Source organism: Sceloporus occidentalis, unplaced genomic scaffold, assembly GCF_023333645.1.
Source record: "Sceloporus occidentalis isolate IW3139 unplaced genomic scaffold, rSceOcc1.0.p SCAF_26, whole genome shotgun sequence".
NCBI lineage: Eukaryota > Metazoa > Chordata > Lepidosauria > Squamata > Phrynosomatidae > Sceloporus > Sceloporus occidentalis.
In genome coordinates, this window is record NW_028317006.1 from 6729562 (window position 1) to 6794067 (window position 64506).

Below are 64506 nucleotides of genomic sequence, written 5' to 3' on the forward strand. Positions count from 1 at the left end.
ACTTTTTCAGGGACAGTCCTGCTTTTTTCCAGTCCTGTCCCATCTAATTTAGCTAAACTAGGTATGCAAATACACGTTGGTAGTTATAGCTCGGTAGGTAGCACTAGTATAAACATTAAATAAATATAATAAAGTACTAAATAATAAATCTAACTTTAAAATACATTTAAATAAACCCCTAATTTTTTTTTAAAACCCATTAAAATTAAATTATTATTTAGACATAATACATCTTTAACCAAAGCAGTGCACTGCTACTAATCTTAAACATAACCGTACATTAACCCTAAGCTATTTTTTAGTTCTTGTCCAACATTTTTCCATCCGCATACCTGCCAACACACCCAAGATTTTGGTGGACAGTCCTGCTTTTTTCCAGTCCTGTCCAGTAAAAGTTGGGTTGTTGCAAAGTATGCCATTGTAAATAGGTAGCAAATGTTAGGCATGTATTACAAGTGGTCCAAAATCAATTTAAAAATGTAAAATAATCCCTATTCTTTTATTAAACATCTATGGATGTGTGATTGTGTATGATAAACGGAGGCCAAGTTCCTTGGAGCATTTGTCTCTAGGTCATTTTGTGTACAGTACACCTCAGTACGTGTGTGCAACTCTATTGGTCGTTTCGGCAGGGGGCTGGCCTGCCATCAACGAATGAAGTGCGTTCTGCAATTCACTAGTTGATGCCAGACCAGCCCCCTGCCGAAACGACCAATAGAGTTGCACACACGTTCCTTCACGGCAGCTGCTGCTGCTCCGATGTGTTGTTAACCCCGTATTAACCCCTGCAAGGCAACCGGGAAGGAAACGAAGATTAAACGAGCACGAAGAATGTCCGCGAATATTCGCCCGAAGAGAAGACAGGAACGGGCGAATATTCGCGGAATACGAAGGTTTTTTCCCCCCGAAGACAAGCACGAAGAAGAACACGAAGAGCCCCCTGGTGCCCAAGTCTAGTTCCTATGCCCTTCTACAGCTGTCCCTCATTCTCTTACCTTGTTTCAAGTCTGATTAGAAAATGGCAGATGCCTGTGTGCATTGTATTATAATTGTATGAAGAATCTTACATAGTATAAGATGTATCAGAATTCTAATTGCCTGGTCATTATTAGCAGAGGTTGGCAACCTGCGACTGGCCTCCTGATGCAAGAATGGACTGGGAATTTAAACCAGCCCTGGAAATAATTGAATACCAGTCCCATATTTCATGCTGCCATTTTTGACCCCACTGAACATGTCGTGTTTAAGGACAAACCCTGCATTTTCAATACCTAATTTTTCCGTAGTTTATTTAAATAAATGTGAAAACAGTTAATTCCATATTAAGATTTTTTGGTATTATACAAACAATACTGATGCTCTCCCAGTTGGTCCCAGCCTATTAAATTATGTCATGCGTCACAGTGATATTAAGAACTATGTGTGAGGGACTTGGTGAGAAGGAACATAATAGAGACGGATTTTGGTATAATGGGCAGACATTGTAATTAACAACAGCAGTTGCTACAGGCATCAGCATAAATAAGCACCAAAATTGCTGGCCCTTTAAACACATAAAAAAGCAACACAGACAAAATGTGTAGCAGTTGCGTTTTTAATCGTTTTCCCACCAACCAATACATGACAGCTTAAAGTTGAACAAATCATTGCATTTTATGAACATATACAGTACAGCCATAGACTGCTGAAGACAAGCCGCTTGACAGGAGGTTTTACGCTGGTAAGAAAAAAGGCAGAAGGGGGCAATTATACAAACGCTGAGGCTTTTGTATCAAATAGTCTAGACAGTGTGGGAAGACTCAAAATAATAATTGGCCTGTGTGTGGGTTACTTGTTTGTTTACCACAATATGACTTAAGTTGTGTTTTGGTGGGAAATTATTCCACCAAAACACAACTTAAAGTCATATTGTATTTTGTTAGGTTATACTCAATTATCACACAACAGTAGCACGATTAGACATTGCCTGCATCGGTAAACGTTCTATGGACAGTCTATTTAAAAACATTTTCGTGTACGTGGCCACCTACGTTGTACACCTGCACTTTGCTTGTTTATTGGCAGGAACAGTGACTCATTGAATCATGGTTTTATCACAAGCATGACTGGGTGACCTGCAGATCTGACAGATATAGTTCCTTCTGCCCAAGGCTATTCCTAATGAGCAATGTGTCTAATACTCATTCCCTACCAAATGAGTTTTGTTTGAAGGAGTATTAACCTTGTGCCTGTTGCTCCTTTGGACCAGCATGCATATTTCTACTGTCAGAGCTGAAGGGAAATGCAGTGGAGAAAATAGAACAGAAAACTATTGTTCAAACTCAGACTTTGTTATGATTTCAAAATCAGTCATTACTTATTTCACATACATAATCGATTTTTCCTAATATTTAAAAACAATGTAAATATCTTTGCCTAAGTATAAAAAGCCCTATGTAGATTCAGTGAAATGTAGGTTGGCTAGATTTTTTCAATTACATAACAGGACAACTTTGCTCATAAACTCAATTAATTTTTCTAACATTATCCCTATTATATATTATTTAGGAGTTTAATAAAATAAATAGGATGACGTACCTTTTATACACCAATCAGCCACAACATTATGACCACCTGTCTGATATTGTGTAGGTCCCCCTTTTGCCTCCAAAACAGCCCTGACACATTTAGGCATGGACCTCTGAAGGTGTGCTGTGGTATCTGGCACTAGGACGTTAGCAGTAGATCCCTTAGGTCCTGTAAGTTGCGAGGTGGGGCCTCAATGGATGCATCCTGGTGCCATGTGTTCTCCAGGTAAGCGGCACACGCGCACCCGGACATCCATGTGATGTAACAGAAAACGTGATTCATCAGACAAGACCATCCTCTTCCATTGCTCTGTGGTCCAGTTCTTATGCTCCCAGGACCTATTTATACCCAGGACTGTATCTATAACAAGGGGACATCCTCTACGGTTGGAGGAAAGAAGGTTTCTACACCAGCACAGACGGGGGTTCTTTACAGTAAGAGTGGTAAGATTATGGAACTCTCTGCCAGAGGAAGTGGTAATGGTAAACTCAATAAAAGAGTTCAAAAGGAGCCTGGACGTGTTTCTTGAAAGCAATAATATTACAAGTTATGGATATTAGATTAATAGGGACAGAACGTTGATCCAGGGATTTATTCTGATTGCCATATTTGGAGTCGGGAAGGAATTCTCCCCCTGGTATGGGGCAATTGGCATCTGCTTCATAAGGGTTTTTTTGCCTTCCTCTGGATCAACACAGTAGGGACACAATATGTATATATGTAAGGCACGTACCGCCCGGCGTACGGTACGTGCCATTCAAGGTCCGGGACTTACCTCCCGTGGCAGACCGCGTCTGCTCGTGACAGGCTCCCGGTCCCTGTCGCCGGCTCGGGCAATCTGTTCTTCACTCCCCGCGTCCACGCGGGGAGCTGGGGGACACGCCGGCGACGCGGCTCTGGTCCCCACGGAGGGGGCGGCGCTCCAGCACGCCGCCCTAAGTTCCTCTCCTCCTGCTCACAGTATGCAGGGGGGAGGGGGAGGAGTGGGGAGAGAGGCTTCCCCTGGAGGGGCGGCACCTCTGGTGCCGTCTCACAGGAGAGAGATGGTTGGGGGCGGAACCGAGGGCGGAGATCCAGGCGTGACGTCAGACGCCACGTCTGGGATCTCAATAAAACCCTCAAGCTCCCTTATGTCGGCGCTCAGATATTCTGAGACGCTCTGTGCCCTACACAGCGTCTCCTGTACTGTGCTCCTTCACCTATTTGTTTCCTGATTTGATCTGTTACCTGACCCTTGCCTGTGACCTGTTTATGCTACCCTGCCGCCTGGACCTGACCCTTGCCTGTGACCTGTTTACGCTACTTCGCCGCCTGGACCTGACCCTTGCCTGTGACCTGTTTTCGCTACTTTGCTGCCTGGACCTGACCCTGGCCTGTTACCTGTTTATGCTATTTTGAGTACTGCCTCTACCTGAGTTTTCTACTGTGTCCTCTGGACTATTCTGGTTACCTCCAGTAGTCCTGCATTCTGGGCTCCTTCTACCCTGCTAAAACAGACACTTGCTGGTGTCTGATAATATAGGTTAAACTTGATGGACTTTGGTCTTTTTTCAACCTTATGAACTATGTTACTATGTTATGCTCACGTGTCAATTGTTGGCGCTTTCGGCAGTGGACGGGTCAGCATGGGCACCCTATACGCAACACTTTGTGTTTCGACACCTTTCTATCAAAACCAGCATTAACTTTTTTGGCAAATTGAGCTACAGCAGCTCGTCTGTTGGATTTAAGCATATGGGCCAGCCTTCGCGCCTTACATGCATCAATGAGTCTTGGCCACCCATGATCCTGTTGCTGGTTCACTGCTTTTCCTTTTATGGACCACTTTTGATACTGACCACTGCAGACCATGAATACCCCACAAGAGATGCCGTTTTGGAGATGTTCTGACCCAGTCATCTAGACAAAACAATTTGTCCCTTGTCAAAATCGCTCAGATCCTTACGCTTGCCCATTTTTACTGCTTCTAACACATAAACCTTGAGGACGAATAGGGATTTAGGAGGGATAAATAGTTTATAGGGAGGAAAGCATCAATAAGTGGAGTGGCCCCTAAACCCATACACATCTGGTTATCCTAGTCAGATGTGCATTAGACAGCCTGTACTTACGTACTTTTTTCTCATTTATGTGCAAGTCACATAATTTAATTAGGGGAAAAGATCTACAAATGAATTAGTAATGTAAGTTCAGATTTATTGGCCATTAGTTTGTATGTTAGAGACATTCTGTTTAAATCTCTGTTGGATGCATGCATGCAGGTCTATATGAAAGTGTTTTCTGAACATTCATTCACTATGTTTCAAATGTTGGAATCGTCATTGCCCTGTATGTGTCAGACTGTGCTGCTGCTCTGTCATTGGTAGTCTCTGATGTTACATTGCAACCAACACAGTAAAGTAACAGTGACACCTCACAGATAAATAGTGTATTAAAATCTTGAAGGGATTAATCTAGTGTGAACCATTAGTACATCCTTGTAGTATGCTTTTATTATTATTAGATTTTATTAGTGGCAACAATTTACGCAGAGCTTCTTACAATACATAAATTCAAGGGGTGTGATAAAACTAGAACTGACAGACTAAGACAAACTGATACATTATGTAAAGAGAGCCCTGTTTGCAGATTTACAATCTAGAAGGAGTGGGGAGAAGAGAAGCATAAGGTATGGAGAAAGGGAGAGATAGTTCCTTAGATGAATGTAGGAACAGAGAGAAACATGCAGGTGGGGGGCGGATTAGGAGATATGTCCAGAGAAACAAAGAACAGAAAGAGAGGTGGAGAATTTGGACAAGTCAAACTCAGTAATGTGGGTACTGAAGGGATACCAAGGGTCAGTGCCCTCTACTGCATAAGAGATTAAAGGGTAAAGAAACATATGGTTGCTTCTTTAAATTAATCCCATTGCCAAATGTTCCACACTAAAGATAAAAACAGTGCAGTCAGATACACATGAATATTTGGATTGACCATATTAATGATGGCCATGTCAAATGGTCAGTAACGCACTCACGTGTAAATGTCCAGTGTAAAAAGCAATAGTGGTAATGTCTTAAAAACTGTCAGTGGGCATGTGTTGGACTCGGTAAATCTAAGTTTGTCTCTTTTTGCTTCATATACTATGAATAGGGTTGTACTGCCATACGATAAAGCTACTTATACTTAAAGTGGATTTTTCCGCTTTCAACAATCTTACATTTTACAGTTTTTATACTAAATAAACAAAATATACGCTATTTTTTAGATTGTTCTATACACGAAATGCAACATGTAATGTAAAGTCCCTAGTCTAGTTTCATACCTTTTGTTTGTCCAACATGGAAAAATATGTAGAGGAAGATAAGCTTTCAGAACCTCAGAGGGTTCTTCTTTAGATGAAATTATTGCATTATCACATCTTATTCATATAAATGACAAAAATGTCCTCACCATCTGACATTTCAGTCAAACTTACTGTTGCATGAGCATTTAATATAGTTCAACATGGCAAAAGTGGCGCAATCAGCATGAACAAACCATTTGTTGCTATGATGATTGCACCACTCTTACAACATTGCCCCAAAACTGTTCTTTGTAGTAGGTGACACTTGCTCTAGAGGGCTAAACATGCTCCTCTAGAACTCATAGGCTAAGGAAAAAGTTATGAGTCAATATACAAGTCTAAATAACTTAAAATACTAGGGTGTTCCTTGACAGGCCAGGACAAATGTAATTACGTTCATTGAGAGACAATATATGTTCTCTATACCCTACACACGTTATTAGCAGGCCAGCCTAGGCTCCTCGCATCATTTTCTGTTGCCCTCCGGCAACCAGAGTGAATAATGGAGAAAGATCTCTTCAAATATCTTTTACCATGTCAGATGATCAAACACAAGCAGGAACACAGATCTCCACAATAAATAAAATAATTGATTACAGTAAAGGCAGGCATTCTGAAAAACATCAAATATATTTGATCCTCAAAGTCATTTACTTATTTTTCAAAATGTAACATCTTAATTCACTCTAGGTGGAAAATTATACTATAAGTTTAGGTTGATATTATTTTTAATAAATAGCAAACTCTGATAGTGGTGTGGTTAGAGACTCCTGCACTCTTGCACATGCCCTGTTTCTGTCTAAAAATGTGTTTATTCAGTGCATTTACTTAAAGTATTGTTGTGATCTTCTCTGCACCCTTCCTCTCCGGTGTAGGCACCAACCTAAAATACTAATTAAACATGTCACTTGAAGCTTATGAAAAGAAACAAATGGATAAAATTTGTCTTGGATTGTGCACACAATATATTTTGCAGCTTTACTATCCATCTACAACGAAGAATGGAACCCTACCTATTAGACAAGCAAGTTCAAAGTTAACAGTAAAAAAGGGGAAAAAAACACTCTGTCCTAGCTGGGAATATTGGTAGAATTTGAACTGATGTTAATTTATTTCCCGCAATCTTAGTATATTTTTTAAAAGTAGCTGTCTAGCCATATGAAGAATATTTTAAAGTAACTTAGAATGTTTATGCACATTACCGATTTCTGAAAATGTTTGCCTACATTGTTGCATACGTAAAATGCCAACATTGCTACATTGTATGATATGTATAATGTTTAATCAACCATTTCGGCATGTTACTAAGTGCAGCAGTTCATGGTAAGAATCAATGGGGGTGCATCATTAGCAACGTCATGTGCAATGGTGTCCAAACACTCCATAAATATGACCAAGTGTGACCAAAAAGTGCTCACCTGCAACCCTGGTTTTCCTGTGATTAATCTCATGTACCTCTGCTTCTAACCTACCTTCTTTTGTTATCCTCTGATTCTCCTAGATTATTGACCTATTTGTCATGTGTGACCCTTTGCTGCCTGCCCCTGACCTTAGGCTGGGTTTGCATTGTTTGTTGATTATCCTTGTTTAGGATTGTCACTACGTTATGATCTGCTACCTGAAAAATCTGTATCGTCTATTGACCCCTCTGGTAGTTTAATGCTCTATAGGTGTACACCTCCCCAGCATCTGAGTTCCAGATCTAACAGCAAAGCTGTAGACAAATGCTAGTAGGGTTCAGTCCTGGATCCTGCCACTAGGGGGGAAATCAATGCCCCAAATACCTGTATTTAACATGTGCACATACACAGTTCACCTGGCAGTACTGTCTTCCAGCTTTAGCTACAGAAAAGGTCAGGTCTCTTTGATCTGCACATTATAAAAAGATAATTTAAAGATTATTAAATTATTTACTAAATTATAATTGAATTAAAACATGTATGCTACAAAATGTATTCTCTAGTAATGTTCTAGATTTGATACCCTTTTAAAGTTAATGCATTTACAAAAAAGAAACATATTTTCCCCATACTTTGGAGTAGACAGGAAACTTGTTCCTAGAGATAATTATAATTGTTAGGTCAGTTGTGTTGCTGATTTAGCTGTTTTAACATTTGGTGATAAATTATGCATTTTAGGATGTTTTAATGTTTTAATGTGGTGGTACAGTGTTTAAAATCTAAAACTAATCAACGTTGATGCCATAAATCAAGCCATACACTGGTATACATTGAAGCAGCATTAAATAATGTAAGTAGTTAGTGCTTCATATTTTCATACATCTGATGGATAACACAGTAGAAAATGCAGGGGCTAAAATGGCATTTTTGCTTTTTTTTTTTTTGCCTTTTTTTTGTAATGAGAGGGTAGTAGATTAGTGCAACATTATTACACCAGTATTGGTATAGGGAATGTAAACATGAATGGGACAGGCAGTTGACTATCATGGACCTAAGATGAGACCAAGGACCAGTGTCATACTGACGATAACAGGGCAGCCCTGGTACTTCAAAGAGGAGTATCCTCCACAGCGCTGCACGGGACCTGGATCCTCCTCTTTGGCAGCTGGTGAACGTCTGTGCGATGCACGCAGAAAACCTCTGCTACTGCCCTCCACTTCCGCTGGGGCTTCTATGATGGAGCAACAGCATCACACGGCCTTTCCGATGCTCAGCCATAGAAGCTTCAGCGAAAATGTTGGCAGAGGGGGGCAGAGTGGCATATAGGGGGGTATAAGGCATATCAGGGGGTAAAGTGGCATGTCTGGGGGGAGTGACATATCAGAGGGTATAAGGCATATCAGGGGGCACAGTGAAATATCTGAGGGTGGAGTAGTATATATGGGGTGTAAGGCATATCAGGGGGCACAGTGGCGTATCATTGGCATATAGGGGGTATAAGGCATATCAGGGGGGCACAGTGGCACTAGTAAATATTGCCTATTTACTAGTAAAACTGTTTTAGGTATTAAAACCTAGTTTGAGAAACATTGTGTTTGGGTTATTGTTCCTTTAAAATATAGCTTTTATTATTATGCTATAGTAAAACGACACACAATGTAAATTTTAAGTTTTTAATTCTGCTGTTTGTTTTAACACCCAGTTTGCTCTAGAGCATTGGGCCCCATTATTATAAATTATAAATGCACATAGTGCTCCATACACAGTACACCTAGAGATGCTCCCTGCGGGAGTACCCCCAGTATAGTGAAACTGAGACACTGCACAATTATGTGAATGTATGGCATCAGTAAGCCAAGCTATTTTGCCTCGCTGTACCTTTAAAACAAATAATTGTAAATTCTTTTTTTCTTGTTTTAGAATTTTGCAATTGTGTACTCCAAATAAGTGGAATCAGGTCTGCTTACCTATTCACTGAAATATAAATTGGTCATCTAGGAATTGTCAGCCGATACAGAGTACTAGATATCTTTGTATTAATGCAAGGCTATTTATCATTTCCCTGATTAAACTGATTTCTACCTCTTATGCTGAGTACTGCATGTTTTGTAGCTGCTACATACACAAATTTCAAGAAAATGCTACTAAAGAGGGAAAGAGATTTGTTTCTTATAAAGCTAGTAGCTGAGCATAAAGGAAACTTATCAACATTTCTTGTATAATCCTTTTAGGATATATCAGTTGTATTACGTATCAGCAGTATCTGCATAGGAAGTCATGCTTAGTTGGCATCCTTTAACTTAGGGTCTTAATAATATAGTGTCCCAAAGTATCTGGCTAATGATACCAAGGGCAACAATGCTCAATGCACACATCCTGTCCAGTGCATATTGGCCAAAATGGACTGCATTAAAGAAGCACAGAAAGGATACAGTCAGTGTATAAATGATTTCTAAAGTCAGTGTTACTCTAGACACCCTGGTGGCTATATGTGGAACTGCTAGTAGAACATTCAGAAAAGGCTTCTGATAATTAACCCTCTTTAAATCACAACAGGTTTTTTTTCTTTTTTTCTGAAATTGGAAGCCACCAACTTATTTTGGTGCAACATTCAATGCTATCAAAGAATCGAATGTTTTCTTATAATACACATTAGCTAAAAAATTCCACCGTGTGTTATGAGGAGAGAACTCAACTCTTGCAGGAGAAATTGGCCTTCCTTAATACAATTTTTTAGTCGAACAATCCCTCCCCACATAATACTCCATGCTAGTCCTTCCACGTTAACATACAACAATACGCAGATTATGCCACAAACTGAAGAATCATGGCAAATTAGGGAAATTCTGTACAAAGTACCATGCATGTCCTCCAGGGTGGATGTCAAAGCAGGAAAAGCTAAATCAGAATAACTTAAAAAAGGAGCATCAAGTCAATATAATAACATGGGTGACTTTTCACCAGCATATTGGTGTTTGTTATTGGAGGTACAATTGCAGTAAGGTTAGCATGATCGCAGTTGTAGCTCAATGCATATAGACTAAAAGAACAACTGATAAATGGTACACTTATCTTAATAAAGGAAATAAGTGCAAAATATAATCTGATGCTTTAACTATGTCTTACTACTTGCAGAGAAACGTGTTTCATATTTTTTTCCTGTTTTCTTTATAGTCTTTCTCTGCAATCTCTACTTCTGCAACGTTAACCTAATTGAACAGGCGCTGAGATGAGTGTAGATAATGAATGAGTTAGATATGGACGGCGGGGCCCCGAGGTTCTAGCCTTTTACACTGATACCCTCAGATTAGAGCAAAAACCATGAGAGTCCCCAGTTATGCTGAGAACTGTGTGTAAGCAATGGAGCAGCAATGTACTGTAGGTCTGAGAGACAGCGCTTGAGCATCTCAGGGTACCTTGCAGTGCTAGGAGCATCACTTTTTCTTGAATAGATTTGCTGTTACTCATGCAGAGCTCTGTCTCTCCTCCCATAAAACCCAGTGTTCAGCTCAGAACTGCCTCATAGCAACATCAGGGACAGAGCAGTCTGCAGGGATGATGTGAAGATGCTGAGCTGGGTGAAGATACAGAACAAGTTCCTCTGACTTACATCCAGATGGGGCAGACAGAAGACAAAGAGAAAGATGAGCACATCAGGACCAGGTGAGGGCACAGACAATAAACTGTACCCATTGTGGACACAGTAAACTTTTGGCACAACAAGCAGGTATCCTAGGAGGCACTATTCAGTGTGTCAGTGTCTTCCTGATTTTGTGCTATAGGTAATTTTTTTTATATCTTTCATTGCAGGGGCATCTGTGGTCACAAATATTCCCATTTCAGTGCCATGGGGGCCATATGTTGCAGAACAATGCCATAAACCTGAATGATATACTTGTATCAATATGCATTTATTATTTCTAAATATTAAACTATCAGAGAAATGGGCGCAGAATGATTTGACACTGTATAAACTAACAGAAATAGTGTCATTTTTACACAAAGGAATTACACAAAGTATACTTTATGCTTTAAATCCCCCTTTTACATGATCCCTTTAGCTTTCGTTGTACTTGTTTATCCCTTTATCATTTTTTATTATTATTATTATTTTATTTTAATTTTTTTTCAGTTTATAGTCCGCTCCCAAAAAAATACACAGTTAACGCTTTTTTTTTTTTTATCCATGCAAGCCATCCTTAGTTTCACTGCATGGAGAAATAACTGTATAGGCTTAAAAGTGATATCTCTCTCACTCCAGATTGCTTGTGAGTGCATGTTTAGCATGCTAAAGAAATGATTATTCTTATTTTTAGAATCCGATAAATTGGCATTGGATTTATTCAGTTGCTGTATGGAATATTCATTTTAGCTCTTTATTTTCAGTGATATGAAGCATTGATTATTCTAATGAAATTATTTCTTCGTTGAAGTAAAACCCACGTCCTATTTACATATACATGACACGATGCAGCACCTAAAACTAAGCTGCTCTGCTCCCTGGAAAATACCAAGGACCCAGCAGCGCCATATGGCTACTGGTTCAGAATGAAATTCTCCAGCTGAACTGCTTTGGTTCCATGCAAACTTAAGTGCAATCTATTCGTATGTTAACCTCTTAATTTCCATGTAAAACAGCAATCTACTGTGCGCCAGTCTCTTAACATAAGTATTAGACATTAATGAAGGTATCTGCCACGGTAAAAGATATTCTACATGTGCTTAATCTTTTGGGTTGGCTGTTTATCCAAATTCTTAATACTCTGAAAGGGTTGAATAGAAATTGTCACATCTGATATGTAACTTTAATTAAATCAAGAACTCAAGACCATTTATCACTTGCATTTTTTAGTTATACAAATTCATATTCAGGGTGTTACTTGCAAATATTCTCATAATTTCCCATGTCTGCTTACTGAGACATTGAATTTAAATCCTATTGTCTTCCCAGGAAATAGTAACATGGACAATAGCAGCATTTAGCCCAAAGTGCTAGAAATTCCTTATTAGAATGCATGTTATCTATACATTTGATCAAAAATGTAAGGCAAGGAGACAAGCACAGCCAGGTAATATTGCAGTTCCCAGAGACAGCACAATAGAAACATGATTATGAATACTTACAGGATATAAACATATTTTATATGATATAGACATGCCAAGTAGTGTTAGCGATAATGTGGGATGGGTCAGTTCCCCTTGCTGTGTTTAGACTTGAACTAGAAATAAGTGCGACAGATTTCTACAGAAGTGCATAGTTAGAATGCGGTACATGTACAAGAGACAATTTATCCCAATCAATGTGATGTGATTAATCTGTGCTCTTTATCCTAAATTAGTTTCTTAATTTACATGTTATGGGCCAGCATAAAAAATAGGAGTCTGTTCAGTTCCCTCCCCATATCATCACCCTGATTTGAAAAGTTTTGTTACCATAGCAACCAATGAAATTGTCCAAAGATTTTATACTTAGCCCCGTTTATATACTTCGCATGCGTGATGGGCCTTCCACCTGCTGTGGACTGCATAGCCAAGGATGGGTAGCCAGGTAAGCCCAGTAGCTACCAGACCAAAATGTCATCACACTGGCTAGAAAAAAGAGCTTTCTAGTTGCAACTCTTGGCCCGACTGTGCTCACCGGCTGAGTTTATAACAATATATATACAATACGTGTAAATCCATAGTTTTTCTTGCATTTTAATTAGGCTGCCTGCTTCCTTCTTAGTTTTTTTATGTGCATTGTGTTTCAAACTGTGTTTTGCATTTTTCTTTCTCCAGGAAAGATTAAATGAAGTGCCATGCTGATCCTACATATGAGGATACCAGGAACATATGCCTCAGACCTGAGCTGCCAAACCATATAAAAAGGTCAGGTGAAACACTTTGATCCGCAGAACAATATAGCTTCGAGAATCAGATGCATTCAAAGCTCTTTGATGAGGACAATCACACAGTCAAAATGCTTGTTTAAAACCATATGTTACAAACTGATACACCTTCACTGTTATTGTCGTTGCAAGAGCCATAAACTCACCCAGCTGTTCACAGCTGCTTTATTTAAGTAAGTCAAATAAGGATGTAGTTTTCATTGCCTTCCTTTCTATTGTATAGGGCTCATTTTACTGTTATTAATTTAGAATTCTCCATCTTTGTTATAGTACTATGGAATCTCCCAGCACAACATAAATAAAAAGTAATAATAATATTAGATCTATAAAATATTGGGGAACTAATAATTATTATTAAAACACATTTTAAATTGATCTGCAAAAGAAAATGGCAAGGCTTTTGCACAGGTAATAACATTTCATCCTAGTCAAACATGGCTGAAATATAGTTTAACCTAAAGATTTATTCTTTGCCATTATAAAGGCTGCTTCAGCCATCAGTAACATGCATATTGTATTTTAAGACCATGAATAGCTAATACGATGGCATAACAGGTGCTTTTTTCTGTGAAATATGAACACAAGTAGAGAACTATTGGGTTAGATGAGCGGTGAGGGTGCTCCTTTTTAGGTTTTTCACAGGCTGCTTGTCCAATCTACCCTTCCCAGCTTTGCTCTGAGCCGCCATAGTCATAAGGCATTACCTTTCCAGCTATGCAAAGGATAATCGATGAGACATCTACAGCAGTACAATACTTTAGTACATCACTGGTTAACAGCCATGTTAACTCACTTACCTGGTAGCTTCTACGTAGCCACATGAGTAACATCAATGCTAGGCTAGAGGTATGCTAAGGTATAATATTGTCCCATGGGCCAACATCTGCTTACTCGCACACAAAGAAAAGGCTGACAGCAAGGGAAGAACATTTTGTCCTTTCTATGCTTTCCTTGCCAAAAAAAAGCTGCATTGGATTCTGCTGGAACAAACTGCAGATTACCCAGCACTAAGAGAGGGGGGCCTACCTACTATTTTGTAGAATTCATCTTTTTCTCTACTGATGTGTGATATAATGATCAGCTAATATTATCAAGTAATTATTTTTATTATTAATAGATAATCCGTTTCTTTCAGATCATGGCAGTACACGCCATTGTGAACCATACTCTTCGTTCTCTAGTTGCACCAGACACCAATGCCTCGGCATTATCCTTGCCAGGCCCGTGGACAGAGCCGGCATTCACAGTTGCTGCCAAGTTCCGCGTGGGCGTCACCTGCTTTTTCTTCATTATAGCATCATGCAGTAATGTAGCTGTTCTGGTCAGTATTAGTGGCAAAAGATGTAAGTCCCACTTACGTGTCCTTATCCTGAGCCTCTCTGTGGCTGACCTTCTGGTTACCTTCTTGGTGATGCCACTGGATGCTCTGTGGAATATAACGGTGCAGTGGTATGCAGGGGAAATCCCATGCAAGGTCCTCAGCTTTGCAAAACTATTCGCCATGTACTCTGCAGCATTTGTATTGGTGGTGATCAGCTTGGATCGTCATTGGGCCATACTGTATCCTCTTAGTTTCACAAGTGCTGGGCAGCGCAATCGTATAATGCTGTGGACAGCCTGGGTTGGAAGTCTCCTGTTGGCATCGCCTCAGGTACAATTTCTTTACTGCTCTGTAATACTCTATAATGCTTTACATTGTATTTTGTTTTTATTGTGCCAGCAGATTCTGTAGCTCTATTATGATAGGTGAGAGTATAAAATGAACAATGACATGAAAACCGACAGTATAACACACCCTAAGACATACTGGTATAGAAGGAATAGAGAGAGCCCTAATTTTGCCATATTATAGTCTATTAAGAGGTTGATGAAGAAGAAGGCATAAGGTGTTTCAACAATAGCCATGATAAATGTATCTTGGACTTGGCAACAAACAGTGTATAAAGAGGCAAGAACAAAAACAATAAATCTGAGATTAAAAATTGACTTGCAGCCTGGTTCAATAATGCATCACATAATGTCATTTAAGATAGTAAATCAATCAGCAATCTCCTATATTGTCTGTATTAAGAAGTATACACACAAAGCCTGAATTTGTTTCCTGCATTGGCAATCTCAGTAATTGACAGGGGTTTTAAACCACATCAGTTACCTGTTCAGTTGTTGCCTGTGTTTGCTTCTAACCGAAAGCACAAAAAGAAAACAATTAGCCAGTAATGTAAATCCATTATTTAAACTCAAATGCAGATGCATGTATTTCTTTTTTTTATTTTCCAGTAATTTCTATAACATTTTAATGCCATGATGATATTGCTACTAAACCAGTTATTACCCCAGAGCATGTGTAAGCCAATACTAGTCCCAGTTCCTAAAGGTTTTACACGCATTGCTGTCTTCTCCTATACACAGATAACATCTATTCATTGTGGGCTGGTATTGAGTTCTGGGACCTGCGGCAATCGAGAGGACTCTAAGATATAGTTTGGGCTGCTGTCAGCCTTGGTCTGATAATAACCCCAATACTTTTAGTCCACAATCCCCATCAGTAAGGCATACTTGATAATGGCCTGGTCGGCTTCACATAGCATACCTTAACAGATATTCATACATTGAGTACGGGACTCCATTGTGTGTATAAGTAAGCCTGTCAGTGTCTGTATATATAATTGCTTTGTTGTGATTGACAGTAAATGTAGAACTTTGTACATTTTTCGTCTGTTTCTTCCCACTATAGCTTTTTCTCTTCCGCCTTCGTACCGTTCCGGGAGTCAACTTCACACAATGTGCCACCCACGGGAGCTTCCCACATCGCTGGCAGGAGACCACATACAACATGTTCACTTTTTCTACCTTATTTGTAACTCCACTTGGGGTCATGATTGTGTGTTATACCCGTATCCTGTGGGAGATTGGCAAACAGATGAAGCATAAGAATGGTGAGTACTGTTCGGTCAGTAATAGTAGTTTGGATTGACTGATACCAACTGGTTGCTCTGCTGAAAATACCGGACAAACTGTTATTTGTCGAACGCAACCTTTGGACAACCAAAGGCCAAAAAACCCACAGAGACAGTAATGGGATTAGTTGTTTTATCTACATATTTATAGCTATCTATGACTAGCAGTGCCACTTTACTCTTTATTTATGTGTGCATTATATATGTATAAAGCAAAATGAAATACACTAATGCCCTGTCACACGTGTACTAAAAATGGAATGTTAAAAGCTTTGGGGTCGATGAATTTCTTTCAGATTTTTTATGCCTTATCAATAAACTCTCAATGAAAAAAACACAATAATTAACAGTGATACCACAAGACCATTTTATGTAACTATTTATTTTTATGTATTTGTTACTACGCTTGTACCAATTATTTAGCTAACTATTTACTTGTTGGGAAATTATTTATTTGATTTGTCTGTGATTTATCTGTATACAATTTTATGTTATCTGGTTTATCCATAGTTATGTTTCTGTATACTTTAAAGTGTGTCAGGTAAAATAGTGTGATATATAGTATATCTATTTGTGTTGTAAGCCAATTGATTGGTAATTCAGACACAGCTCCTGAATATAAAAAGTGATAGTATTGTATAGAGCTGTAACACTCTATCCACTATATGCGGGGCCAGTACTAAACATGATCTTAGATGCAAATTAACTGCTTCGGTAAAGTACACCTTATTTGCTTACCAAGCCATGTATCGCTATCACAAAATCTTCTGGTAACAAAATTAACACCTGCACCAGACGCAACTATATCTGATGTTCTTTCGGGAGGGCAGTAAGGTATCTGTGAATCAGCACATCTATCTCTTCTACTGCTCCTCATCCAATCCATGTTTTAGGAAAACATGGGAACCAGGTTACATTAGATCATGATAAAGGGAAGCCCTTATACTGGTAATGGGTTTCACATCCTCTTTCTGCCTATCTATCTATCTATCTATCTATCTATCTATCTATCTATCTATCTAGTGACATTTAGTGTTGTGTAGAGATGGAGAAGCTTTCTGCAGTCCTTTCTAACAACCATTAGCGTGCTGGAAAGAGGGAACACATCCATCCACCTGGTACTAAGCCGTGTATGAACACAAGAAAATCATGTTTTCATCCATCCCAGGTTTACATTTGTTCACTCAAACCTCTCCTCTGCGCACTTCCAGCTCCAGAAAGCAATCCTAACATTGCATTACTAAAGTAGGGACAAAGGGATGAATGTGTCCTGAAAGTTTTATTACAGTAATATCAGGTATGCAGGTCAAGGCTTGAAAGACAGAACATGAAAAGCCTCACTTATCATCCCTCACATCACCACGTCAGCACAGTTAGGTGGGGGCCCCTGCTGGTATCCAATCTTTAAGAAATCCTTTCTTCTCTGGACTGGCTGTTTTGCAGCAGAGAAAAGCTGCTAATTGGGTCGGAGACAGCCTTTTAATGCCACGCTCTGAGACGGCTAGCAAACTATTTATAGAAAATAGGTAGTTACAGGAAACCCACACTCGCAGGCTCTGGATGCAGACAGTAGATCCCTAGGCTAGATACAGGATAAATTAATAAGCTTTTATCCTTCACTGGTCACTCCAATCACCGGCTCAACTGACAAGCTACGTTAACCCCATAATAGGCAGGCACTGAGCACCCCTGTGGCTCTAAAATGGCCTTAGAAACATTACTTTAAATTGATCAATATTTCTTGAAGTTCATATGCCCATTCTTTCTGTAGATGCACCAGGGAATGTAAACGGTAAATTCATAAGAGATAATAGCGTAGAAATAATATGTGCAAAGGATTTGAAATTGTATCGTTACACCAATGTGAACCTAGGTTTATTGGATCATTGTTTTAATTACATTCATAAGCAAAAAAAAAAAGAAAACATAAAATAAATTATTATTTTGCAGCAAAGACTGCAAACAATTTTTTGCACCATTGATAGATAGATAGATATAGAATGTGGCTTTGCAGAATTCACAAACCACATACTACATACTTAACTACATTTAAGCTATTTTCTGGGATCCCAGGTTGCCAAATGCCCAAGATCTATAGCTCTCTATAGTGTCATCAATGAATAGCTATCTATCTATTTGAAACTTCAGCTTCTATAATGTTTTGCATAGATTTAGGACCGCTAACATGTATTCTTGCCTCAGCATCATAAGACTTTTAGCTGAATATCTGCTTGTTGGCTACCCTGGACTAAAGGAGAATCCAGCCCTGCCCCCATTTAATAGATTGTTTCTCTTTCTTAAAATGTTCCACACATTGCACTTACGGTCATGTGGCCAGTATTTAATTCATGCAAACATTAATAAGTTATTTAATTATGCTTCCACTTTCTGCCGGAAAACATTTGGCTTATCTTAACTCTCATCTGATATTGCATATCAGGAGACTATATGTGATGTCATCATATAAGTAGTCCCTTTGTTGTTATAATGAAGGCACTTTCTTCGTCTTTTTTATAATGGACAATGATATGACGGTCAGGTAATGTAAGCATGTTATAAAATTGTGTAAATTGTTTATTCTATTAACAGAGCTTGCAAGAAGTAAGAATGATCTCATATCCAAGGCAAGGTTGAAAACCCTTAAGATGACGCTGGTTATTGTGGCTTCATTCATGATTTGCTGGACACCTTATTACCTTCTGGGAATATGGTATTGGTTTAAGCCAGAGATGATCCACCAAATTCCAGAATATGTCCATCACTCCCTGTTTCTCTTTGGCTTGCTGCACACCTGCACTGACCCTCTAGTTTACGGATTATACACACCATCTTTTAAGGAGGACATGAGATCTTGGGTCAGAAGAATGGGGAGTTTGATGTCCAGAAAGGCTAAAAACAGCAAACAACTAGCAGGTTCGGAAGTGAACATTAAAGACTTCACCTCTGTTGATGGGCCATCGTCAAGTGGAATCACCCTTCAGTCTGTTTTCTGAGGCAGTGACTACCAGTGGATCTTCTCACATCAAACAGATTTAACAGGGAGTCTTCTTTATGTGTTGAGAATACAACATGTCAGTGTATTATCATGAATAAACCTTCCCTCAGGGTATGTCAGCATAAAGAACTAGTCTCACTTTCTTCAGGTGATCTTTGATGAGTTGGTCAGGAAGAAGATAGGACTTATCTCAGCTGATAATGTTAATCCTTAATCATATTACTGGTAAATCAGTCATTTTCTGTTAGTCTCATCTTTCTACATGTAACTCAGCAAGGCCTTTTTTCATGTTTTTTTGATGACTTTGGTGCATGAACATTTGCTCAGATTTAATAGCACACCGTATTTTAGCACAAAATATTTATTTTTCCAGATGATCTCTGCAGCCCTACATACAAAGCTAATGTAAATTTGAAATATGTTATTACGTATTCAAAGAAACCTACCTATTTCACATTCCATAATTGAAGTTTTCCACTGCAGTATCCAACATTGTTGAAGCACCTTTGTATCTAATCTTAGCAGAGACAGAATGCTGTTAGCATATGTGGTCATAAAGTGTTTTATACACCCAGTAGATACACTTTCACCAAGGCACGTATCATGATAAATGTCTAATCTCAGATCTAATTAGCATAGGTGTAGTACATTATCCCTGTAATCAATGGTGAATGTAAATGTGTAGCATAGATCAGTAGTAAGTGATGTTGCGAAAAAGTACCTTTTGTTAAGATAGAGGTCATTGAGCCAAAAGGGAATCATAAAAACTATTTACTGTGTCCCGAGGGACTGATCAATAGAGGGAGGCAGGGGCCTGCGGGATTTTACGTTTTTAAATCTTTAAATACATATTGAAAGAAATTTGAAAAATCGAATCTCCACAGGGCCCTATCTTATACCCAGCAAATGTTCTGAGCTTCTAGAATAGAGGGACATTAGGGAACGGAAATGGACAAAGAGATCTAAAGAGGTATACTTGGGAGAAAAAATGAAAAAAAGTGAAGCCCACCGGGGTCTCCTGCCTTCTCAGACAGTGAATCATTTAATTCATGCTCTGCCAAGGGATTTCTCAAGAATCTTACAAGGTAATCTTGAGCTAGTCAATAGACCTGTAGAAAGCGTCCCTAAAATTACCCATCTAAAGCCTTGCAAAAAAATCCTTAATACCATAGCTTCATATATTGCAGGTAGGAGCTGTCCTGGGATGTTGCCGTAAAGCTATTGCAAAAATATATATTATATGTTTAAACATATAAAAAAAATTGCACTTTATACTAGTAGAGAACCTGGCCTTTAAGGAGTTCATGCTTCATAAAGTATTATTTTGCTCTTCTTGCTGCCATCCACAATGTTAATGATGTATAAATAAATACTGTACCTTCTATGGTTAGATGGTATAGAGGTATACTAGCAAACTAAGGGGGATATATAGTCTGATATATAACGTTATTTATTTTATTTTAATAACAGTTATAATAAAATCTTTAGTTAGGCTATTGAGCACACATCTGGGCCATTTCAGCCTGTTTCTCAGGGATTTTCTCTGTAACAATTTCTTTATTGAAATATTTCACAACCAAATCTCACACATAATCTCTAGGAAACGTTATAGAACGTTTATCTTGGACATTTCATAATGGCATAGTGGCATATTTATTTTACTACTACTGCTGTTAGAATGGTGTATGATTTAGCTAAAAGGGTAGTTTATTGAATGATTAGGATTTAAATGAGCTCTGTCACAGTTTTAACTTTTACCCAGTCACTGGTTTGGTTAAAATAACAGGTAGGTACTAGGACCCTTTGACTTAACCAGTACTGTGATTTGAGTCTTTACTCTGAAGGGATTGTTTCTGTTGTGGTGATTTCACTTTTTCTGTTAGCTTGGCCCAGTCTAGTATCATTTATATAAATATTAGCACACTGCGAGCACCGCACAGGTAAGCAGCAGGGCTCCTGCAGATGATAATTTTCAGCTGTTTTTTTTTTTATTCTGCATTTTGCTGATAATGCCCTTTTCGGCCAATATATTTCAGCCTCCGATATAACGGTTCATCCCTATTGTACAGCGCTTCTGAATTTGATGGCACTATAAAACAATAAATAATAATAACATACCACTCCCTCTCCACTTCTGTTAAATGTAGATGGGGAATAGGAGGGTAGTAGACAGAAGCCCCTGTATGAAGCCACTCTCCAGAAGAGATTCGGGTAGCAGGTACCTACTCTGTGACGTTCCCTGGTATGAGAAGTGCCCATATTTCAGCTGGGAGAATAGAGTCTATTCTCTTCAGTTTGACCTAACATTCTCTCTGTCCGTGTAGCTCTCACACGCATTGAGTGGACATTGATAGAGAATCAATGGCAAATAGGATCCTGTTTGGGCCCTCAGCTGCTGCCCCCTTATGCCATGTAATAAAGGTAACCCTGCATGTGCATAATTCTATGTAAAAAATAATTATTGTCAAAATTTGTTTTATAAATAAAATATTTTTTCCTTTGAAACTGTACATTTAAGACTATGTTGATCATGTAACATCATTGCATTAAAATGCTTCCAAGCTATACAGGGTTTCACGGAATACACAGTGTGTGCAGCCAGTTCCCATATAACCAACTACAGTCCCTTCTGCTGCCCAACATGGAGTCTGGCAGCCAGGCACCGATCTGGGAATGTCATTCTACTGTAAAATTCTTTACGCATGAGCCAGCGAGTTGAGAACTGCAATTATAAGTATGATTCTGGTAATAATAGTCTTATAAGAAAGAATCAATAACACATTATCCTTGTTATCAGCAAACCTGAGAACTTTCCAGGTGTGACCCAGTTTCCAATTGAAGAGCTACTTCTCCAGGTCTCTGTTTTGCTTTTCTATTTCTCTGTTTGGTGTTTGGCCATACCCACTCCCTGCCCATTTCTGTTCTTGCTCCAAGCCCATTTAAGGCTGTCTGGGGCTAACCTTGTCCCTCACAAAGCCACCCCAAAAGAGGGAGATCTTAAGGTAGCCTACCATGGAAAGTTCCCAGGTATCAACATCATATTGATGTTATGTAATTTGGAAAACTCTGAAGCCTGTGATATAGTTGTGAAATGGTCAGACACTTGGTACACCTAATGTCCAATGCAAAGCATACTGAATAAAAGTAGTAAGTACCTCCAAATGTTAGCAGATCAGTTTTCTTATACTACACTGTTTATATCTCCTCTGTTTAGCAACAGCCCTAGTAACTGGCTTCTCTAAAGTAAATACACCATAAAAAAGCATGAGGTATGGCAAATGAATACTAAACATGCTACTGCATTTCATGTTTTTGATGTGTTTTGCTTTAAAGTGGAAATCTGTATATTATAGGGCTGCAACAACGAATCGATAAAATCGATAATAATCGATTATGAAAATCGTTGTCAACGATTTTCATAATCGATTAGTTGAATCGATTTTTATCGATTTATAAAATTATGTTTTTCAGAGCAAACGCTCTGAAAAACTCCCGTCCTTCTATAATCCGATCTCAAACAGAGATCGGATTATAACTGTAGAATCCAGACCCCCCGCAAAGCTGCAGGAGACCTGGATCCTCTCTGCCACCCGGTGAGGGTCTGTGCAAAACACACAGACATCCTCCGCTTCTCCCCTTCCGCTTCTCCCCTCCACTTCCGCCGGGGCTTCTATTACTGAACCCGGCGTCATGTGACCTTCCGGTGCGGCTTCCATCATGGAAGCCCCAACGGAAGCGGAGGGGAGAAGCGGCTGTCTGCGTGCATCACACAGACTCCTACCGGCTGCCGGAGAGGATCCAGGTCCCGCTGCAGCGCCTGCAGGGGATTTGGATTTAAGTGGGCGATGTGCGCAACCTCCGGTACTTCATCTCGCTGCCACTTCCACCTGCCCCACGAGGGGTTAATATATCAACAGAAGAAAAACAGGACAAGTAAGCAGCACTGGGTAAGTATTATCTTTATTTTTATGCTCATTTGCCCTGTGTTTCTTCTGTTGATATATTAACCCCTGGTGGGGCAGGTAGAATTTTTGCGGGATCTATTAATTATGTGCATTTGTGTTGTTTTTTTTATGTCTATAATATTTGATTTATTGTCCATATATTTATATATATTTATATTGTATTGTGTATTTTTTTTGTCTATATTTAATAAATATAAATATAAAAAACAATTTTAGTGATGTCAGTTTTTCTTATATCGGGGGGGGCATAAGACATATCAGGGGGCACAGTGGCATAAAGGGGCTATAAGGCATATCAGGGGGGACAGTGGCATAAAGGGGCTATAAGGTGTATCAGGGGGGACAGTGGCATGAAGGCGCTATAAGGTGTATCAGGGGAGACAGTGGCATAAAGGGGCTATAAGGCATATCAGGGGGGACAGTGGCATAAAGGGGCTATAAGGCATATCAGGGGGGACAGTGGCATAAAGGGGCTATAAGGCATATCAGGGGGGACAGTGGCATAAAGGGGCTATAAGGTGTATCAGGGGGGACAGTGGCATGAAGGCGCTATAAGGCATATCAGGGGGCACAGTGGCATCTCAGTGGCATATAGGGGTAAAAGGCATATCGGGGCATGGTGGCATATCAAGGGTAAAGGTATATAGGGGGCTATAAGGCATATCAGGAGGGCACAGTGGCATATCGGGGCACTGTGGCATATATGGGGCTATAAGGCATATCAGGGGGCACAGTGGCATATTAGGGGACAAAGTGGCATATCAGTGGCATATAGGGGGCTATAAGGCATATCAGGAGGGGTATAATGCATATCAGGGGACAGAGTGGCATATAGGACGTATCCCCTTATATATATATATATGAAAATAATCGTTAGTTGCAGCCCTAGTATATTATATCAATCGATGGACTTCTAAGAACAATCCCTTTCATAGTGAGAGCACATGGGGCTAAAATAAGTAGTGGTTTCATTTATACTTATTTTTTTTAGATTTTCAGGTTATCGTACAATTATGTGTATGGCACCAAAACCCAGGATTTACATGGCATTCTCTCCTGATCTGGATCATCGATGAGATGGTTGCCTATAGAAAAGCACACATATAAAAACACACATATAACAACATCATATTATACAAAATTCAATCAATAAAGTGTATAGGGAAATACAATTGGGTGATAAAAGTACTTGCAGTCATGGTAGGTATGTAAAAAAACAGTTAAAAAAGCTACATTATCTTGGTCTTTGCTGTAACCTGGTAAACATGCAGGTTAGCGGCCCAATATAAAGATGGCCTAGACTATTTTCTAGCTGGAAGCCAATAGATTGGATGTGGGCCTCACAGATTTTTGTATGTTCTCATTCTGCTTCTAAAACTCTCATAGATTATATTATTTACCAGGATCCCAAAATGATGTTAGTAAGAGTTTAATTAAGTGCCTTGGCCTAGCAAGCTCCAATGAATGTTGTTTGAGAAGCATTTTTTATTTAAAATGTCTACACTCATGTACTGCGGCCTATTACCTTAGGCTACAGTATGATTTTGGAGTCCAGCAACCCCAATTGTTACATTGCACTAGGACTGCCACCTTTGGGGAAAAACTAGATTACTAGTAAACCCATTAATAATTAGAAAAATGCTTATTTTAAAATAACATTCACATCTCACTGATACTAATTTATGCAGAATACTATAATATTGTAAAAGTGGATATGTATGATCTGAAATCCAAATGCAATAATGCCCGAATAGCCTTTGAATCAATTGAATGCTACCACTAATTTCTCTGAGATTAGGGGTAGCATTCATAATCCTGTTCATTCATAACCCCAAATGATAAAACTGCAAAAAATATTTGTTTTGCCACAATAAAAAGCAGTGTTTTCTTTTTAAAAGCAGTCACCTATTGTGTTACATTCTATACAACATGGCTAGAGCCATTAACTCCATTTGTACAATGAATAATTTGTACAATTTAATTTGTATCATTAGCAGCATTACCTCCAATAGTGTAAATGAGCGGTGTCAGTATTACTTCTTGGTGTATGCAGTTCACATGGAAACAACAAGTTTTAATCTCATGAAAAATCCATCTATATTGCCTACAAAACACTGGTGGGAAAGAACATACAGCATATATTAATCTTAGTCTGGAGAATGTCAAAATACTTCTTCATATTAGCCATTTGTACCTGTTCTTGCCCAGTTATTTCAGACAAACACACTGCCTTGTGTAAAACAATACACTGGAGTTCATTTGCTAAAGCAGAAGTTAGTTGGTGAGGTGGTATTTACTTGGCCAAGTTAATAAAGTCACATAGATAAATTGACAGCTGTTTATACATCAATGACACTCTATTAATGCTTCTATTAGGATATCCACACCCGGAGTGAGCTGGCGTTATACAGTATAAGCCAAATCTCAATGGGCAGACAGACAGGCTATATTTTCATATTTTTTATTACTTGTAACCATTTCATATTTATGATATGTTGTGCAAACAGAATCGTCAGCAGATGCTGCAAGTTGGCCACTGGTCTCTTTGGGACTACAGCTACTGTGGTACTCCGCCAGATACACAAGTCCAGCAATTGAAGTGTCTCTGCCGACTGCTCCCAACATTGCATATCACATCTCTATTTGTTATTGCTATATGCTGATATACATGTGATATAAGCAAAGTTTAGTGAGATAACTCTTTGGGTTGCTGAACACTTCCACCAGCCTGTACCTATGGTATAACATTTTTGCAGCTGCAAATCAGGACATCTGCAGTGATGTGGGACGCAGGGCAGGCTTCCTAAATTAAGAACTTTCCCACAAAAATTGAGATGGGTGGCAAGCCTACATCACAGTTGGGCCAGTGACGAATTTCACTGCATTCAGTTTACTCTAAAAGCCATTTAAAACTATAAAATCTTTTTTGTTTTTGTTAGATGATAGGTCATTTGCAAATCTTTGACTTTAGAAGAAATCCGACAAAAGAAATTAAGCCTCTGTCTCAAGAGTCCTCTTAGCTTTAATCACTGGCCGAACAGTGTGGTGCATAAGGTATTAGTTCGCAATGTGACCTTGGGTTATGTCCTTAATTTGTAGTCGCAGGCCAGATGCCAGGCACGGCAACAAATTAAGTTGCTGGTTTTCATTTGACCTTTTTGCTGTCAGGGGTGACTGCGAGAAGCAATGCTTTCTTGATATACTTCTCTTCTCATAAACAGATTTAATCAATTGATGGATAACCCATAGGTTGGATTTACATTTACAAGTGTATCTTGCTTGTCCTTTTAATGCAATATAACAGTCACAAATAGCAGCAGATAGTAAAATGCAATGTTTGGAAGCACAGAGCGCAGACCTCTGGTGTATCTAATGGTGGACCTAAAGAAAGATAACTCAGTAACTAAATGGGAGGCTATAACGCATTGCTTGTAAACTCTACAGGGCAAGGGTATGACTACTCTAATTACTGCATGTATTGAACCTTCTGTTAATTATGACGTCTACTAACCCCAAATAAATAAATGCTTACATACACAAAAACAAAATGTTTACAAAGCAACATATGAATGAAATATTTTGCACATAAGTTATCTGTTGGGCCAGATTTGGCACATTCAAAGATGTTAAATGAAGAAGATAACCTTCTAAGTTTACAATTCAAGGTTAGCATTGTGGTGTATATGTTGACACTTCTTTAGTTTAAAACCTTCATGACCGAGATCTGGTTGAAGATTTCTGCAGCGTTTGTATTTAGCTGTATCTTTCTGCTTTCTCATTTACTGTACCCACACAAAATAGATAGTTTTGTTTTTCTGGACAAAAAAAAATCTCTATTTTGGTCATATCATCTCATTTACTTAAAAAAAATTAGATTCTAATATTTAGAAACACCATATGTTTAAAGGTTTTTTTTGCAAGCTATAGCGCCATAAGTACGAAACCATTTTTTTCAAATCTGGTTATACTGCGCCAAATTTACCTGCCCAATTCAATTTATCAGCATTAAACCATACCATATATTTTTGAAAACTGGACATCCCAGGGTATTTCAAACGGGGATATTTTACCTATGTGGTAACGTATAGTGCCGCAAGCTACTGTATCAAAACAATACAGTAGCTTGAACAAAGGGACACTTGGGTAGACATTATCTATATACAAGTTGCACTTTGGTGGAATATTAGGTCCCATACAATCTTGACATTGGTTCCCAGACATTCTGGGAAACCTGGATTGTCAAGGTGGCTATCCTTTCCCTTATTACCTGAGCTACCCAAGCTTCTACACCTTCACTCCATACCTGGAACACTTGGAAGGAATATTTTGCTTGAATCCCAACCTTCCCTTATACTTCATCAGGATTCATAGACACCGATATTCCTTCCAGGTGTATAAGCCTCTGCAAACCTGGCAGTGAGGTGGGTAATCAGGGGGTGGATTTTATTGAGCCTATCAAACTGGGGTGCTCTGAGCATAAATGGGGTACTACATATGGAATTGGATGGTTCCCCTTATGTCATAAAAAATATATTTTCTTGGGACAAGATGGTTTCCCTTATGGTGTCATGGGGACATCACTAGAGTCTGTTTTATTTTTACATTTTATTTTATTTTGATTTATTTTTTAACTACTTTTAAGAAAGCAGAAGGGCACCACTACCTCACAAGATGGCAGCCCTCTTCTACTTGCTGAGATATTTCAGCAACATCAGCTGAGCCTTGATTGCTTTGGAATTCCTGCATATTTTTTGGTGTTGCTGAATGCCTCAATATCAAGGCGTTGCAGCAACCCTGGCTGAGAGAAGAAAACGAACATTGATCGCTTTCTAAGCTCATTTAAACCCATGATGTGCCAGGGATGTCAGTTGTCAGGAACTGTATGTATTTCCATGACGTGCCTGGCACATCAATCGTTGCAAAGGGTTAATGTAACTTAGTAGAAGAAAGAGGGACATGATTTTGCCACTTCACAGATCTCCGATCAGACCTCACTTAGAGTATTGTGTATAGTTCTGGAGATCCCATCTCCAGAAGGGTATAGATATTCTAGCAGGATAAAAAATACCTGGAAAGACTTAAGGGTCTGAACACACATAGCTTGAAGAAAAGATGGTGGTAGATAAGTGGAACAAACTCCCAGCAGAAATGGTAGACGTTAATACAGTGAGGTAAAGTAAACATGTAGGTGATAGACATAAGGTTAATATAAGACAAGACCAAGGACTGTAAAGCAGTAATAGTGGGCGGATTAGATGGGTTGAATGGTTCATATCATATTCTATGTTTCTGTGTTTTATATGCTGAGAGATGATCTATAGTATTCATAATGCAGTATGAGGGAGGTACCCTTCTGATCCCTTAGGGAAACTGTTCCTTTGTCTTCCACTCCATGCACCCATAAAGCATCCATGCAGAAAAAACATGCCAGGGGCTATGTCCATAATAAAGGTCAGCAAGTGACACAGAGCGGATCTTAATCATGCCTCTGGGAAATCTTACCCTGAAGATGACCGATTAGAGGTACACTTGGAAACCGTAGCCAAATTAAATATACATAGACTTTAACTCCGATTATCAGATGGGTGAAAATTTAGCAGCTGTATGAGACTTGCAAGGAAATTCATTTGAATAAACACAACTGCTGTTTATAGAATAGCAAACAATAATAAGCAGAACAGTTATTTGGATGCAGTGCCATAATTAGCTACCATTCCTGTGGTTCCAATTTCAACAACGTATATTTCAACAGCCTCCGGGTTTGAACGTGGGGGGGGGGGGGGACAAAAAGCAGTAAATGCATATTAGAGGGATTCTGTGTGAACTACGCAAAAATTAAAGTGCATTGAAAGAGCAGTGTCCCTTTAAATAAAATCCATTTTTCTATTCCTTTAAGTATACTTTTCCTCTTTTTAAGCTGAAAAATGATGCCTTAGGCATTTGGCAGTTTGGTTTCCTGTGGCTGTGGAATTAGTTCCAGAGAACATAACTGTACATGCAGGACCCCTGCAGTGCCCATACACAGCCAGGGGGACACAGTGTCCCCCTATTAAAAAGCTTTACGATCAGACAAAGGAGTTTAGACCAAGCATCTTCTATGCTATGCTTTGCATTCAAAAGCTGTAATTTCCCAGTGTGCATTGGTAAATGAGATGATCCTAAATAATAGTATTAATCTTACCTTTTTAATCAGCTCTTGAGAACTCACCTGCTGAAACTATAAAGCTGGGCCTGATATAAACAGCATGCATGTAATAGACATTTTTCAGCAATAGCACATATAAAATATGTATAAATATAAAAATACATTATATAATTTGTCCATTTTGTTAACACTCTTTTATGATTTATGTAGCACAATCTCCATACCTAGGAACTCTCAAGGTTTCCCCCAGAGACTCCAGGAGATGCGCCGGGTTCCCAGGTATAGCATCATACTCTGCAGCGCTGTACAATGGGTAAACATAACTAGTGGATCATACAACAATTAGGACTTAACAAGAACGAAAGGTAGGTGAACCCTGCTTTATATAGAATCTTACAATGTAGAACACATTTACATATATGGTGGTATGATTAGAGACAAGGCTAGGGGACAGGGTCTTGGCCAGATAAACGGCAGAGAAAACAGAGCAGTTGCTCCAGGGACCCGGAATTGCTTCAGGGCCCCAAAGCCATTGTTTCAGGGCTACGACATTCTGACAGGTCCGTATCTCTCATTTCTGCTGCAAAGAGGCAATACAATCGGTTTCCGCAATGTGTAGCAATAATCCTCCCTCACTGACACTGAAGTGATGTCATGTCTGAGCACGCAGCACAGTGAAGGAGCCACAGGCTAGAGGACTGCATTGGGATGCGGGTCCCGCCAAAAAACTTGCGGGCGTGGGCCGTCTTGGTGGTGTTGCGGGAGCGGGCAGTCAGACACTGAACCTGGTCTTGGTAATCCCGCGCAGTCCTGCAAGGCTGCCTTCGCGCTGCTCCCTCACAGCGTCTCTTCTCTTGTTCCGCCCAGGAACCCAGCAGAGTCACCTGATGTGACGTCCCTTCCTGTGACTCCGCTGGGTTCCTGGGCGGAGCCACATATGTGGCGGGATACGACACACATGTTGCAGGAGCGGGCGGGATTGGACACAAAATCAGCGAAGTCAATACATTTTATAAAAAGAAGACCCGCTGAGTGCATCAACTTTGTTTGCTGTATATACTTTTTGGATTGTTAGCACCCGGGCATATTGCAACTGCTTCCAGGCAAGTGAGTGCAGTACATTCTATATCTTTTGTTATATATATATATATATATATTTATATACACACACAGTATCTCACTAAAGTGAGCACACCCCTCATTTTGGCAAATATTTTATTATATCTTTTCATGTGACAACACTCATGTGACACTCTGCTACAATGTAAAGTAGTGAGCGTACGGCCTGTATAACAGTGTACATTTGCTGTCCCTTCAAAATAACTCAACATATAGCCATTAACTGTCTAAACCTTGGCAACAAAAGTGAGTACACCCCTAAGTGGAAATGTCCAATTGAGTTATGCTGTACACTCACTACTTTACATTGTAGCAGAGTGTCATTTCTTCAGAGGGAGAAAAGAGGGCTATCAGGGAAGGAAATAGGGGATGTTGGGTCTGAGTGCTAAAAGCGACCATCCATCCTATGTAGGGATTCTTGAGAGATGTGTGTACATTGAGCTTACCCTTTTAAGATAGATTTTCCCTGGATCAAGTATTTTAATACAACAAATGAAATGACACCAAAAGCATTATAGGCAAAGGCCATTTGTACACTGTGGATTTATATGCCTCAGACAGAATTATCATTGTGTTGTTGGGGCTTCTCATTGCATTTCACAATAATTTCCTAAAGACATATCTGGAAGAAATAAGGTTAATTTTATTCAAATGGACTAACATTCTGCCATAGTGGCATCATGTAAATTCAGGATTTCCATTACTTAATAAGCGATTCCCTGCTGTGCACTGGCCAGCGTAGTATTTTACTGTGTCAGTCATTTCTATAAGTGATTACAATGAGGAGACAGATGAGTGACAGGAAGACAAATTTACACTATGCTACATGTTCTATTATATAATACAATCGGACGATGGTCTATGAATAAATAATAGCACTTAAAGATCAGCAAATCCCAGATGGGCAGCAATGTAAAGAGCTAGACTTAGAGTCCTATCTAGAACCTTTACTAAATGGGAAGCCCATTAATTTGTGTAATGGCCATTTTTAAAAGTTTGGAACTATTGCTCCCATATTCTTTAATAAGATCAATGTTTTTAAAAATATCAAAGATCTGGGCATAAACTATATTAAGAAAATATATATGAGTGTCTCTAGCTAAAAAGCAAAGTAGGTACAAACATCTTTTTAAGTGAGGAGGGACATCTAGTGGTTAAATGTATCTGCTCACTATATAGACCTTTTGCCTATAACCCAGAACAAAGAAACCGGATACAGAACAGATTTGTTGTAGTCAAAATGACCACTCCAGTACCAATTTCAAGTAACATGCATATAGCACTTCAATGCATGTTTCTGCATGCAAATTTGTGCTTGAATTTTGATGATACTGGAGTTAGAGAAGGAGTCTACTGGAAGCATACTCAAGAACACTTCCTGAACATGCGCTTCAGTGCTTTGCATTGCAGGACCACTACCAGCACTACATTCATGGACAGACACATCCAGCAACTGAATTTCCCAAAATTAGGCAATTTTAATCAATTGATCACTCAGCGTAAGGAAGGTGATAGAGCGGCAGCAGAGCTAGGGCACTAGGCAGGCACATCCAGCCACATCCTCGCTTTCTTCAGAACCAGTTAGACTTGCTGCTATAATCTGGCAATGCCTGCCCACCTCTGCACTGGGGCTTAGAAACATTACAAGGCTGGCAGTGTTTATGGTTGTGGTGGTATCAGGCATCAGCACATGAACTCACTTTTGATGCCTTGCTTGTAACTAAAATTGCACTTTACTTTGGCAGGTGGGCAGGTAGTATTTCTGTGTATTTGGGGCTGGTCCAGAGATTGGCACCAAAACTGCTCATGACATTTACTCGCGTCTGTGGCGGGCAATTTAAGTCTGTTCTATGGACCTTCCCAAACTTTGCCACAGACACTGGTACGGACACTTTGCCTATCCCTGGGCTGGTGTATCAGGGTTCTTCTGACTGCCTTGTCAAACACCCTTGCCGATTCTACCCACACTACGGAAAGTGTAATCATTCCATCTCACATTTTCAAATTACGATTGTAGTCCGTCAGTACCGGAGCTTTGGGCTGCTTAACTATTAATAACAATTAAAGGCACTACATTTATTTTGCACTCTCTCTCTCTCTCTCTGAAACTTTACCTGCTGGAAGAATGCTAACAGGTTGTAATGGCACCAGACTGAAAACATTTTTAACAAATACTAAGAGGTTTACCATATGTTTTCATTTTTTCCTTGTGTTTCTCTGGTTTTCAGAGATTTGTAACAATACACAAATAAGGCAAAATTAAATTCACTTATCAGAGCTACAGCACATCTGCAGGGAGTATCATTCAGAATGCTACCTGCTTGCATTGTCCATTGGAGCCTGTTGATTGCATCCCACATTCTATTCTGGTGAGCTGCTCCATGTTGGAGTCTAGTAATACCAGGGTGCTGTCAGGCCAACACAGCCTTTAATGTCTCCCAGAAGGCACTGTACAGGTAAAATACACACACACTAAAATAAGCGTATTTTAGGGTGGAAATCAGGTGACAGTCTATACTTTTATTAGTAGTTTCGTTAATCTATGGTTCACTTGGTTTCTACATCAGTGTACATAAGAGCATTTCTCCTTAACTGTTTGACCTGCTGCATGGTCTGGAACTTAATATAGCAAAAATACAACTAAAATGATTCTTCTTATTCAGCCTTTCTGGGCTAGCACAAAAGGGTTAGATTATATAGTTACGACATAATGTAAAGCATTTAAGCAATCTTCTATTAACTGGTATCAGCATACCACATACGCATATAGGAGATGTCAGTGCACAATAAATTATTGGTAATCATAAAAGGTACAAACGACAATTAAGTGCCATGGTGTTTTGTAGAAAACCATACGGTATTGGTATTTTGGTTCCTGCTCAGCCGAGTGCAGGTAGCTATTGACACTGGTCTGAAGGAAAGATACAGATAGATCTGTCAGTGCTCATCTGAGGGGGTCTTCAAACTAGGGGGGGGGGTCATAAGGCATATCTGGGGGGGTCAGAATGGCTTATCATGGGTTATAAAGCATATCTGGGGGACGGAGTGGCATATCTATAAGTAAGGTGCATTATGAATTAAGGGGGGACCTTAAATTGGCTATTGGTTTTATGTTTATATGTAACATATGCTGACAAACTGTATTATAGATAACAAAAATGTTAAAATACATGTATGCCTGTTCATTAGATAAAATACTGTTTAACCATTCCACTGTGTAGTTTTTCTTTAAAAATGTCTTTAAAATAGCACCAAACTTTAAGTGTGCGGCCTAAATTCGAGCCAATACGGTATATCCCTAAATGACAATAATGATAAATCATTTTTAACTACAATTCATATTGCCCCAGGTCTTACCAATCAATATTCTTCCAGTTGTTAAAATAGGAAGCCAAGACAGAGCTTTATTCCAAAAATATAGCACTCATAACATAATACAAAATGACACCCCAATAACAGACGTAATTACACTAACACAAACATACATATGAATTAATATACAAAACCTCTGGGGATTCCTTTTAAAAGTGTAAGCGGAGAATGTTTCAATGCCCAAGAGAAGATGGAGCCTTCCTTATCGGAAGATTCTGTAGAAGAGTCACAGAGGCTTTCAGGACCTCAGGCCTCTTCACTCCGTTGGCCCAATAAAAGATGTCAACTCAGACCAAAGACTCAATTTCAGACATCAGAGTGCACATCTGCTTGTGGATTAGTGATTATAAAGCAGTGCATAAATAACATTAAACCCAATAAATGAATTAACCATTTCTGCATCAAGTGAGCCTACAGAACATCCAGAAGAATTATTTCACCTCTCAACTAAATCACATTATTATAATATGTTCTACTGGTGTATTGGACAACAGTGATTAGTATTTGGAACAGAAATCAGCCCAGGCTTTCTATCATGACTCCTAGTCTTGGCCAAGTGTAAAGGAACCCAGACATGATTAAAGCAAACGATAATTGACACTGGCTAAAACATTATTTTGTCTGACCCAGTCACAGGGACAATATGACATAGGCATAGTATTCAAATGCCAGGGGCCGCAATCTATTTTAATGTTGGCAAAACTATGAGGAAACAAAACAGAAAAAAAAAAAGTCTACACTCAGTCCAGAATCATGTTAAAATAATTACATAGCCATTATTTCCATTCAGATCATGCAAGATTCATCTTTTCAGTATAAAAATGCCCTTTTGTGATGCAGAGGAACCACTACAGACAGATAAAGCTTGTAATCCTGTAACAGACAAACGCAGATGCCAGATAATCCATTTCATTTGGGTTTTTTTTATAGTATGTGTATTGATACAGAATATTGATCAGTTTTTAGCCCTATAATCACACACAGAAAGAATAGTGCATGAAATTATTCTGATCATATAAATCCCTCTTGAATTTGGTCAGTATAAAGTGTATGAGTCAGTTAACTCTTAGAACGGTTTCAATGTTTGCACATGTCAAAGTACTTTCAGTCTGAGTAGAAAGTGCGTGGCTGTGTCACAAATACACAGTTAAGGCGAGTGGTGCAGTCCAAAGAGTTGGGGCTCTCAATGCTTCCAGCCCAGCAGCCGGTTCCATTGCTGCGTAAATGCCTTAGAGCTGCTTAAGCCAATAAGAATGAGTACAAGCAGGTAAAGTGCCATCATGATTGCAAATCGATGGGTGGAAAACCAAGATGGCTGCTTGGATCTGTAAATGACACATATAAATTTCTGGGTAAATGAGACAGCATATGCACAATCTAGAAGACATTCCTTCTCAATGTACACTTAAAGGGGGGGGGGGGGATTACCACATATTACCTGTCACAAGGGTGATTGTGTATGGCGTCAGCAATACATTCAAAAGATTACTGTGACCCCAATCATAGGAAAAACATTTTTGGCTAAGTTCCAAATACACAACACCTTACACATTACGCACCCTGCTACACAAGCAATAAACTAATCACATTTTAGTTTACCTTCTGCTCCACTCATTGACAAAGTATCAAAATGAAGGGCAACTTGAAGAGCTGCACAAGGTGTGACCAGAAGGAACACATTTCACCTCATTTAGTCCAAGTCTAGCCCAGCTCTATTGTAATATTATCGTGAGCTTACGTAACCTATTTAGATTGCATTAATAAGCAATACATAATGGACATATTGAAAGCTTCTAAGAGGAGGTAGCTTTTTCAGCACCACATACCAGTGTAGTAACAATGATATCTGGGTTATAACAAACCATGGTTCTATTTAGGCCGACTGTGTGAAATAAAAAGTGTGTTTATGTTATTTTAAGGGGCATGAACAAGTTTCACTAGTCAGGCTTACGCATTAAATGCACATGTCTATTTTCCACAGCATTTTGATGCAGCATTCGAAATATTTCCTCCATTGCCCAGGCTTCAAACAATCAAATATGTAATGAATCTTCAACTTTACTATACATGCTGTACAACATATATCACATCCATATAGGAGTTATCACTGCCACTTTTGACACCGACCAAGCGGGTAGTAGATATATTTTATAAAGCAGCAGTGTGTATAAAGTATCACCAAATGAAGGAGTATTCTAAAAATATACATTGAATAATGCGTATCTGAAAAAGATACAACTATGAGGTGAGGGCATGTGGCACAGCTGGGACTGTCACTGCCCCTCAGCCAAAATATCAGTGTTGCAGCCTAGGAGTGTCCAACAGCCCTGAAATTCAGTTCTATCACTTGTATCTAAGCTGTAACTCTACTTCCTCAGCAGCCAATAGTTCTTCACACTTCATGGCAACTATAATTCAAACATTCCTACAAATGGCCTACTTACCTTCTTTGTGGATTCTGCCGAGTATATACAAACAAGTATTTTACTCTTAACAACTGATTGTTTGTCACCACAAAATATTTCTGTGGCACATCTCCCCCTTCGCTGTTTTGTGCCCTTGCACGCTTCCTGTCGATTTCAGAGGAATCTGAGGAGAACAAAAAAACAGAAAATGTATGAAGACAACAAGGGCTCCAATAGAGCAAATACAATCCAGGTCTGCCTATTACCCATGCACACAGGTATTGAGAGTCATTGAATTTCTCCAATACAGTCTGCAACATCGTGCTACATAAGAAGGATGGAATACGGGCAGATATTCTAGAACAACTTCACCATATAAAAGGAAAATTGTCACCATTGTACATTTTAACATTATTCATTTGATTACTTAAAACCAATTGTTTTTTTCAATCAGTGTAATTTATTTGGTTTTAAAAGTATTTTAGCCTAGGTTATCACAAAGTTAACCTACCAAAACAAATACATTTCATATTTATGCCAGACCATTTTAAACCCAGGAACAACAGTATAAAAATAATATTCACATGTATGATAATAACTGGTTAAGACACTTAAGAAATTATAGATATGATTTAGTCTTATTTGCACTTTTTAAAGTTTATCTGACCAAAGGAAAAGTCAGGTCAAACATTGTTTTTAGGGATACGCCGATATATTGGTGGCCGGAAAAGGGCATTATCGGCAAGATGCAGAATTTTTTTTTAAAAATGGCCGAAAATAATTGTCCGCAGGGGTTAGGCTGCTTACCTGTGCGTTGGTCGCACAGTGTGCGAGCAGCGTCTCTTGTACAGGCCTGGAGAACAGGAACCCAGCAGAGTCACGTGAATGCACGTCACATGACTCTGCCCCATTCCTTCTTCCCCTGGGGACGGGACAAGAGAAGTTGCGGGCCCCTGCAGAAGTCTGCGAGTGAGAGATCTGCAGTTCAGATAAGGGGTGGGGGGAGCGTTTATGAGCAAGTATGCATGAATTAATGTTTGTGAATGAGTGTGTGTGTGTGACAGCATGGACATGTAAGTGGGGGGGGATAGCATTGCATAGGGAGGCTGTAATAATCTAATATTGTTTATTTATTTTTGTCCAATTTTGGTGTGTTAACCACACTTTTATTAAAAGTAACATCAAAATTGGGCAGAAATATATATATATAAATATTGTCTAATTGCTAACAGCAATCATACTCCTATCATGCCCAGGTACATGCTGGGATATATATATATGTTAATATTGTTATTGAATTTTTTTGTCCAATTTTGGTCTGTTAAACACACTTTTATTAAAAATAAGTTTGTTTTTTTGTTTTGTTTTTTTAAAGGTGGGGGGTCATTTTCGGTTCCGGCCAAGTGAATGCTGAATTTTCAGTTTCGGTCCAGAATTTTCATTTTGGTGCATCCCTAATTGTTTTGCCTCCATTAGTCGGCCTACTTAATGAATTATTATGAGTGAAGAAGCACTGCTCGTATCCATGTAAAAAGGTGCATTAGGGAAGGCTGGAAAAATAATGCAATAACAATAACTGATCCATTGCAGGGACATTGAACAATTTTCTGAAAAATATTTGTTGAACATATTTAATGTATGTTATAAGAATCCAAGTTCTGTCTGGAGAAGGAGCTCACCTTTCTTCTTAGCCTGGCACTTAACATCAGGATGATCTATCACTTCGCACACTGCTACACAGCTTAGCACGTGCCCAAGAATGCTGTGAGTCCATGCGTGGCCATCAGGGCTGTATAGAAGTGCCAAGCTCAGGTCACTGGTCAAGTATGTGCCTTCTCCAAATAGAGAGGTCTGAAACAGGAGAACACAGGCTTCATTTTACATAGGCGACAAAAACATGAATTTTACCAATTTTATGTGTCTCAGAGTAATTCAAGTCACCAGGCGTTCACCTGTAAACCCACTTAGTTATTACTAGAACGTGAAAAAGAAATGTAAAGTATCAAACCTTGTTAAGATGGCAATGTAAGCCATTGTGCAGGATGGAGTGGAAGTTTTCCAGTCGGCTGCCGTGCAGAGCATACAACAGATCCCTGTCCCCGCGGGTTTCTTGGAACTTGGCATTCAGTTTCTCGCAGTATTCTATTTCAAACAGGAAGTCAGGGGTGGGCAGAGCAAGACTGGGAGAGCCTAGCAGGGCTCGGACTTCCTCATACTAAAACAGCAAGTGAGGGGCAGCCTTAACTTAAGGCTGGTGTTATATTACTGATACTGTTAATACATACGTGACCTTCCATACCAATTACTCACACAAATTAAATATCGCTAGAAAATGATTGACAGCATCTAAAATCACCGGACTTCTCATATGCAATTTTTTCCCAACAACATTTATGATTCTACAAGTACATGTGCTCTCTAAACAGGCAGAATGGCCTCACTACCTGGGATGCTTTGAAGCTGCCCTTACGACTTTATAATTTTTTCTTCATAAAAATGTTCATAAATCATCTCCCCCCATCACACTACATTATACAAATGCTGCGAGCTTAGTTGATGCTGTTGTGGAACTTACTGCTTATTATAGGACATTTACCTTACTCCTTCTTTGTCATACTATTCATTTTCGCATATGGGCTATAAGTAGTCATCAGACACTAACTTTCACAGCTTGCCAAACAATCAGTCTTGCAGAACCCACCTTTTCCTTTTTCACACTCTTGATGGTAAATATCTTCTCAGATAAAATCCAACTCAACAGCTCCATGGTTTTCTTATCTTGGTGGGTTTTGCTGTGGATTATGTCTTGTAGGCCGGGCAAAGAATTTGCGTCTGCGATCTAAAAAAAATAAATATATATAAGGGACATTCTGGTTTTGAATATGATATACAACTGATCGGATCTGATTCACGGTCTTGTGTTCTCAAGATGACACCATAGCTGCTTTCTGGATACATTATAATTAAAGGTCAAACAGATGTATTTTCAAACAGCTTCAAAGAACTGAATAGATGCATTCTCAGGATTTGGAAATGGAACAATGGATGCCTGCAAGGCTAACATAAATGTGTTTTAGTCAGAATTACAAAGCTAGTCTGGAAGAGTAAGATCAATTGCACTGTTTGAGCAAAACGACTGCTGATGGTTCCTGCTGCTTTGTGTCTGTAGCACTAGGCGCTAGGGGCAGTTCCCCTATTTAGCCACAATGGACATTTTGTGATATACATGTTATTTCAGAGCAGCGAGCCACTTATATATAATTTTGTGAAATACAAGGATCCTAAGCTCTATTTTTAAGGCACTGTTATCTGTGGCATTTGCTACTGGTTTTAGGCAGGGGTTGTCCATCTGATAGAAATCAATTATTTGACAGATTTATGATGTAACTCTACAGAAATACTTCTGGTATCTATTGTTCACAGGTATGCAATGTTTAAAATATATATATAATAAATAAAGCATATTGAACATTTTACGAACTCTGTAATATTATTATCTACAATTTTGACTCTAAACTAAATAATACATTTTAATAAATAAATTCAACATTTATAAGTTGTTCCGCTGTGTCCACACTGGAAAGGTCAAGTTTCTACAAAAATATATTTGCTCCATTAAAAGCCTATGTTATATCATGTGATATAACAGCTGTGCAAACAATTTTCATGGACAGTGGAAACAGATATTGGTGACTTTTCAACAAATTATGTCATGTTTTATCCTCTTCTGTCTGCATCTCAGAATCCCAGCTCAGCAAGCTCAATAGCAATGTGTTAAGTGAACACTACTTCAGGTAGTATATTAGTGTTATAAAAAAAAAAAAAAAGGGAAGAATAACAAAATGAAAAGAGAAGATTCCTATATGCAGATTGGGAAAAGTTCCATTGCCGGTGTAACTTTCATTCTAAAAACATTTTAGAGAGAAACTTCCAGCAGAGACTTTAAGCACGTGTGATAGACAAAAGGCTATCCTGAACATACCAAAAGGCCACAGACAAAGTAAGGTTTGAAAGGTTACAGCAGGTATGAACATGGGTAACACTTCTACAGAATGTTAATAATGCTAATTGCTAATGTTATTATTAACATAATATGCCTATAATGATTGTTCCACAACAAGGCGCAAGATCACAATTTTATTACTTATGATCTAGTTACATATTCCTTTATTCATATATTAAATTGATATCAAACACAAAACCAACCAGGTTTTTCTGGAGAAACTGTAGCTCCAGACTGGTTCCCTTAACATGAGGATGCAATGCTGAATTTAGAGCTGGCGCTAGTTTTGACTAGTGAAATCTTTTTACTCTACAGGAAAAATAATATGATAGGGCTCTACTTTACACAGCAGCAACGCTATATGTAGGACAATAAAACTCCACCATGTTTTTAATGTTCCTTATACTCTAGATCTTTTGCTTTTTACCTTGTCATTCATTAACAGTTATGTTTTAGATTACTTCTTTTTTGTTATTGGAAAACATGAAACCAATGATTATGTCCCATGGCATTACAGTTGTACTAATAATTATTTAACTAATATTCTTAATATTTATGATAATTTGTCATATATGATACATTCAGGGTGCTTATCAAGGTTGATTACTCTCATTTTCAATGCTATACATACCAAAGCATCAAAATCCTTGTATTGGTCATTGGTATAGAAGGGAGGGAATGGCCTCAAGACGGAGTCTCTTTTGTAGCTCTTCAAAGCAGAGATAAAGAGACTGCATTTGAGATCTGCGGCCAGCAGGTCCCTTGCGATGATGTCCTCCACCATTTCTTTACTGGTTGCACTGAGATAAGACCACAAGGACTGCCCTGCAATATAAGGAGAAAGCACAATGATACAAGTTGCTGTACATCTCATGTCGTAATGGTGAACATTCCTATCACTTACAGCTCACTCCATCAAAGAAGGCAGGTTTTTCCCCATTCTCACAAAAAAATAGATGTATTTCTTTCAGACATTTAATATAGTTAGGAGTAGCCATATTAGTCCACTAATAACAAACTTTCAGGTGTCATCCCTTTATCAAGTCAAAGGTATTACAAGACTGCAAAATTTTGTTAGTTTGCATTCATATTTAACGCTAATATTCCACTATGTATGGTGTCCTAGGGATATTCTTTTCTTTGTATAAAACAGGGGGAGATAATTAATAAAATTAAAAGTTCCAATTAATACTGGGTGGATCCCTCAATACAATACCTGTATGAAAATATTATAAGGCTGTACAATACTGTATTTCTACACTATCCACACAATACAGAGCCAGACACCACCGAAACCCTTGGAAGCATTTATTTTTCGAGTAAATAATGTATACATTTGTCTCTGACTTAACATTTACACGCATGTGATAAAGCGATATGAATACAAACATTTCCAGTACAAACATTTTTAAACCTGCAATTTGCTAGCACCGGTGTCTGCTTGTTTTCCTGTGCCTGATCTCGTACGTCTCTTGCAGCACCTTAACAATGATTTGTCGCCTATCACAAGTTGCTGTATGGAACTGTCATAAACACGCCATTCATGGGTTTGCAATCTACTAGTTACCTCCTGAGCATTTTAAGAGTGAAATTGTGGCTGAAGATGTCCTGTCTCTTTTCTGTAACTGTAATCTATCAGAAATACTAGAAAAACTAGTATTAGTACTAGTTAGTATTACTAGTGCTAGAATCATTAATACTAAGAACAAAAACACTCACTACTAACCTGCATTTAAGAAAACACAACTTTACACGTAAATACACAATATAAACAAAATTCTCAATATGTCAATATATCTTTCATGCAGTCATACATCCGATAAGGTAAATTTTCCTGGTCTTCTTACTGTTGCCTCATTCCTTTCATCCTACAGAACCCCCGCCCAACATAAACCGTCTAGCCCTCTTACCTCTCAACCCTCACTTCATACGCTGACCATGGCCACTTCCGCACAGCTGACGTGTCCCTCCCGAGGACCCATATCCGAGGCGCTTTCTGCGCCGCCGGGCTGACAGTGAAGGATTCTGGGAGTTGTAGTTTAAGAAAGTTGCGGGAGCGCTGCTGGTACGGGTCTGACCCCTGAGTGACTCGTATTAGTTAGGAGCCCATTTGCCTCGTTTAGTGGTAGCACGATATAACAGGGCAGGGTCTGACACGCAAAATGTGTGGAGGATTCGTGTTGCTGTTAAAAATAGTTGAGTATGGGAATATATACAATTAATTTGATGCGAAATACGTCAGGGATCCTTTCTTATGATATGTTCTGTTTTGCGGTTTAAGTATAACATAGGTTAAATATTAAATAACTAATTAACAGACATTTTGCAGAAGAATAAAAAGATGGTGGCGCCCGTTCAAACTAAAAGAGTTCCCAGAAGGTCTCTCCAGGAACTGCAGCCAACCATGCGCCCAGCTCACTAATCACTATGTGATCAGTGAGGTAAATAAAAAAAATTGAAAATGTAAAAATGATTAAAAAAAAAATTAAGGTAATACAATTTACCAAAAAAAAGACCCCCGTGATGACATAATGGAGATTAACCATGACATAATGGGGATTATCCAGTTCAAAGTAAATGTGTACAAAAAAATATATATTTTTTTTACGAAGGAATTACTAAAATCTTCCGAAAAAAAGAGTTAAAATACCAGCATTTAAAATACTCTGGGTTGTTTAGTTTTCAAAAATACAGTATTTGCTCGATTGGTAGATTATAAAACGACCCCCCAAAATCTGAATATTAATTTATGAAAAAAAGAAAAAGCCTGAATATAAGACGGCCCTATAGGAAAAAAGTTTTACCAGTAAATGTTAATTCATGTAAACTATGTGAACAATTGTTTGTTAATAAAAGCTACAATTGAGAAAAATATTTTGTTTTTATTTCCTTTTTTTTCAACCTGCCCCCCCAGTTATGCACATCTGCCCCAGAAATGCCTTATACCCCATATATGCCACTGTGCCCCATGATACACCTTTTAACCCTCTATATGCCACTGTGCCCTATGATATGCCTTTTGACCCCCTATGTGCCACTCTGCCTCCAGAAATGCCTTAAAAGGCATATTTTGGGGCAGAGTGGCATATAGGGAGGTATAGGGCATTTCAGGAGGCTTATAGAGGGTTAAAAGACATTTCTGGAGGCAGAGTGGCATTAAGGGGGTTAAAAGGCATTTCACAGAGCACTCTGCCTCCAGAAATGCCTTATGCTGTTAGAGCTCTACGCTATTCGCGTAGACAACTTCCGCTCTACGTGAATTGCGTAGAGCTCTACACGCTGCCCGGACCAATCACCGGGGACTCAGAAGCACCGGTTAGTTGGGGGGGCATGACACAGGAGGATCCAGGTCCCCTGCATCTGTGTCCCCGGTGCTTAGTCCGGGCAGCGTGTAGAACTCTACACGATTCACGTAGACAACTTCCGCTGCAGGGGATCTAGATCTTAGTCTCATAGTCAGACCTATTTGAGGTCTGATTATAAGACGACCCCGATTAAATCGAGCAAATACAGTATATGGTTTGAAGGGGTAATTGAATTGGCTGGTTTCAAAGATATCACAAATAGGGGATTTTCGTAAAATGAACAGACGTAAAAAAAATTTAACTGTGCGCCTCCAAAATGTGACTGTTTAGCCCACAACCATGCATGTGTTTTATCACTGCACTTAGGCATGTTGCTGAACACATATCAGGGTGTTATGTGACGGTGACAAATACCAGGAACTACTGTATTTGCTTGAATATAAGACAAGATGTTTTTAGAGCAAATGCTCTGAAAAATACCCCTCATTCAAGATCATCTTAAAATCAGACCTCATATAGAGGTCTGACTACAAGACTAAGATCCAGATCCCCCGCAGAGCTGCAGGGGACCTGGATCCCCCTCTCTGGCAGCCGGTGGACAACTGCACGATGGGCGCAGACAAACTCCGCTGCTACTCGACACTTCTGTGCGGGCTTCTATGATGGAGCGCTGGCGTGAGCTCCACCATAAAAGCCCCAGCAGAAGTTCCAGGTAGCTGTGGAGGTTGTCTGCACGCATCTGCTCTGCAGGGGACCTGGATCCTTCTCTCTGGCGGAACTTCCACTGGGGCTTCTATGATGGAGCAGCGGAGTCACATGACCTTCTGGTACTCAATCACAGAAGAGCCGGGTAGCAGCGGAGGTTGTCTACACTCATCGCGCAGGCATCCACCAGTTGCCCCCACTAGACACCAGCTAGTCTGAAGCATAGGGACAAGTCTGGGAATGCATTGGTTAGACATATCTGGGGGGCAGAGTGTATTTACTAGTAAGGTAGTCTTATATTAAGGCTTTTTCCCCCTAAATTAATTTTAATTTAACTTTAATCGGGGTCATCTTATAAAGAATCGAGTAAATATGGTATATGATAGAATCAAAATAATGACATCTAAAGAAAGGCCTTCTTGTCCTGAAAAAAAACATACTGTATTGGCTCAATTATAGGCCGCACCCTTAAAGTTTGGTGGTATTTTAGAGAAAAATTTATTTTTAAAGAACAAATACACATTAGTGGAATGGTAAAACATGTATTTTAACATTTTTGGTATCTATTATACAGTTAGTCAGCATATGTTATATATAAACAGAAATTTGGAAAACGAATAGCCATTTTAAGGTCCCCTCCATAATTCATAACGCACCTTACTTACAGATATTCCCCTCTGCTCCCCTGATATGCCACTATGCCCCCCCTGATATGCCACTCTGCACCCCAGATATGCTTTATGCCTCCTGATATGCCACTGCCCCTCCGATATGCTTTATGCCCCCTGGTATGCCACTCTGCCCCCTAGAAATGCCACTCTGCTTTCTAGATAGGTCCCTCCCCCCAGACTTACCAATGCACACCCAGACTCCCTGGTGTCTAGCGGGGCCACCCGGTGGACGTCTTTGCGATGCGCACAGACAACTGGTGCTTTTTTTTCTGTGACGTTCACCGGCTGCCAGAGAGTTGGATACAGGTCGCCTGCAGCGGTGCGGGGAATCTGCACGATGCGCGTAGACAACCTCCGCTGCCAGCACTTCCGCCGGGGCTTCTATGGTGGAGCACCGGAAGGTTATGTCACGCCGGTGCTCCGTTATAGAAGCCCCGGCAGAAGTGCCAGCAGCGGAGGTTGTCTATGTGCATCGCGTAGATGTCCACTGGCTGCCGGAGCTTTAGGATCCAGGTCCCCTAAAGCGCTGCGAGGGATCTGGATCCTAACAGGCAAGCAGCAGGGCTAAATGAAAATGAAAAAAAAAAGACTTAAAGTGGGGGGGGGAGTGCGGCCTATATTCTAACCAATATGGTATTTAACTTGTGTGGGTACAGTAAATGAGAGAGAAGGAAATTATAGCCAAACATGAACACAGGAGAAATGCTACAACAGCCATTATCACGAAGGGTACAAAAAATAAAATCAGCCATTGTCACAAAGGGGTTAAAGGCATCTATTGAATTTGGTAACACCATGTCTGTAGTTAGGGAATTCTACATCCTTATTGTTCTTACTGTATAGATGCAAATATTGTAATATCTTAAACATTTAAAAAATAATACTTTATTGTGCAGAATTAATTGGGCTATATATACAGGAGATTAAGAGCCCTTCTACAAAGAGGAATTTGCAGAAGTGGGAATATATTTTAATTTAGTTACCTATACAGGAATTTAAATTGATTCAATAATAATCTTATACTCACCATTCAAACAAAAAAGATTTTCTTAAGAAGGCCAAAGCCATAACAGGTGGCCACTATGGAAATAATAGTTTCCCAGAATTCCACATTCTCTCACCTTGATTCACACAAAGCTGAGTGTCATGTCGACACCTCACTTCACACAAAGACGTTGACTTGTGCATAATTTCACACATTGATCAGAATAATAAGCCCCAAATGAAAAGGGTAAATGGAGTTCCAAGTAGTTTATTTTGTAAAACCATCAGTATTAAGTATTATTATGATGAAGATCGCCCCCTTTTAATTCCACATCTCTGTTTTCATGCCAGAGATTTTCTAGTTTTTTTTTTAAACCCTTTAAGAATAAGACTTTACCATGAAAAATGGTGTAGATTATTTTCTAAATATATGAAAACTAATTTTTAGGGCTGCAATTAACGATTATTTTAATAATCGATTAGTTGGGCGATTATTTTTTCGATTAATCGGATTAAAAAAAGCTATTTTTTTAAAATGTAAAATAATATAATAAAAAACTATTTACACTTTCATCTCTTTATAACAATGGCATTTCTCTATTCACCTTCTTATTTTACTGACAGAATAATAAAAGCTACGAGAACCCAAACACAGTGTTTCTCAAACTAGGTTGTAATACAAAGTTATTAGTAAATATTAATTCTTATGTTAACTGTTTTTCATATTTAATAAAAACTATGAGAAAAAAGCCTTGTTATGCACATCTGACCCCCAGCTTGCCACTCTGCCCCCAAATATGCCTTATACCTCCTATATGCCAGAGATTCCACTGTGCCCCCTTATATGCAACTGTGCCCCCGATATGCCTTATACTCCTTATATGCCAGTGATATGCAACTGAGCCCCCTGATATACCTTTTACCCCCAGATATGTCTTATGCCCCCCTGATATGCCTAATATCGATATGCCTTATACCCCCAATATGCCACTGTGCCCCCTGATATGCCTTATAACTTCCAATATGCCACTCGCCCCATTTATGCCTTATACCTCCCTATATGCCACTGTGCACCCTGATATGCCACTCCACCCCCCATAAATGCCCTGCACCACCCTGAAATTCATTATACTCCCTGATTCACCACTCTGCCTCCCCCAGATATGCCACTCTGAAATTTATTATACCCCCCATACACCACTCTACCTCCCCCTATACACCACTCTAACTCCCTCAGATATGCCACTCTGTCTCCCTGAAATTCATTATACCCCCTCTGTGCTGCCCTTGTCAGGGCGGTAAAGCACTGTATTGCTATGCTTCTGTATACTACAGTGCTGCGGAGGTCCCTGAAGAGCTATGTTTCCTGCTGTCTGCTAGTCTAGCCTGACGGTTGAAGTTTCCTGTTTCCAGTGGCCATGGGGAGAAGGAAGGATCGTCTGGCGGGTGTACCCAGTCGGGGTACAGGTCATTCCTGTCACACTCTGGGTGTTGGGGCATTACTATGTGTGCACTCTGGGTGCTGGGCAAGTCCCCTGAGTGTAATCCGGGGGCCGAGCAAGTAAGGTGACCACATCGGCCATGTTTTCCTCGGCATGTATAATCTTTTCATATTGCTAAGCAGCACGAGTGACTTGCTGTCCTGTAGCATTTGGGATGTATAGATTCATGCAAGGGAACCAATTAGTCAGTTATACATTCTCCATACTGCAGGGCAACACTTTTATCTGGGCTAGTCAATAATATGAAAACATTATGCTTTGCTACAATCGTCCTGATCACGGGGGCACTGCTATTGCTGTCTGCCCTCATAATCACGACATGTGCAAGCAACCCAAAGGTAAGCAGAGGGCCCCTGTGGAAGTGTGCGAGTGCCACAGAGTATTCAGTTGAGGTCAGAGGATTGGGGAGGGTGTATGAATGAGCATGTGTGAATGAATGAGTATCTGTGAATTAATGAGTGTATGTCATAGCATGGGTGTGTAAATGGGGGGCAGAGATGGCACAGGCAGGCTCTTTAGGTCAATCATGGCACAGGGAGGCTATTTGTGGCAAAGATGGTACAGGCAGGCTGTTTGGGGGCAAGCACGGAACAGGTAGGCTGTTTGGGATAAAGGTGGCAACCCTGTGATTTATACCTGCAGTTTAGGGTTTTTATTCATTATTTATTTGATCTATACCTTCAGTGCTGAGTTTAGTTGTGATTTTTCAGGTGATCTATAACGGCAATTATGTGGTTTCAAGTTTTGTTTATTTGATCTATACCTGAACTACATGTAGGGGGGGGGGAGAGGTCTAGCACAGTGAAGAAAAAGGACAAAGAGCGCTGTCTTAGCAGGGGTGGGCAAGTCATGTGTATGATTTTCTCATGTGACTCCATCCCCAAAGGCAGGACACAAAGGGGTGGGGCCAGGGGGGCAGATTTTGCCTAAGGTGGCAAAAATCCTTGCACCAGCCCTGTCTGTAGTTGTAGTTTTCCCAGTTAGCATTGCTACCATCTTCCTGTCTTACGTGACAGTAGATAAATAATTATGTTCATATATTGTATACAGGCTTTTTTGGGCTGTTTTAAATCTAAACTCTGCCCCTTTTGAGAGTTTTGTATCACAGAAGTACTTATTTTCAAAATGTAAGTAAAGTCACATTTTTAATACATAACCTCAAAATTCAGTGCAGTTCTGTTGAGAGCTTTTTACTACGCAATGATCTTGAATGAAATGACCCAAGTGTGTGAAATGTTTCTCTAATTAGGTCAGTTTGATGGCATGGTGAGAGTGCTATAGTCCCCCCCCCCATGGGGCTAAACATCTGTTTAGCCTAAATAGATTATTTTTTTTTTACTTTGAGAACATAAAGGAAACCCATCCTCTTGCTCATTCAACTATTGTTTGGTTTCTGTTCCAAAGCCAAGGATTTAGACATAGTTCATTGACCATTTTTGTATCTAGATAATGGAAGGGGGACAAACATTTTAACACCAAATAATCCTGATTATGAATACATATAGAGGAAATACAGGACCAGAACAATGCCTACTAATGGTAATATTGCTTTTTAAGATACTGACATCATTACAGTGGCATAAAATATAGGGGCCTCTGCAGGCTGTGATGAGTGCCCCAACTTCATCTGCGACCCATGTTTGAATCTAAAAGGTTGTGTCTTGGAACATGTCTTTGCACGTTAAATCACTACTCACATGTGTGTGTGTAATATATATATGGAGTGAATAAAGACATGGGTCCATATTGCACATAAATAAGTCAGTGATATCCAAAAATACATTGTGCATGACTCAGAGGCTATTATGTACAGATTCCGTTAGCAACAACTTCAGAGCGCCTACTTGTACAGCAGGAAGAATTGGAACCTGCCTAAGATCTTGTGGTACCCCTCAGTCACTGGGCCTTCATTACATCCATGCACCTTGAACTTTTTCACATGTGGCTAGCATGGTAGTCAAAACAGTTTCTTGTGCCATCAAATAGTTAAACTTATAAGGTATTTCAGTTGGGTATACACTTGTCATTTTACATAAGGAATACATGGTGGTAATAGCATGCACTGTGACATCTCCCTGGAGTGCAAGGGTCCAGGATGCATCAAATAGCATTTGGTTCCCCAGAGGTGACAAGAGGTGGGGTATAGCAGGAACAGCTTATTCATGTCACTAGCGATAAAATGCAAAGGCAGCTGGTTCCCAGGAGCCGGATTCGGGAATGAATAATTACACATTCAGTCCTCTGGTACTATACTATTGTATAGATGGAATAGCATCTCTCTTTGCTGCAAATCCCTACCTAGGACTTTTCTTATTAAGGGATATTATGGAAAGAAACATAATATACTATTGGTTACAAGTTAGATGAGGCTAAGTTTCACACTTTGAAATGATTTAATGTCATGCAACCAAAGTTAGAATCTTAGTTTCAGAATAGAAGACACAGCAGACATATGAAAGCAATAATACGGGAAAAGTAAATTATCAGATTTTTTATTATATTTTGCATTTAAGAACCAGGTCAATTGTATGCTATTTATTTCTCCAAAAACAAAGTTATATTACTTAAAATATGGCATATATATTTTGGGGAAATAAATCATATTTGGGTCTCTCGGATGAAAAACAAAATTAATATAATTATTATCTTTTATTTATGTAGCATCGACAATTTATGCAGCACTTCTTACAATACATATATTCATGGTATATGACAAGACTAGAATTGACAGACAAACTGATACATTAGGTAGGTAGATGCTTGCAAGCTTACATATCATAGACAACAATCAAAAGTATTTAGATTACTCGTAAATCTGTTGTGGATATGTAATTCTGTAAATACCAATACACGTGTATGAATTGGCATATAGTCATTCAAGTTCTGATTAAAACCCTTTGTATGTCTATATTCCTTAATTATATCATTCATTTACATTTACAATCTCCTGTCATTGTTATTGTGTGTGCCCTTTTTTATAGAGTACCATGAGTTTTATGAAATTCTCTTGTCCATTTCCCATGAACTTAAATCCTTAAAAGGAAAGTAACAATAGCATAAATTGTGTTTATTTTTGTGACAATGCTGGACAAGGGACAATTTCCCACCTGGCCATTCTTGATTCTTCATGTAGAGCCAGTGTGATTTGTTCAGAGTGACAACACTGGTTTGTAAAAATAAAACTAATTCTTGCAGTTCTGCTAAAAAACAAAACAATGAGAATTCCCTCTCTAATGCCAGACTTTTTCATAATACCAACCTCGGTTTTGGGAATACTATTAGACCAAACCCCTAAAAATATTACATACACAAAGCTTTTTAAGGTCTGTCAGTGTAACATATGAGATCAGGTCAATTTTGTCAGCTGTTTTGGTCAACCTGGTAGTGGAGACTGGAATTAGTCTATAACTTATTTTGAGCTGCCTTCGATTTACAGAATTATCAAACCTTGTGTTTACTACTAACTCTGCCATCTGACATTTCCATTACCCCGGAATGACAAAAGAGGAGTGAATTATCATCTTCCAAACTGCTCATTTAGTATTCCTGTTAATTAATGGTGCTACTGAACAATGCAGTGCATGTGATCTGATTTCCACACTTGGCAACTGGTGGTAGAATGGAGCTAATTACATGCTTAAGGGCATGTTATCTCTTCCAAACCTGTTACAGTTAAAATCTTATGTTTTACTTGCAGCAAATCTAAAAAAAAAAAAAATGAGGCTTTTGTTTGGATAGGGGATTGGCATCCCCGCAAGACTAAAACTGCCTTCATTCATAAAATAAGAAAACCAAATCTTCTACAAAGTGAGGAACAAAATCAGAGAACTAGTAGCCAGGTATTCCTACAATGTAGTTCCAGGTATATAGGTAATACAATGTATTGGAACACACATTAAGATACTCACCCTCTAACAGTGCCATATTTTTACATTAAAGAACCAAATCTGAGACGCCAAAATGTAACTTCTTGACATCGTTGACTAATTATTTCACTGATTCTAGCAGCAGGACATTAGATTACAGTCCTGGATGACTTTCAAACACATATGTTTGATTTTCCATGCTATTAAATCTTGTCACAGTTTCTCATCTCTAGATTATTATTTTATCCCAAATAAATTGCTACTTAAACTAGGAGACTAGGAGTGCTTTCCTGCCTTACACAAGAAGGTTTAAATGTTCAACCAACTACGGTATTTACAAAGTGTAGAGTTGTGGCAGATAAGTTTTATTTGTGGTAACAGTTTTCATGACATTTATTAATTGAATATTTGGTAGCCACCATTAAATTATAGTAGAATTTTTGCCATAGAATGCATGATGAGTCTGAGTCACTCATTTATAAATTATCCAAGTGTACAGTGCCTTGCAAAAGTATACGCCCCCCCCCTTGGTATTTTTCCTATTTTGTTGCTTTACAACCTGGAATTCAAATTTATTTGTTGGGGGCTTGTATCATTTGATTTACACAACATACCTACCACTACAATAATTTTATTGCAAAACATACAAGAAATAAGACACCCCCCCCCCCGAAAATGTAAGTATGCATAAATATTCACCCCCTGAAGTCAATACTTTGTAGAGCCCCTTTTGCAGCAATTACAGCTCTCTTGGGTTGCATCTCTATAAGCACATACAGCCACTGGGATTTCTGCCCATTCTGTAAGCCAAAACGTCTTTAGCTCCTTCAGGTTTGATAGGTTCTGCTGGTGTACAGCAATCTTTAAGTCACAGATTCTCAATTGGATTGAGGTCTGGGCTTTGACTAGGCCATTCCAAGACATGTAAATGTTTCCCCTTAAACCACTCGAGTGTTGCTTTAGCAGTATGCTTAAGGTCATTCTCCTGCTAGAAGGTGAACCTCCATACAAGACTCAAATCTCTGGAAGACAGGTTTCCCTCAAGTATTTAGTGCACTCCATTATTCCTTCAATCCTGGCCATTTTCCCAGACCCTGCCGATGCAAAACTTCCCAACAGAATTATGCATACACTCTGGGTATGATGTTCTCAGGGCGATGAGAGGTGTTGGGTTTGCGCCAGACATAGCGTTTTCCTTCATGACCAGAAAGCTCAATTTCAGTCTCATCTGACCAGAGTACCTCCTTCCATATGTTTGGGAAGTCTCCTACTCAGCCCTCATCTGTACTTCTCCACAACTTTGTTGCTGACCTGTTTGGAGAGCCCCTTGGTCTTTGTGGTGTTACTGAGCTCTTCAGTACAACCCATTCTACTGCCAATGTTTGTTAGCAATGGGTGTGGCTGAGACACCTAAGCTCAATAATTAGGAGGAATGTCCACATATGTGATGAATGAGTATATGTGAATGAGTAAATAAGTGAGTATGTGTGAATGAGTATCTGTGAATTAGTGGATGAGTGAATGAATGATTATCTGTGAATGAGTAAATTAACGAGTATCTGCGAATTAATGAGTAAGTGTGTGATAGCATGGATGTGTAAGTAGGGGCAGAGATGACACAGATAGGCTGTTTAGGGCAAGCATGACACAGGGAGGCTGGGAGGCTATTTGGGGCAAAGATGGCACAGGCAAGCTGTTTGGGGCAAAGGTGGCACAAACAGACTGGTGACAAACATGGCAAATTCTATGTGTCCAATCTGGGTGCAGGGCAGTTCCTGTGGATGCAATCTGGGTGCCAGGGATGGCCTTTCAGGTGTGTGACCTGCGATCTATGTCTGCAATTTAGGGTTTCCATGCATTATTTATTTGATCTATACCTTCAATGCTTAGTTTTCTTGTGTTTTTTCAGTTGATTTATACCTGAAAGGCTGGGTTTGTGTGTTATTTAGTTAATCTACCTGCAGTGTTATGTTTCATGTTATTTATGAATAAATGAATTAATAATTAAGGCGTCCCTGAGTGTGGGGACCCTCCCCTGCTGCATCACTGCTCCATAACTGTCGTGCAACGTTAGCCCCTCCAATGCCGAGATTGCGTACTCCCACATGCTAGTGGGGACCAAATCACAGCCAATGCCGTGCTCCTATGGAGCACCAGCTTTGAAAGAGTTAAATTAAAAACAAAACAAAAAACTAGAAATTAACTTAATTTAAATATATATTATTAAATTTGTACAAAAATTAAATTAAATATAATTGATATCAGATCAGATCTCAGCGGCCTAAACTTGTCAGTTACAAGTGAGTTGATAGCAATTACACTTGTGTTTCATTTTACAATATATTTTATAACATTTTACAATATATATTTCATTTTTGACATTTTTAACCCAATAAAATGCTATGTGATCATTGATTAATGACCCTTTAAGTCACTAATCATTGATCAGTCTCACCAACAATAGCCAGTGACTGGATCATCATCTAATCTGATCATCATCCCTAACACTATATGCTAACTGTAACCTAACACTTTAATGATCAATTAAAATTCTATGTTCCCATTAGATTTGTGTTTGCAGTGGGCCACATGGAAAGGTAACAAATCTCCCTTATTAAAAATACGCAAATTCCACACTAAACCATGCAACCAACCATGTAATTACCCATCAAACAATTTTACCAAATCCAAAAAATAAAATTACATGCTTCCCTCAAAAAAACCCTAGGCCTTAACTCACAAAACTGCATACTATCCAACTACACATAATTTTGTTTGGTACAATGACAGTTACCCCATAAACTGGGGCACATTTTGCCCCCCATCCCAGGTATAACACCAAAATGTAAAGGGAACAGAAACCAGCTTTTATTGTCCTGACTGTCCCCCTCAGCCTGGTCTCTGTATAGGTAATTCAAGAACTATCACACGACACAAAAAAAAAGTTGACTTTTTTACCACCAACTTTGGAAGATGTTGGTGTGAAAAGAACTGCACAAAATGTCCATATGCCCTTAGACAATTACCCTGGGTTGTCCAGTTTTTATAAAAATATATGGTTTTCCTAGGTTAAATTGAAATTTGGAAACACCATCCCAACTAAAATTATATGTGGGGTCAATAAATTGACTTTGTTTGAAAACAAAATTGTGCATGCTGTAATTTAGACACCATAGTTCCCTCTAAGCATGACAAACCTAATCATGTTGGGCCTTGCTGAAATGGGGGAACGTTACTGAATGCAAATTGTGAGGTTATGTTAACACATATCCAGCCAGAGAAATGAAATGTGTACTTTGTTTACCATCAACTTTGGAAGAGGTTGGTTTGAATGCAGATGCATGAAACATGCCAATATACCACAATAATCTAGGTTTTCTAGTTTCCAAAAATATATGGTTTTCCTGGGTTAAATTAAAATATGAGACCACTGTGCTGCCTCAAATGAGTCCGGGTCCCAATAAATCGATTTGTAAAAAAAATTAAGTTTGAAACCTGAAATGTGCATGTTACAATTTAGGCACTATAACATAACATACTTATGGTATACTATGGCTTTATCCAGTGAATGCAGATGACTGCAAATTAAGAGTTTTTTCTTATTAGCACACATTCTGTTGAAGAAATCTACTGAGAAAAAAATAGTTGTTTTTTTTAAATTATTTTTACATATTAGATAATATATATAAATGAGAATGGTTTCATAAAAAAACCCTACTGCTCCTGAAGAAAAAAACAAAATATTGGGAGTAAAATACCTGTGTCCTTGAGGGGTTAATAATCATTACTATTTCTAGGCTTACATTGGATATTAGGGATCCAATAAAACAGTATGATATAGGATGCCCAGTTACCGTATATTGAATGATTTATTTTATGTGAAATGTGTCATAATTTGTAATGACTAGGAACTCTATTTTATACTGAGATATCTATGGATAATCATGGATGATTATTACTATTAATTCTTTTTTAATCTTTCTTTTGTGGCCTATAAAGAAGGGGTTAATTTGGCCATCGTGTGATTACCACATATGAGTCGATGTTTTCAAGAGTACATGATTGATGGATTGGGGTGAATGTAGGGGAATGTAGCTTTGTGCCAGTCTTCTGTAACTATGACAATGCGTCTTTTAGGACTCACAAGAAAGAAGGGGCGTGGGATCCCCTCGCTGTGATTTTAAAGAGGCAGTTTTATGTCCTGATGTAAAATGGATTTTCTGCCTTGAATGGAAGCACTGAGTATCTCATCATTGTGGCAACAATGGAATACTCCCCATCACCATATATAACATGATGACAGATAAGAAATATTTGACCTGTTCGATTAACCTTGTACCTGGTATAAAGCTGCAGAGCCTTGACCTTATTTTAAATTCAAGAGGAAAGCATTGTGTCTGTCTCAGCAGTTACTACATTAGCATCTTCTAACCGTTAATTGTCCGTTCTCTCCACCTAATCTATTGGTTTGTCTTAGTCTGTCAATTCTCGTCTTGTCATACACCTTGAATATATGTATTGTATTAAGCGCTGCCTAAATTGTTGGTGCTATATAAATAAAAGATAATAATAATAACAATAATAATAATAATAATAATAATAATGCATAATGTTGACTAGATTCTACAGCTTTAGTAGAATTACTGTATACAAGGACACCACATAAAATGGCATCACCATAGTATGAACTAAATTTTTTGAAAGTGTTGTATCATGTAATAATCTGCGTTTGAAGGGCTAATGTAGCTATTTTCAGTAGGGACTCACTTGGGTTTCATGTCTTATGAAATTTGCAATCGGTTTTTGAGACTCCATTCACATCTCACTTAAGACACTCTTGAAATGCTTAAGATAACTTGTGGGCTCTAGAGTTTCATTCAGTTATATCTGTGTTTCACTCCAAATGTTACCTAACACTCAGGGTTAGTAAATACACAACAAATTAATTACATTCATGAATGTATAGGGAATCCTAGGTTGGTTATATGGGACCAACCACAGGGAAGTCTGTGATAACTGTGTCTACATTATTGGCATCATCTTAGGCTGGAAGGTGCGCAATGCCAGAATATACAGCTGAACAAGTGTAATTCCTTTAGCTGCTTCCTTTTTTCTGGGAGGTTATGGGTTACACCATCCTTTCAGCAGCAAAAATTGCATACCGGATACAATCACTTTTGATCCATGAAATCTCGTATCTGGTATAATAAATGCCACCCCCGCCCTGGAGATAGAAGAGAGTGACCTGGTGGCCTGGCCCTACTCAATTTTCAACTCATTATTTAGTGAATAAAAATGCAAGTCAAATTGATAAATATCAGTAATACGGTGTAAGCCACTGTGTTACATGATTCACATACTCAAACCTTAAAAACTATCCCACCATTTACTGCATGCACAGATATGAAGGTGATGTGATTTATATATTGGGTATTTTTCATGTTTTCCTTGGCTGCTTGCTCTTTTTTTACTTGAAAACTGTTGTCTCAGTATAAAGACAAAGAATCACCATATCAATAATTTTCACCATCTCCTAGAACCTGCTGCATGAACCTAAGAAGTAGGTTTACAAAAAACCTCTATTCATATTCATGTGTATATATGATATCGAACAGCTAACAGGATCATATGATTCCTTGCATAGCTACCTTACTACAAAATATTAAAAATAAAATTATGTGGACATCTGACTATCACACCTATATGAACATCCCATTCCAAAATGGCATGTGTTCCAAAACCACAGGTGTACCCCCCTACACACACACACCATTTCGGCTATAACAGCCTCCACTCCTGGGAAGGCTTTCCACAAGAGTTTAGAGTGTTTCTCTGGGAACATTTTCCCATTCATCCATTACAGCATTTGTGAGGTCAGGCACTGAGTAGCCTGTCTTGTGCATTAAATATAGTTTCTTCCTTTCGTATTGATTTTCTTTTGTTGCATTGGCATATGTGCATTTAGTGGTGGACAGGTGTGTTCACTTCTTTTTACTCGATCATAGTTTAAGATGAGAAGTAACATAATCTGTTCATCCAAAAACCGCTGATTAATTTCTGCATACAATTTTGCTGGTCCAGCATTTAAAGGGTGCCTTTGGAGTGGGTGGGGCTATGCATGAATGAATCCAGAGGGAGGTCCTGATACATCTGCTCTCGGTTAAACCTTAATAAGAGGAGACATGAAATGCTTTGAAGCTGAACTCTGACATCGCGCATGAAATGCGTCTGATCTTGCAAGAACTGGAGGTTGCACAAGTCAAATGACAGCTGTGCCAAGGAATCACCATTCCCACATTACCAGAGTAGTGTGTGCCAGGGGTATTAACCCCCTCACTGCCACATCTGATTCTGCACTGAATTTGATCATGCACAAGCCAGGATTCTGGTGCCCCTCATTTAACTTAATGAAAGTCCCCTGTATTTGGCATGGCTGGACTAAAAAGTGTCCCCTTCGACATTGTCGTCTGCGCAGATGTCATATTTACATATTTTATGAAGGTTTTTATGAACAAAATGCTTTATTTTGCCGTCCTCTTGCTCTAATGTGCCACGGCTCTGTAGAACGGGTCTCCATCAGTACAGGTACCAGCAGCGTCCACATGAGCTTTTGGATCCTATATGGACACTGCCAGCGCCTATACTTCAACCTCGTCTACTCTTGGCGACTGCTTCTGCCCACTGCAACAGAGCTATGGAGGAAACGGGAGGCAAAGTGTGCCTGTATTGTATTTTTTAAGAAATGCAACTATGTGTAAATGGTGACTATGCTACTTCATATCATAATAAATAACAACATGAAAAAAATAAGAATAAAAAATTATATTTGACAACATCTCCTGATTACAGATCTACCTCACATACATATTTTTTATGTTCTAGAAGGCCACATCCATCGCTTACATAGCACCCACAGTAGTATTGTTTATAATTCTGGCTTAAGGGGTTTGGGGGTAGTGAACAGGGGCGAAGGGTTATTATTTTAACATGTAGTGATTTGCTCCAATAAAATAACATGAAATGGATCAGAAATTCAGCGTAGACATTGTTAATGTTGTAAATGACTACTGTATCTTGAGACGGCTAATTTTTAATGGCCTATCTTCACTTTATCAGTGTTCGGTAATCCAAGTACATTTAAAAGGCTAGTTGATGATTAGAAACCCTTTTTGGAATTATGTTAGCACACCTAGAAATCTGCTGAGGGAGAGAGCGAGAGAGGTGATAAAGGAGTTGGAGAGGAAGTGAGTATGCATGCATGCATGTATGTTACAGTGTATGTGCTAGTGTGAGTGTGTGTATATTAGCAGTATATATGTGTTTTATCATGAGTGTGTATATGTGTATTAGTGTGAGAGTGTAAAATGTGTGAAAGTTACCAGGGGGCAGCAAGGGGATTCTTGATATGATTTGCCCTCTGAGCCAAGTGGTGCCAGCCCTTCCCTGTATTCAGTCCTTAAGGAAACAATTCGGCAAACCTTACTTTTAACAGTGGTGGATTATCCATTAGCACTCTATTCAATAGCTCTAATGGATAATCTGGTGACGCACCACCACTGGCTGCATAGCAGGTGGACAAGTCTCTTTACATGACTCTGCAGTAGAAGTGAGGCAATGTCCACTGTCTGGGAGCAGAATAGGGTCTATGAGGCAGATCTTTAATGTGTGCATGAATACTCTACCTAAAGGCCCTAGAGGGTCTTTAAATATAGGTTAGGGTTGCTTAATCGTTTCATAAGCATAAAAAAGCTTCATGTCACTTTAAAAGGTGTGGACAAGATGCCTGTTAGTTGCGCTTCATGAATGCAGCAAGAATCCGACACATTACTTTCCCAAAGCAAAGCAGTTAGCAGACAGTGTGTGTTTCATACAAAGACAGAACAAAAGGATGTTCTACTGCGCACTCCGGCCATTGCACACACGAGAGGCCCCCTCTTTCTCGTAATAAATCCGTGTACAACATTATTGCTCCATAAAAACATTGCAGTTCTTATAGCTTTGCAATCAGTTAAGAGGTGGAGTATTATTTTATTTCCTATTCGTGATCTGATTCCTTGATATGTGGATAGTCTTGTTGTTGTCCCCCGCCCCGAGTCCTCTTCTGATGTTAAAAATTCTGTATAAGAACAGTCCTAGGATTTAATACATACCACTCCCCTGCAAATACATAGTCCTTGTACCCAACGCAGGCTGCTAAAGGCACTGTGCAGGCACTGGAAATCCAATATCTAGAAATCTTAATTCTATATGAAATTTGTAAATTATGCTGCAATATAAAATAAATATCTCCCAATATTTGAATGCCCAAAGAGGGACAATCTTCATCTAATAAACAGTATTAGATGTCCCTCTAGAGAGAGGGACAGTAGGAGTTGGGACTCAAGGCATATGAATTGACCTACCTGGTTTAATATAGCATATATTATTTATATTTATATATAAAAACCGGTATATACATTTATATATTTTTACATTCGTGAATTTTTTATGGATTTTTTCACTTTACTAAGTTGGCCTGTAGTTTAAAATCAGTGTCACGTGTTTCACTCTTATAGCAAAGGGTGGATTATGATATCATTAAATAAATAATAATGTGGCGCATGTGAAAAATAATTTTTTTCATAAGTATACAGAGGACCTTCCATATTTAGCTAAACCCCTCAGTGTTTCCATCATATCTCCCATCACTTTAAACGCTATATTTATTTGAAGTTATCTATTATTTACACACCAACAAAACAAGAAATCAATGTAGAAGAACTACATCTATTTTTATTGTCAATGACATGTAGCCACAGGCTAAAATCAAATCAGGACACAGTACAAACTGTCTATCTTTTATCCATAGTATTCTAAAAACTACAGAGGAATGAAGATTCTGAATATCCAGACAATATCTCCTCCATCACAGAAGGAGCCCGTAACACGTTAGAGGAGCAGTTGAACAAACCAATCAACTACTATAACATTCACCAAAGTTACATAATATTCCCTTTAATGACAGAGCAGGCTTATGCGCTTTTCTTCCCTCCCTAATAACCTACAACTACCATAGTTTGATAGAATGATGGGATTTATAGTTCATGGACAGATGGATAGCTGCATTATGACTACCAATGTGAAAGGGAAAGTAGCGTGTCCCCAGAATGGGAATGAATGACATTCAAGTGCCTTATTACAGTTGTATTTACACTATATTATACTTACTCTCGACAGCTCCATCAATGGTGTGTCTGCTTCTTAGACATGTGCACAGTCTAGAATGGCTGCCTTGGCATTGGTCCATAATAATTTACAATTTTTGTTTGACATGCACGCAAAGTGTATACACACTTAAATCCAAGTATCTCATCAACATGCCTACAGACTAGCTTGTTAGTTGGCCTCCTACAGAACAAAAGCATCACTTTCAGAATGTGCTACAAATGTCACCCCAGTAACAGTACCGAATAGGATCTTTAAAAATGCTGAGCTCTGTTAGAGTACACCAGATGTAGGCTGCCTGTAGCTTTCCAAATGCTGAATGATCGACAAAAGTGAGCTCACCAGCATCAGTAGAACCAAGGTATTTTATATACAATGGTTACAGATTGTTGTGTAATATGTCCCATACACATCTACAGCATAACCTTTTAGATTTCCATATTTTGAATGTTTTTGACATTTCTGCTACCTTGGGTGTCCAACATAGACTTAGTACTATTGTTCAAGAACAGGGCTCATTAAATGGAAGGCCAGACAGATGCCAGCTCTTAGATGTACACACTGACTTTCTTAAGACTTTCCTATTGAGAGTTCCCGCATCTCAAAATACTGGGATACAATAAAATTCATTTTATAAAAAATAGATTTTGTATTAGCCGCAAGGGCCTTCGGTGCCAAGGCCTTCTCTTCAACAATACGCTGTCTATACCATTCTGGAGACATATACAACGTACTGACTGCCAAGCTGCTCTTGCTTAGCCTGACTTGCAGTATGATGAATTTGCAGGTGTCCAACTTCCAATGACTGATCTGACAACCCTAATTAGGAATTGGGCTAGTAGCTTTTGGGCATCTGAGACCTACTTTTCTGAATACTTCTGTTTTCTACAAGTCTGCCCCAATTGACCTATGTACTCTCAGTCTAAACTCTTCCCAAAGCCACGATGACACACAGCTTCATGTGCATAAAATCCACACAAAGAGTCCTATATACCTAATGACTGCAGTTGGCTGATCACTTTGCTTTTGTGTTGTTTTATGATTTGTTGTTTTATCTTTTAATATTGTTTCCATTATGTAGCTTTTTTCTCCTGAAATCCATCATTTTGTAAGAGAAACAGAACTGCTGCCAGAGTGTTGAATATCACATTCAAAACAACAGTAGTTAAGTACTACGAGTGATTATTTTGAAAATTTGGACTTGACACCCCAGCAACAAATGAAATGATTCAATCACCAAAATGATTCAATTTGTTGCTATGGTAAGCCAGTATCACTTATCACACCTTAGTCATAAAAGCCTCACCCAATGGGGGTTATGTTTAAAAGGTAATTTGGTGCAACGATTTAAAAGTGGTCTTATTACCATCTTAATGGGTCTGCTTATTGAAACATAATTTGATAGCCGAGTCCACTTTGACTCAACCCTTAATTGGTTATTGGTCTTGTCTTAGATTCAGGATACTCATGTTTTTTTCCCTTACTGTATTAACCTCTACCTCTCTCCTGTGAGGCTGTTCCACCTATTTACCACTCTCTTAGTAAAGAAAAACCTTCTTACATTACATCTAAGCTTCTGACCTTCGGTTATGGAAACTCATTCCATTGGTTACCAGGTGATAAATCCATTTTTCAAACTTTGCACTAGAATCCCATTTTTATACATAGCATCTCTTATGTTTGGTTTAGCCACTTATGGTACCTGAATACCATGTGCTGTACTAGACCCAGAGGCAGCTATACAATTAATAACCATACTTTAATATAGCGCAGACACAGGATAGCAAGATGACCAGAAGGGCCACTGTGAGGAGCCACAAAGAAACAATTCCAATGTCTACTGTGCATTAAGCACATTATTGAGACATTAGGCTTACATCCTGCCAGGTTAGCCCTAAATGAAGCAGAGCAACTAGATACCTGGGAAGAAATGTTCTCTACTGTTGGTTACTATGACAATATTATTTGGCGCCAGTAAGAGAATAGTTGTTAAAATACCCCCCTGGGTATATCTCATTCACATTAGGAATGTGAAACACACACACGTGCTAAGGAAACAAAATCAGAAATACCCATACTTCCACTCTTACAGTATGAAAAAAAGAAAAACAAAAATGAGGTAGCAGTTGGTGTTCAAAGTTTGGAAGTGCATCATGTTAAACTCTAAAATAATAGTAAGAAACAAAAGGAAACTAACATTAAAGGACCACCCCAGTCCTGTTTCCAGTGCCTATTGGAGTCATGTTTTATGGATTGCAATGCATTTTACTGCGTGTAAATTATTGCATTAATTCTTTAGTTATTGGAGTTAGAACACGACAAGCCTATTTCATTTTTCACCTGCCTACAGCTGTCTCTGCTGAAAGCAGGAAGCATGTTTAAGTATGCTCCCTGCACATGGCTCTGTAGCCAAAAAATTAAATTAATGTAAACAATAAATTAATCACAATAAAATCAATCACATGAGTCACATGAGTCCTAGCTGAACACCGATGTCCAACTAACATACGTGAAATTCACTACACCCATTGAATTTTAAAAGGAGTGTTACTGAACATGCGCAGGAAGTGTATTACGTATGCTTATGGGTTTTAGTAGAGGCAGCTGGAGAAGTCTGATTTTCAAATGCCAATAACTAGAGAATGTATACAATAATTGACATACTGTAAAATACATTGAAGTCCATACAAATTGGACTCAAATATTCACAAAAAAGGGGGACTAGATTGTCCCTTTAGTACATCATTTGCCAAATACTGGGGGATAGGTTTTTACAATATACATTTTGTGATTTTATGCTGCAACTTAAAGAAGAAAAACAACATATGAAATATGAATATTAATTATCAATTCATCATATAGAGGTTTTTTTTTTTATCCAGCATGAGATTACATCACATAGACCTCAGATATTCTTGGGTTGGCAATTAATCAGTCCTGGAAACATTGGTAAAGTTGCCAAGATAAATGGCACAAAATGAAGTGATATCATCTGATATCACAAAAGACAAATACATTATAAATTAATAGTGGTGATAAAAAAAAAAACAGAACCTAGATACAGAGGCACAAAGGGTGCATGTGAAGGATGTACAACTGTATGTACAAAAAAATTGCTTACAAAGAAATAAAAAAAAGCTATAAACTTCATAGCTCTTACTGACTTATTAGGTTTTAAATATATGCGTATATGAATATAAGAGAATGTTGGGTAATACTGCACTATATGACCAAAAGTATGTGGACACCTCACCTAATTATTAAGTTTAGTCACATTTAAGTGGCACTGTCATAAAAAGTTTGTAAAATGTCTTAAAGCTAGATCTACCCTGGTCCACTTTAAGTGCTATTACTGTGAAGGCACTTTTCTGTTCTAGTATGACTGTGCCCCAGTGCACAAAGCAAGGTCCATAAAGACATGGTTGAGTGAGATTGGTATGGAAGAACTTGACCGGCTCCACAGAGCGCTGACCTTAAACCCATTGAACACATTTGGCATACACTGGAACACAGATTGCTAGCCAGGACTTCTCATCCAACATCAGTGCCTGACCTTACAAATGCTGAATTGACTGAATTGGCACACATTTCAAATTTAAACACTCCAAAATCTTGAGGGGAGTCATCCCAGTAGAGTGGAGGCTGTTATAGCTGGAAAGGAGGGGTCAACTTCATATTAATGCCCATGTTTTTGGAATGGGATGTCCCAACAAGCTCATATAAGCGTGAGAGTCAGGTGTCCACATACTTTTGGTCATATAGTGCATATTTGCTAAGCATTATAAAATAACATTGTAACAGGATAAAAAGGCAGCAAGGTGGCTGCTAATAATGGTAACAGCAGTTTTACATCTTTAGTTATTTGATGATTTGTATTGTATTTCAGATTCTATGAATGTAGGGAAATTATACCGTCATGCAAATTAGATTGCATTGTAAGCTGTTTGACTTGTGACACAGCTCACTTTGTATCATGGTATCAAGGTTTTCTTTTGGTTTTGACACTCAATCAACTTTTCCAGTCCTTATTCCTCATTAGATGAGTCATTTCAACAAATGTGTGTTTCTTTACAGCTGTCTCCTCCCTTTAAAAAGTTAAAATGCAGAAAAAGTCCATATAATGCAGG

At 38.8% G+C, this 64506-nt stretch overlaps 2 protein-coding genes across 2 annotated transcripts; one reads left to right on the forward strand and one right to left on the reverse strand.

Annotated features, from left to right (window-relative positions):
- Positions 1 to 14319: 14319 nt before the first annotated feature.
- Positions 14320 to 19131, forward strand: LOC149300061 (gonadotropin-releasing hormone II receptor-like). Its single transcript, XM_089485732.1, has 3 exons — positions 14320 to 14832; positions 15916 to 16117; positions 18728 to 19131. Exons 1-3 carry the CDS (start codon positions 14320 to 14322, stop codon positions 19129 to 19131), a joined length of 1119 nt encoding a protein of 372 aa, XP_089341858.1.
- Positions 19132 to 34917: 15786 nt separating this feature from the next.
- On the reverse strand, positions 34918 to 41140 carry LOC149300062 (protein mono-ADP-ribosyltransferase PARP16-like). The gene is made up of 7 exons (XM_089485533.1): positions 41047 to 41140; positions 40774 to 40967; positions 38841 to 38978; positions 38148 to 38354; positions 37819 to 37990; positions 36179 to 36323; positions 34918 to 35059 (listed from the first exon to the last, which is right to left on the reverse strand). The coding sequence occupies exons 1-7, from the start codon at positions 41138 to 41140 to the stop codon at positions 34918 to 34920; spliced, it is 1092 nt and encodes a 363-aa protein (XP_089341659.1).
- Positions 41141 to 64506: the final 23366 nt, after the last annotated feature.

Bases quoted from the DNA above. Each gene is read 5' to 3' on its own strand.
- LOC149300061 (XM_089485732.1), top strand. From the start codon at position 14,320: ATGGCAGTACACGCCATTGTGAACCATACTCTTCGTTCTCTAGTTGCA. The intron at 14,833-15,915 runs GTACAATTTCTT...TTCCCACTATAG, and splicing joins TCCTGTTGGCATCGCCTCAG to CTTTTTCTCTTCCGCCTTCG. The intron at 16,118-18,727 runs GTGAGTACTGTT...TTCTATTAACAG, and splicing joins ACAGATGAAGCATAAGAATG to AGCTTGCAAGAAGTAAGAAT.
- LOC149300062 (XM_089485533.1), bottom strand. From the start codon at position 41,140: ATGGCTACTCCTAACTATATTAAATGTCTGAAAGAAATACATCTATTT. The intron at 40,968-41,046 runs GTAAGTGATAGG...CTTATATTGCAG, and splicing joins CTTCTTTGATGGAGTGAGCT to GGCAGTCCTTGTGGTCTTAT. The intron at 38,979-40,773 runs GTATGTATAGCA...TATTTTTTTTAG, and splicing joins ACAAGGATTTTGATGCTTTG to ATCGCAGACGCAAATTCTTT.